Source organism: Humulus lupulus, chromosome 3, assembly GCF_963169125.1.
Source record: "Humulus lupulus chromosome 3, drHumLupu1.1, whole genome shotgun sequence".
In the NCBI taxonomy this organism is placed as follows: Eukaryota; Viridiplantae; Streptophyta; class Magnoliopsida; order Rosales; family Cannabaceae; genus Humulus; species Humulus lupulus.
In genome coordinates, this window is record NC_084795.1 from 195,501,205 (window position 1) to 195,573,293 (window position 72,089).

The window sequence follows — 72,089 nt, forward strand, 5'->3', positions numbered from 1 at the left end:
GATTTGTTTACAACTAGGAACCTTTTTTCTGCTACACTCCCCGATCTACCTCTTCCTGCCTTCATGATCAAGGAGTTGTAACATTCTCTAGCTTCTCGTTGATTTCCCAATACGCATCCAACTCCTGCATTAGTTGGAAACTTCATGGCCAGATGCCAAACTGAAGTTACTTCTCGCAGATTGACCAGGATGGGTCTTCCAATTACATCGTTATGCGCAGACGGACAATCAACTACTATAAAAGTAGCGAGTAATGTCCTATTCGCGGGTGTCATTCCTGCTGTGACTGGGAGTCTGATTGACCCTATTGGTACTAGCCCCTTGCCAGAAAAATCGTAAATGCTATGGTTGCAAGGTTCTAGATCTTGCACAAATAGTTTCATTCTTTCTAGTGAAGACTTGTATATAATATTTATCGAGCTTTCGGTACTCATTTCACCATCATGTTGGCGATTCGTACATCTACGACCAAAGGATCTGAGTGGGGGAATCGAACATGTTGGGCATCCAACTCCGAGAAAGTTATTAACTCTTCCTCTGTTCAAGCTTTTTTGGGAGTTCGCTCCTCGACGTTTAGCATTTATATGTCCTAATCGTGCGTAGGGTTCTAGCATATCTCTCTCTTACCTTACCACTATCACCAGATATATACAGTCCCCTGCAGATGGTTAGCAAAGTACCAGCGACTTGAGCAAGCTGCAGAGGAGGCGAGCGTTGGCGTACAGATGCCTGCTCGGTTCCTTCGTTAACCCCATGCTGGGAATTTCCCCTGCTCATACATATCGTCTCAAATGTCCCTATCGGATAAGGAACTTGATCTTGTCCTTAAGCTAGTTACACTCGTTGGTATCATGGCCATAGTCGTTGTGGAAACGACAAAACTTAGTTGTGTCCCTCTTGGATATATCTTTCCTAATCAGGGTTGGTTGCCCAAAGGGGATTGTGGTATGAATGGCCTGATACACTTCAGCTTGACTATCGACCAGGGTCGTGTAATTGGTGAACCTCGGCTCGTATCTGCTCTGCTTAGGGTGCTTGTTATCAGGCGTTTTCTGCTCAGTATTTACCCGGCTTTGGTCAACTCTTCCTTCTTACCCTGGTCAGCCTTTCTGGACTTTCTTTCATTGGAGATAGCCTCCTCTAGCTTGATGTGTTTTTCTGCTCGGTCCATAAATTCTTAAGTGCAATTGACTCCATTTTTCCGTAGGCTGCTCCAGTTGTGATAGCCATCATTTTTTCCTCATCTCCAACAGTCTTGGCCTGAGCAGCTGCTCGCATAAACCTCTGTATATACTCTTTAAGAGACTTTCCTTCCTTCTGTCGGACATCGACCAGCTGATTTGTAGTGTCCCAAATTTGCTAATAAGGCTTAGGGTATTGATTAGCGTCCCAGGAGGGCAATAATTGATCTAATTATGCTAATGTGTGAATTAAATGATATACGATTATAAATGCATGTTTAGGCGAATTAAATATGCATGTGGACCCCATATGGTTTTTAGGGGCATATTTGTAATTTTAGCCGGTTGAGGGCATAAATGTGATAAATATGTGTATTGTGACTAAATCCACGAGGCTGTGGTGATATATTTGTGATACACGATCTGAGACAATCCTAGGGATCAGTTTAGTTAAATATTCACAACGGGGTCAAATACCCGGCTCAGGAGGAGCCTAGGGGTATTTTGGGAATATGGTACGTGTTCGGGAATTACCGGGTGACGGGTAGTAATTTAGCAATTATTTGGACATTTCAGGATTAAATGGGGATTTATAGGAACACTAGACGATTTAGCAGGATGTGGCAATTGACGGGATTGCCCTTGGTGGCATTAAAGGAGTGAGGATAGACATAGGGGTATGTTGGTCATTTAGGCAGCTGGAGACTTTGAGAAAACACTGGAATGAGGAAAAGACAAAGGGAAGGAAACAAAAAACAACCTCAACTCTCTCTCTCTTCTTCACGTTTCTCTCTCTCTCGCTTGGTCTTTGGAAGGGTTTTGAGAGTTTTGAAGAAAATTGTCAAGAAATTGAGGATTCAAGGCTAGAATTTGTTGCAGATTGAAGCTAGAAGTGCTAGGAAGTGGCTCAATGTCGAATTTAGTACAGAGGTAACATCCTAAACCCAATCTTTTTTGCTGAATTCTGCCATGGATTGCAAGTTGCATGAGAGTTGAATTTTTGGTTTGATTTTGGAGTGTTTTATGAGGATAAGGAATTATTTTTAAATGGTTATGATGCCTAGGCTGTATGGATAGGAAATATAGGCTTAATTCTAGGTTTAATTGATGTTTTGTGTGAGAATTAGTGGTTTAGGCTTAGGTAAATATGCAGGGAAATGGTGGATTTCTGTGTTTCAAAGGCCCGAGTCGCAGCCCTGTTCTTCAGGTGCCACAACCCTTGTGTTTGAAGAGGCTGGAGAAGTCTCTGGTTTGCCCAGGCACCACGCCTGCGTCCTTCAGCAGAGAGAGAGAGAGAGAACTCTGCTCTCTGACTTGTAAGCACTTCGCGGCTCTAGAGGGCATGTCGCGGCCCAAAATATAAAGAAAAAAAAGGAAATTGAGGTTTTAAGCTCAGGAATTCGATTGTCAAGGCTCGGGAAGGATTCTACTACCCGGTTTAGTAGAATCCAAGGTCCCGGAGGCTAGATTAATATTCTGAAGTTATTTATTAGTTTAAGGCTTGATGGATGGTTATTATGAGTGCATTGTGACTAGGTTTTCAACGAGGCTCGGATTAGGGGACTATGCTCGGGATCGCATTAGCTTAGTAGCTCGGGACACAGGTAAGGAAACGGTTGTACCCGTAGAGCAGGGCATGACCCTATTGTTTATGCTTAATATATGTGTGGATATCTATGATTATTATGCTATGTTATGTATGATATGAGTGAACAGTGAGTGAACGGGAACAGCGAAGGCCGAGAACGGCATGAAGTCGGGTACGGTAAAGGGTCGGGATCGGCGTCAAACATGTTTACTGCTGGCTGCTAGGGCAAGACCCTCCTAGGGTGTTGTATTCACCTGATCGGTGAAGACCGCGAACCTAGGGCCTGGTAAAGCCCCTAGGTCAGCGTAGGTCGCTATGTGTTTAGTCTGTTGGTTGTTTTGCTGTATGTTGTGGATTTTTATGTTATATGCTATATGTTGAGTTTTCTTGTTGGGATTCGGCTCACAGGTGCTCTATGGTGTAGGTAAGGGCAAAGGGACGGTCGACCAACCATGAGTACGGAGAGCGTGGAGCGATGGGAACATGTTGGGTTTGCCTGGCTGCCACAGCCAAGGTTATTTTGGGAAATGTACCCATTAGTCGATAAATCTCAAATATACGTTAAATTTCCCAAAATACCCCTAAGCTCACCTCGAGCCGGGTATTAAACCCCGTTGTGACCATTCCGTTAATCTACTCACTAGGATCGCCTCGAGTCATATACTGAAAATATATCTGCATACTAATGTGGCCTCAATCATTTAACACAAATAATCACATTTATGCCCTTAATGGGCCAAATTACAAATATACCCTTATAAACAAGAATGGGCCCACATGCATATTTAATACTCATAAACATGCATATAAATATATTCATATCATCATATATATCATGCATGCCACATAGTCACACACTTACTCAATTAAACACACATATATCCAATTATGCCCTCCCGACACACTAATCAAAGCACTAAACCCTATTAGCATTTTTGGGTCGTTACAGTTGAACAAGTTGACCATTAAGAACAAGTACCCACTACCTAGGATCGACGACTTGTTTGACCAGCTACTGGCGAAGAAAGTGTTCTCTAAGATTGACCTTCGGTCAGGCTACCACCAGTTAAGGATTAAAGAAGAGGACATACCAAAGATCGCATTCTGTACGAGATATGAACACTATGAATTCCTGGTTATGTCCTTTGGATTAATTAATGCCCCAGCAGCCTTTATGGACTTGATGAGTAGGGTCTTTAAGGATTATTTGGACAAGTTTATGATCATATTCATTGGTGACATACTGGTGTGCTCTCAGTCAGAGACAGAGCACGAACAACATCTACGCCTGTTATTACAATAGTTGAAAGAGCATGGGTTGTATGCTAAGTTCAGGAAGTGTGAGTTTTGGCTACCCCAAATAACATTTCTAGGCCATATTTTCAGTAAGGAGGGGATTCTGGTGGCCCCAAGTAAGATTGAGGTAGTGAGAGATTGGGCCAAGCCGAGCAGTGTACCAGAAGTTAGGAGCTTTTTGGGATTGGCAGGGTACTATCGGTGATTCGTTGAGGGATTCTCTAGAATAGCCACACTATTGACTGAACTGATGCGTAAGAAGACTAAGTATGTGTGGACAAATAGGTGTGAAAATAGTTTCAAGGAGTTGAAGCGGCGACTGATCACCACTCCAGTATTGAGTCTATCATTAGACAATGAAAAGTTTGTAGTCTACTGTGATGCTTCCAGACAGGGTTTGGGGTGTGTGTTAATGCAAGCTGGAAAGGTAATAGCCTATGCGTCGAGACGGCTGAAGGAGTATGAGCAAAGGTATCCCACACATGATCTGCAATTGGCAGCAATGGTATTAGCACTAAAGGTTTGGAGACATTATTTGTATGGCGAGAAGTGTGAAATATACACCGACCATAAGAGTTTGAAGTACTTCTTTACTCAAAAGGATCTGAATATGCGCCAGAGGCATTCTCTGGAATTGGTAAATGATTACGACTATGACATTCTATACCATCTTGGGAAGGCCAATGCGGTCGCCGATGCGTTGAGTCGGAAGGGCCCAGGACAGTTATTAAGTTCAAGGCAGATATCAGATAGGTTAGCTGAAGAGATGACTGGAGTCGGTATTGAGTTGGTAGTTGGACAGCTAGCCAACATCACTCTTCAGTCCACGCTCCTTGAGAGGATCAAGGAAGCACAGGGGGAGGATCCCTAGTTGAGGGAGCACATAGAGGGCGTCTTAGCGAAAGCGACTAAGGACTTTTCTATTTTAGAGATGGGTTTGCTGAGGTACAAAGGTCGAATTTGCGTTCCGATGGATTCCAGTATCCGGCGAGAGATTTTGGAAGAGTCTTACACAACTGCCTATTCCTTACATCTGGGTACAACGAAGATGTACCAAGATTTGAGAACTTTGTATTGGTGGTCGGGGATGAAGAGGGATGTGGTGGATTATGTGGCCAAGTGTTTGACTTATCATCAGGTAAAGGCTAAACATCAGAGGCCAGCAGGGTTGTTGCAACCTCTAGGGATTCCAGAGTGGAAAGGGGAGGATATCACCATGGACTTCATGGTTGGATTACCAAATATTGTGGGACAACATGACTTAGTGTGGGTGATTGTGGATAGGTACACCAAGTCATCCCACTTTTTTCCTATTAGGACAACTTATACAGTGGAGCAGTATGTTGAACCGTATGTGAAAGAAATTGTGCGAATATATGGGGCTCCAAGGTCGATAGTATCCAATAGGGACCCCACCTTCACCTCCACGTTTTGGGAGAGCCTGCAAAAGGCTTTGGGTACACAATTGTGGTTTAGTACCGCTTATCATCCTCAGACAGATGGACAGTCTATGAGGACGATTCAGATATTGGAGGATATGTTATGAGTCTGAGTACTAGATTTTGGGGGATCTTGGAGTAAGTATCTCCCTTTGATTTAGTTTTCTTACAATAATAGTTATCAAAAGACTATCGAAGTGGCTCCGTATGAGATGTTATATGGGAGGAAGTGCAGATCACCCATCCATTGGGATGAGATGGGTGAGAGGAGGTATCTAGGCCCTAAGGTTGTTCAGAGGACCAATGAGGTGATTGGGAAGATTAGAGCTCGAATGCTCGCCTCCCAAAGTCAGCAAAAGAGTTACTCAACCTTGAGATGCAAGAGTGTAGAGTTTCAAGTCAATGATCACGTGTTTCTCAGAGTTTCTCCCTTTAGAAGGGTGAAACGGTTTGAAGGGGCAAGCTGAGCCGTTTTTTCGCCCCTTTAAGATTCTGGAATACGTTGGAGAGGTAGCTTATAGATTGGCGATGCCTCTAGCTCTATCAGGGGTTCACAATGTGTTTCACGTATCCATGCTCCAGAAGTATGTGTCATATTCTATGCACATGCTGAGTTATGAGAAGTTGGAGCTGGATCAAGATTTATCGTATGAAGAGAAGCCAGTTCAGATTCTAGACCGAAAAGATAAAGTCTTGCGGAGCAAGACCATCGCCTTAGTGAAAGTGTTGTGCAGGAACAATAGAGTGGAAGAGGCAACTTGGGAACATGAGACTAATATGCAAGATCAGTATCCCGAGTTATTCATGTAATTTCGAGGATGAAATTTTTGTAAGGAGGGGATAGTTGTAGCGTTCTATGTTTTCTAATAGGGCTTAGGGCCTTTATTAGCGTGTTAGTAGGGCAATAATTGATTTAATTATGATAATATGTGAATTAAATGATTATATGATTAGAAATGCATTTTTAGGCGAATAAAATATGCATGTGGGCCCCATTTGGTTATTAGGGGCATATTTGTAATTTTAGCCCGTTGAGGGCATAAATGTGATATATGTGTGTATTGTGATTGAGACCAAGAGGGTGTGGTGATATATTTATAATGCACGATCCGAGACGGTCCTAGGGAGCAGTTTAGTTAAATAGTCACGACGGGGTCGAATACCCGGCTCGGGAGGAGCCTAGGGGTATTTTGGGAATATGGTATGTGTTCGAGAATTTCCGGGTAACGGGTAGTAATTTAGCAATTATTTAGACATGTCAGGATTAAACGGGGATTTATAGGAACACTCGAGGATTTAGCGGGATGTGCCAATTGACGGGATTGCCCTTGGTGGCATTAAAGGAGTGAGGATAAACATAGGGGTATGTTGGTCATTTAGGTAGCTAGAGACTTTGAGAAAACACTGGAGGAGGAAAATACAAAGGGAAGGAAATAAGAAACATTCTCAGCTCTCTCTCACTCACACTCTCTCTCTCTCTCTCTCTCTCTCTCCTTCACGGTTCTCCCTCTCTCTTGGTCTTTGGAAGGGTTTTGAGAGGTTTGAAGAAAATTGTCCAAAAATTGAGGATTCATGGCTAGAATTTGTTGAGGATTGAAGCTAGAAATGTTGGGAAGTGGCTCATGGTCGAATTTAGTATAGAGCTAAGATCCTAAACCCAATCTTTTCTACTAAATTTTTCCATGGATTGGAAGTTGCATGAGCGTTGAATTTTTGGTTTGATATTTGAGTGTTTGATGAGGATAAGGAATTGTTTTTAAATGGTTATGATTCCTAGGCTGTATGGATAGGAAATCTAGGCTCAATTCTGGGTTTAATTGATGTTTGGGGTGAGAATTAGTGGTTTAGGCTTAGGGAAATACGCAGGAAAATGGTGGATTTCTGGGTTTCAGAGGCCCGAGTCGCGGCCATGTTCTTCAGGTGCCGCAACCCACATGTTTAAAGAGGCTGGAGAAGCCTCTGGTTTTCCCAGGCACCGCAGCCCTAGAGGGCATGCTGCGGCCCGCGTCCTTCAGTAGAGAGAGAGAGAGAGAGCTCTGCTCTCTGACCTATAGTCGCGTCGCTACTCTAGATGGCATGTCGCAACCCAAAATGGAAAAAAAAGGAAATTGAGGTTTTAAGCTCGGGAATTCGAATGTCAAGGCTCGGGAAGGATTCTACTACCCAGTTTAGTAGAATCCAAGGTCCCGGAGGCTAGATTAATATTCTGAAGTTATTTGTTGGTTTAAGGCTTAATGAATGGTTATTATGAATGTGTTGTGACTAGGTTTTCAACGAGGCTCGGATTAGGGGACTGTGCTCGGGATCACATTGGCTTATCAGCTCAGGACACAGGTAAGGAAACGATTGTACCCATAGAGCAGGACAGGACCCTATTGTTTGTGTTACAAGGCACGGCACTATTGTTTATGCTTAATATATGTGTGGATATCTATGATTATTATGATATGTTATGTACGTTATGAGTGAACGGCGAGTGGTCGGGAACGGCGAAGGCCGAGAACGACAGAAGTCGGGTACGGCAAAGGGTCTGGATCAGCGTCAAGCACGCTGAGTGCTGGCCACTAGGGTGAGACCCTCCTAGGGTGCTGTATCCATCTGCTCGGTGAAGACTGTGAACCCAGGGCCTGGTAAAGCGCCTGGGTCAGAATAGGCCGCTATGTGTTTAGTCTGTTGGTTGTTTTGTTATATGTTGTGGATTGTTATGTTATATGTATATGTTGAGTTTTCTTGCTGGGCTTCGGCTCACAAGTGCTCTATGGTGCAGGTAAGGGCAAAGGGAAGGTCAACCAAGCATGAGTACAGAGAGCGTGGAGCGACGGATACATGTTGGGCTTACCTGGACGACCAAGGTTATTTTGGGAAAATGTATTGTATTGTATTGTATTGTCTTGTTTTGTCGCGTAGGTTGATCGTATTTATATTTTTGAGTTGTAATACATTTTCTAAACAGTATTTTGGGATCCAAAATGTATAATTTTTTTATGATTTCAATGAATGTCCAAATTTTTATAATTAATGTCATTTAAAGGGTTTTACTTCAGTTTAGTCACACTTTTAACCTAAAACCTCAATTAGCGAGCTATTGGCACATTTTTCAAACTCACATAGTTACAGCTCTAAGGAAAGACAAAGCATGCTGGAAAGACTCGTGTTGGTTTGCAAAGCCAGTCGTCATTCCAGGAAACAGCCACAGTGACGTGGGTCATTACATGATTGGCCTCTGTCGGAAGTATCCGACCAACATAAAATTGTCGGTACAATTTTTTTACAAACATTTCCCACGAAACTATGCTGGCCGATGGAATCTTGAAGTACCACTTCTGAGCATATTCAGACAAAGTGGCAGGAAAGATCCTACATTGAGCATCTTCGGACACCTTCTGGATGTCCATTTCTATCTCAAACTTATTCACGTGAGATACAGGGTCTTCTCTTCCAGTGAAGTTGGGCAGTACTGACATTTTGAACTTGCTCGGGATTTCTGCCATAGTAATCTTGTGAATGAATGGGGTGCCCTTTCTCCGGTCATATTCTATATGGGAAATTTTATTCTGAACCAACTATTGCAAAGCTTGATTCAGGGCATCTGTTTGAGCCTGAATAGCGTCTAGTATGGCAGGATTCGCCAGAGCTGGGGGGAAGTACTCATTGTGTCTTTTCCTTCGGTCATTAAGTACGTCCCTTAAATCCTTATGCCTACATCTCTGCTCGCTGGTACCTAGTCGGTCAAAGACGTTAGGTAGTTTGGGCTGCCCCCTAGCGTCCAGGCTTGTTGATCGGTTCTCCATCAGAGGAGGATTTCGCTGCCCGTTTCTTTTCTCCTGCTATCGTCCATTATTCATCCTATCATAACTGGAGTCAGCTTCATTGTAATCATGGTCGTCTCTGAATTGCAACCTGTGAGTGCACGACCTACTATGCACAATGTTCTCCTCTCTTCTCCCTAGTTCGTATCGGTAGACAGGTTGAGGTCTGCGCTGGTCGTTGGTGTTGGCTTTTATAGATCAAATCAGAGATTATACGCAGCGGAACAACAATCAAAATTGTTAATTTAATCCCGCAAGATTTCTATATCTACTTCTTCACATGCATATATATATTGAATCAAAGATATGAATAGAAAATTACCTCAAGTCCTTTCAGGCTGCTATCTTTTTGTATGGCAAAAATCCTTGAGATCTCACACCAAGATCTTCCAAATTGTTCTCAGCACACAAAAATCTAGTGTGGGCTCGCTATACAAAATAATAGGCAAAATCTATTTATCAGATGTTCTCAACACATGAGATCTGATAAAGTTTGGACCTAAGTTTGTGAAGAACAGTAACCTATGCTTGTATATCTGTTCTCTTTCTCTCAAAGAGATTTCACGATATCTTTTCTATCCTTGAAAAAGTATCGTTCTAAAAAACTGATATCCTATATTTAATATATCCAATATATTAAAAAAAAATATTAGTTATTTTAAACAATTTGAAAATAACTAATTGGTTATCATATTATGTTTAAATAATAATATTTTAATCATATTACAATATCTCATTATTTATTTAATATTTAAATAACTAAAATTGTGGAACTAAGAAACTACCAAGAGCCTCTTATGCGTGTAGCACAGTGACTGTGCACTGTGCTACACGTGTACCACATGCCAGGGATGGCATGTGGTTTTTCTCAATTTTTTCTTATTATTTAAATACCAAAAATCCCAAAAATAAATTAATTCAAAATTAATTATATTTTTATTAAAACAAATAATTAATTAATTACACATAATTATACAATAATTATGTTTGATGCTTAGAAAAATATTTTACTTATCAAATAAGTCATTTTGCCCATTTTTGTATTTACCTTTGTCAGTGCTTGTTTGAGCCATTTCGGGGACCATGAACCTATAACATTAAGCTCTAATAAATTGTAACTAAATAATTAAACTCTTTAATTATAATAGTTAATTTATTAATTCTGATATTTCTCCACTATAAATTCAGAATTGCACTCTTTATGTTATAGATATACTTTTACAGAAATCTTATTCTAAGTCGTCCATTGATATAACCATCTTACAATAGTTCCACCCTCTAATTAATTAGTTCATAAATTAGAAAGAAAGAAATACCATTTTACCTTTCTAATTTACTTCTTATTCCTTAAGTACCATTAATTCACTAGTGAATAATTAATCTATAATCTAATTATAGATTTGAGCTCAAAATCATTCAGTTCCAGAATTAACCATTAACGAAACTAATATACGATCCGTTAGGAAAGATTAGATTCCTTATTATTGATACATGTTCCCAGCCATCCATGATATTAAATCTCCAAAACAAAAGTCATTAGCCTCATTCTATGAAGAGATCTTAACGAATGAATCAAAAGATTTAATAAACATGAACAAGAGTTCATGAACACTCAGGATTTAGGTTGGTCTATAAATGATCATCAGTTATGATATGAATTACAAGTCTTTATTGTTAAATGGTTTTTGGATAAAGACTTTTATTCATATTGGTCCATGTCATATATAATCATATTATATAAAGCACATTTACCGAGATGTCTTACCACATCAATAATCTGAATATAGATTATTTGTATCAACATGATACTCAGCAAACCGTACTTACAACGTCAATTAAAGAATTCCATAACTTTAATTTGTTGTTGATAACTATTTTTATTCATTCATGTGATCTTAATTCTCTCGTACTAATACAAGATCACATCCTCAATAATGAATATGGAATTTTTCTGATATTTACAAATTATTCAAACAATAATTTAATAATCCAAATATAACAATAATAAACCATTGTATTTATTTATTCATATAAATAACAAATGTCTTTTACATGCTTTTAGGACACACTCCTAAAAATCTCCCACTTGTACTTAAAGCAAGTGAGGCATTTCTCTTAATCCCATATTACGTACATTACCCTCGAATTGATTTGCAGGAAGCTTCTTCGTGAACGGGTCTGCCAGGTTGTGTTCTGATGCGATTTTCAGAATGGACACATCTCCTCTATGTACGATTTCTCTGACTAAGTGGTATTTGCGCTCTATATGCTTTCCCCTCTTGTGGCTTCTTGGCTCTTTAGAATTAGCCACTGCTCCACTGTTGTCACAGTAAAGAACAAGTGGTTTCTCAACTTCTGTAACAACTATCAGATCAGAGTAGCACTTTTTGAGCCACTCAGCCTCCTTAGCTGCTTCACAAGCTGCTATATACTCGGCTTCCATGGTGGAGTCTGCAATGCTAGTTTTTTTTAATACTTTGCCAGACTAATGCTCCTCCTCTAAGAATAAACACTGATCTAGAAGTCGATTTCTGACTATCTCTGTCTGATTGAAAATCAGAATCAGTGTAACCAGTGGGGTTCAGGTGTCCACCTGAATATACAAGCATATAATATCTAGTATTTCTAAGATACTTGAGAATATTCTTCACTGCAATCCAATGACTCAATCCAGGATTGGATTGATAACGGCTGACTATCCCTACTGCATAACAAATGTCAGGTCTTGTACACAACATGGCATACATCAGACTGCCTACTGGTGAGGCATAGGGATACTGTCTCCTCTTCCTCTTCCTGAGGTGTTTTGGGACACTACTCCTTGGAAAGGAATACTCCAGAATGGGTTGGCATATCACCCTTTTTGAAGTTTTGCATATTAAAGCGTTCTAGAACCTTATCAATATAAGTTGCTTGAGATAGTGCCAAAATTTTTGTTCTGTCTATCTCTAAGAATCTTAATGCCCAGAACATACTTGGCTTCTCCCAAATCTTACATTTGGAATTGTTTAGCTAAACAGTTCTTTACCCTTGATAATGATGTTACGTCATTTCCAATCAGTAATATATCATCAACGTAAAGAATGAGGAATACTATTATACCATCTTTGATTTGTATATAGACACAAGGTTCATCAATATTTTGTTCAAAAACCGAATGTTTTACTTGTGTCGTCAAATCTAAGAATTCCAGGATCTAGAAGCTTGTTTCAGTCCATGAATGGACCTAAGAAGCTTGCAAACCTTGTGCTCTTGACCTTTTAATTCGAACCCTTCTAGTTGAGACATGTAAATGGTTTCGTCAAGGTAGCCATTCAGAAAAGCTGTTTTGACATCCATTTGCCAGATCTCGTAATCCATACATGCAGCTATGGACAAGAGTCTACGATGGATTTTAGCCTGGCTACAGGAGAAAAGGTTTCTTCATAGTCAACATCTTCTTTCTGTGTGTAACCTTTGGCTACAAACCTTGCTTTGAAAGTCTCTACTTTCCCATCTGCTCATCTTTTCTTATCCACTTGCAACCAATGGGTTTGATATTCTCAGGTGGATCTTCAAGAACCCAGACAGAATTGGAATACATCGATTCCATTTCTTGGTTCATGGCTTCTTGCCATTTTTCCATGTCAGAATCACTCATTGCATCTTTAAATGTCAATGGATCTTCTTTGTTTGTGTCAAACACAAGCATTTGAACTTCGTGTTCATAGTGCGTGGGTTGCTTACTAACCCTCCCACTACGACGAAGTTCTCTACTATTCTGACTAGAACTAGCAGTTTCCTCTTGCCTTTTTTCATTGGTTATTGCTGGTGACTTTGCAACTTCATTCAAGACCGTCTCTTCCAGTACAACTTTACTGCGAGGTTTGTGGTTATTAACATAGTCATATTCAAGAAAAGTTGCATTTGTCAATACAAATGTTTTATCTTCTTTTGGACTGTAGAAAAAAAATCCACCTCTAGTCTCTTTATGAACATAATAAAAATTGGAAAGAAAGCGAGTTTCTAGGTCCATATCCAATTTTAAATTATCAATTATGTTCATCTAAACTTTACTAAAATACAATTTTAAAATAAAGTTGGTTTAAAGAAATTAAGTCATAAAAACTTAAAACCAGTGTGATATTTTACCAAGTTTTCAAAAATAAAACTAAGTAATTTATATGCAATTTGTTTCGCAAAAAAAATCATATAAACATATAGGACAATCCTAATAATCATGTTTCTAATAATGAGATGCATTATTATGACTGTGTGGGTTTTTATGTATGGCACAAAATGCATGAACATGTTATCAATCACATTAAAATAATTATTTAAATAAATAAACAATAAATGTTGAACCGGGTGCTTTTGGGTATTTCTAATTTTACAACCACTTTATAAAATTAAAAAAATAAAATAAAACTACCTTGATCTCCATCGGGCTTCTTTACTTTACTTTCGGTAGGATATGTGTCGTTGTTGGTCTAGAATAATAATAAGAAAATAATTTTCTAATTATCTTGATTAATTAAAACAAGACTTTTAAAAATCATTATTTTTATTTGTCTTTTTAATTAAAACAACTTTTAATTAAAACAAGAAATTGAAATATTTAATTAAAATTTGTTATTTTTAAAATTAAATTTTGAAATAAGATTTTCAAAAAATGTTTGTTAAGATAACAAAATTATCACATTATTTAAATATCAAATTTCTAATAAATAGGATATTTAACATTTTAAAATAAAAAAATAACAGAATAATTTCAGAAAAATAAAAAAATTCTGGACCAGCAAGACGGGGACACTTGGCTTCAAACGGGGCTGCTGGGGCCGTTTCGTACGGAAACGTACGAATCCGTACGGACGTCCGTCCCCGGCAGCGACTCGTAGGACAGCCTCGGAGGAATGGTGGCTGAATTCTGAATCCCGGGCTCCGTTCTGACTTTTGTGTGATCAGAATTACAATTTTATGGTGTTGAAAACCAAATAAAATTATATAAATTCTATGCCCTTTAATGGCATACACAATGATTTAATCATAAACAATAACTAACCCAAAAACACCATACAATTAACGATTCAACATTCTCATGCATTCAATCATATTAAGCCATCCATTCATTCATCAAAAATAAATAAATGCATTAAAAAAATAAATGCATTCTGAAAAATTGATGTCCTATATTTAATATATCCAATATATTAAAAAAAATATTAGTTATTTTAAACAATTTGAAAATAACTAATCAGTTATCAGATTATGTTTAAATAATAATATTTTAATCATATTACAATATATCATTATATATTTAATACTTAAATAACTAAAATTGTGGAACCAAGAAACTACCAAGAGCCTCACGTGTACCACATGCCAGGGATGGCATGTGATTTTTCCCAATTTTTTCTTATTATTTAAATACCAAAAATCTCAAAAATAAATTATTTCAAAATTAATTATATTTTTGTTAAATCAAATAATTAATTAATTACACATAATTATACAATAATTATGTTTGATGCATAGAAAAATATTTTACTTATCAAATAAGTCATTTTGCCCATTTTTGTATTTACCTTTGTCAGTAGTTTTTTGAGCCATTTCGTGGACCATGGACCTATAACATTAAGCTCCAATAAATTGTAACTAAATAATTAAACTCTTTAATTATAATAGTTAATTTATTAATTCTGAAATTTCTCCACTATAAATTCATAATTACGTTCTTTATGTTATAGATATATTTTTACAGAAATCTTATTCTAAGTCGTCCATTGATATAACCATCTTACAATAGTTCAACCCTCTAATTAATCAGTTCATAAATTAGAATGGAAGAATTATCATTTTACCTTTCTCATTTACTTCTTATTCCTTAAGTACCATTAATTCACTAGTGAATAATTAATCTATAATCTAATTATAGATTTGAGCTCAAAATCATTCAGTTCCAGAATTAACCCTTAAGGGAACTAATATACGATATGTTAGGAAAGGTTAGATTCCTTATTGTTGATACATGTTCCCAGCCATCCATGATATTAAATCTCCAAAACAAAATTCATTAGCCTCATTCTATGAAGAGACCTTAACGAATGAATCAAAAGATTTAATAAACATGAACAGGAGTTCATGAACACTCAGGATTTAGGTTGATCTATAAATGATCATCAGTTATGAAGGAAGAAGGCTACTCGATAAAGACCGATCGAAAGCTTTGATGGAAGAAGTCGAGAAGCTAAAGGAGAATGGGTTCATCAGGGTGGCGTTTTATCCATCATGGGTCTCCAATCCCGTACTCGTGCCCAAGTCAAATGGCAAGTGGCGTACGTGCGTGGATTTTACAGACCTAAATAAAGCCTGCCCTAAAGATTGTTTCCCACTCCCGAGGATCGACCAGCTGGTCGATGCCACTGCCGGATACGAGATCCTCTCATTTATGGATGCATACTATGGGTATAACCAGATTAGTATGTATCCCCCTGATGAGGATCACACTAGCTTTCGAACCGATACAGGGCTCTACTGTTACAAGGTGATGCCCTTTGGTTTGAAAAACGTTGGTGTGACTTACCAAAGACTCATCAACCACATGTTTAAGGAGCTAATCGGGGCAAACATGGAGGTTTACGTCGACGACATACTAGTTAAGTCGAAGAAAGTAGAAGGACATGTAAGGGACTTGCAAGAATGCTTCAACGTCCTTAATAAATATAGGATGAAGCTGAAACCCCTCAAATGTTCCTTCGGAGTTGGATTAGGGAAGTTCTTGGGATTCATAGTTAACTCAAGAGGAATTGAAGCTAATCCCGAGAAGATAAAAGCCTTGACCGAGATGAATTTGCCAGTGAAGATTAAGGATGTCCAAAGTCTGACTGGGATAATTTCCACCCTTAGTAGATTTATTTCAAAATCGACGGACAAGTGTGTCCCATTTTTCAATCTACTCAGAGGCAACAAGAAATTTGAATGGGCAGATGAGTGCGAACAGGCCTTTCAAACACTGAAAGCGCATATGGCACAGCCACCCATTTTCTCGAAGCCAGTCGATAAAGAGACTTTGTTCATCTACCTGGAAAGCACATATTATGCTGCTAGCGCTGTCCTGGTGAGAGAAGAAGAAGGTGTGCAGAGGGCTGTCTATTACGTAAGCAAAAGGCTGATCAGAGCAGAATTAAGATATCCCCCCATTGAAAAGTCAGCCTATTGCTTAGTATTGGCCTCTAGGAAACTGCGGCCTTTTTTCCAAGCCCATCCAATTATGGTATTAACCGACCAGCCTCTTCGGCAAGTTCTGCAAAAGCCAGAGGTTGCCGGAAGATTGTTAAAGTGGGCAGTTGAGCTCGGGCAGTTCGACATATCTTACCTGCCACGAGCAGCGATAAAGGGACAAGCCTTAGCTGACTTCATCGCCGAGTTCACAGAGCCCGCAAGTAGCGAGCAGATCGAGGAGCCTAGCGAGCCTGAATGTCAAACCCAAGCACCCTCGAGGAAATTATTCACCGGCAGATCTTCTAACGAATCCCACGTAGGAGCGAGAGTGATATTGATAATGTCGGAAGGGCATCGATTTCACTGTGCAATAAGATTTGACTTCACTGCCTCTAACAATGAGGCTGAATATGAAGCACTACTCGCTAGACTGCGGTTAGCTAAGGATATGAACATAAAAGCGCTTGACATTTATAGTGATTCTCAGCTAGTCGTGAATCAGATCTTGGGAGAGTATCAAGCGCGAGGATTAAAAATGGTCGCCTATCTGAACAAAGCAAAGGATCTATTAGCCTAATTCGGCAGATACACTCTACAGCAAGTGCCTCGTGATCAGAATTCCAATGCAGACGCTTTGGAAAAGTTGGCAAGTACAAAAGATGCTGATACTCTGAACATAGTGCCAGTCGAGCGACTACCCACACCCAGCATCCAAACAACAGAAACCACTCTAGTCATCCAAATGACGGATACGTGGATGGCGCCATATGTAGAGTATCTATCAAGCGGCATGCTACCAGCGGACAGAAATAAAGCTAGGACCCTTCGGCGGCAGGCTGCTAGGTATATCCTGGTCAATGGAATTCTGTACCGAAGGGGATACTCACTGCCACTTCTCAAGTGTGTTACAAAGGAGAAAGCCAAAGAGTTGATGAAGGAGGTACATGAAGGTTTTTGCGGGGACCACGCTGGGGGGCAAAGCCTGTCGAAAAAGATCCTAAGGCAAGGATATTTCTGGCCAACAATTAATGAAGACTCCATGGAGTTTGTGTGAAAATGTGACAAGTGTCAAAGGTTTTCTAAGATTCCGCGAGCAGCTCCTAATGAGTTAAAGCAGATGCAGAGTCCATGGCCCTTTGCGATTTGGGCAATAGATCTAATTGGATCTTTGCCTACGGGGAAAGGTGGTGTAAAGTACGCAGTGGTTGCCGTCGACTACTTCACCAAATGGGCCGAAGCTAAGCCACTCGTGACCATAATGACAAAGAAAGTGCTTGACTTCGTGGTCATAAACATCATCTATCACTATGGATTGCCAAAAAGATAGTCTCAGATAATGGCACCCAGTTCGATAATGATCTATTCACAGACTTCTGCAAACACCACGACATTATTAAAATCTTTTCTTCAGTTGCTCATCCCCAGGCGAATGGACAAGTTGAGGCAGTCAACAAAACGCTGAAGGATAGACTGAAGAAAAGACTTGAAGAAGCTAAGGGAGCATGGCCAGAACAGTTGCCTGAAGTCCTCTGGTCGTACAGAACCTCCCACCGAACAGCAATAGGTCATACCCTGTTTTCCTTGGCATACGGGTATGAGGCCATGTTGCCTGTTGAGTTGGATCTGCTTTCTCACCGCAGATTAACATACGACCAGGATTCTAACAGCCAGTTACTCATGGAATCCTTGGACTCGATTGATGAAAGGTGAGAACAAGCCCAACTCCGAGTAGCTGCATACCAGTAGAAGGTCGCCCGGTATTTCAACTCCAAAGTTCAGGAAAGAAAGTTCAATATTGGAGACCTTGTGCTTCGAAGATTTTTTCTTAACACCCGCAACCAAGCTACTGGAGTACTCGGGCCAAATTGGGAAGGGCCTTACCAGATTGATGAAGTCCTTCACCCAGGCACTTATAAACTTGCCCACTTAAACGGAGATCTCATTCCTCGATATTGGAATGGAGAACTCCTGCACAAGTATTATCAATGAACAATTCTGCTTAAAGAATTGGCTTGTATAAATTTTACTTTTTACAAGTTTTGTGTAAGATCTTATTGAACACTCGTAAAGACATGTTTAGTCCATTTACTATGAGAATAAAAGGGACTGTGCTCAGCCAATCATTTCTTGCCAACTATTGTATTTATTACAAGTATTTGCTCATTACGTGTGTTGTTTTGTTGTATTATAATTCTAATCGCATTGCTACGAGCAGTAACGTTTGGGCAGGTTCTAGTCAAGGCAAGTGACCAAGGACCTAAAAGCTCTCCGATCACTTAGGGGCATACAAGGTACAAGTAAGCAAAGCATATCGTTAAAAGGTATGTAAACACATGAGCAAAATAAGTGAAAGCATGCTAGGGCACTTAGAGTATTTTTCAAAATTTTTATATTTTGTTAAATCAAACCAAAATGCTAAGCTAAGTTCGGTCATGCGAACAATTAGATGTTATAATAATATGCAAATATATTGTAATATCAAAGCGATCATTTTACACTGCAAGCAGTAACTGCTTGGATGTCATTGTTTAAAATAAAAGTAAAAGCTGCCCGTGCAGCAAACCAAAAAATTATATTGTCTTTACATCACGACCCGTAGGTCGTGTAATTAAAAAAGAAATATAAAAGGAAAAAAATAAGGAGTTTGAGGAGCTGGAGGATCCTGGGGAAGGTTCTGGTCGACAGCTTCATTATCTGCACCCTCCATCCTGGCGGCCAGCGAGATTTCGGGGGAAGCAGGGACCCTCGATCCCTCTTCTTCAGCCAGTTGAGCCGCACACCGAGCCAACTCAGCTTCCCTTGCGTTCTTAGGAAGATAATCAAAATTGACACCCTGATTGTGCTTCCAGAAATCATAGAAGCACCTCAGGGTGGCATTTTTGTACCTCTCTAAGTTGGCAGTGTTAGTCTTCTCCAAGTCCTTAACTCGGTCCTCCATGTCTATAGTTTCTAGCCTGCTCGCGATCAAGTCTAGCTCGAGCTGCTTAGCCACTTTATAGTTAGAGCGGTTGGACTCCTTGTATTGGTCCCTCAGCTCGCGGGCTTTTTCTAGAGACTTCAGCTTCTCCTCTAACTCCTTAGCCAGTTGGGCCTTTTCCGCAGTCACCATTGCCAACTGATCAGTATGTCTGGCCTCAACAGCTTTGAGTTCGTCCTCGTGCTGTTGATCCGAGGTCTTGGCCTCCTCGGTGACAGCACCTAGGCAGATGCGGCTGGCAGTAAGGGTTAGCATGGCCTGCATTCAGAACAAATATTAAACAAACAGTAAATTACCGAAGACCTGATTTCACAAAGGAGACAACTTACACTAGTGAACTCATTCAGGGCTCGGTTCAGAATTGGGTCAACACCCATCGTCTCTGTAGCCGCCATTGCTGCTTGGCAGCGATCGTTGTTGGCAATTTTGGTAAGCCTCTCCTTGATCAGTCTAAAGGAACGGCCAACCATCAGGTTCCCGGTTGAGGCAGGAGCTTCCTGCTGGGTTTGGTCAGATGGGGCAGCAGGAGATGAGTCGACCCAGCCGCAGCAGATGGAGTCTAATGCTCGTGGGGGGAAGGCAGAATCACGGTGGCCGAGGGCCCGTCCTCCGAAGGGCCTGCATTCCGGACCTTCTTCGCCTGAGGCTCTTTACTGCTCTCCCCAGCATGTCTCTTGCTGGTTTTCTTTTTGTTCGGAGGGGCAGTAGCAGCCTTTGGGGTGCTGTAAAGGTCGAACACGTTGGTGGAGTCCATGCCTGAAAAACGATAACAAAGTCAAAAAATGAGATAGCATGAACAGCCAAACACATCACATCAGAAGAAGAAAACAAAAAAGGATTGAAAATTCCAATACCCGAGCTATTATTACTGGTCGCTACACTACAGACTCTACTAGTCTTACACTCATTCTTTGACACGAAGAAGTCTGGCCCTAAGTGTGGAGCATATTTAAAATTTCCATCCCCGTCGAATAAATGACAGGGAATTGGAAAATTGTTTAAAAGCAAAATTACTATATCGTTGTCATCCGACGAGTCGTCAGAGAGGTCAACAGGCTCGGTGGCCTTCTGCTTTCCTTTTCCTAAGGGCGCCAAAGGCCTCTCTGCTCGAGAAGTGCTAGCAGGTTCCCTGATCGTGACCCCAGTCGGTCTCCTCTGCAGAGGAGACGCTTGAGGTTGCTGCTCGGGTTCCTCTTCAGCACGAGCACTCCCTGCCAAAGGCCCTCTCGTATCCGATTGAGGGGCCCAGAGGCCAACCAACCTAAGGTTAGCCTCTGTAACTAGAATCTTGACACTTTTTTCATCATCTGACGTGCTGGCTAAGAGTGCCGATCTTGACTCCATTCCCGGAGTTGGGTTTGGTCGCAGCCATGGGCTTGGAAGACATCAAAGGTTTAAGACATTATGGAGGAAAACACTAAGTGAAGAAGTAAGCCAGTGATACGAAAGTTTTACCTCCTCGTGTGAAAGCCAGGTTGTCCACAACCAGGTCCGCCGTAAGGAAGTACTCTTGATAGTACCTCCCCACGTTTGAGATGTGGGTCGTGTCAATCAGGAAAGTGCGTCCGTTTTCCTGATGACAAAGGTGGAAGAACCCTGTGCCTTCATGGTTGGGGTTAGATTTGAGGTCAAATAGATAGTTGACCTCATGAGGCGATGGCACGGGCCATTTTTTCTGGATGTACAGGATATATAGTGCAGCAAGCATCCTATATCTGTTTGGGATAATTTGAAAGGGGGCAACTCTAGCTACAAGAAAAAATGCTTTTAATAACACGGAAAATGTGTTATCAAAACATACGATAACACTTTCTGATGTGTTAAGACCGACTATGTTATCGTAGGTCAGGGTACTTTACGTTACACTTTATCAGTGATATACATATGTGTCATTGTACTGTCAACGATAACACAATTTCTGTGTTATTTTAATATATAGATAAGTGTTTAATTATGTTATTTATAGTCGATTATATAACACTTTTTTTGTGTTATACTACACTTTAGTATAACACATTTTTTGTGTTATACTATACTTTAGTATAACACATTTCTTGTGTTATACTACACTTTAGTATAACACATGTGTTATATTAGCTTAGAGAAACATAATATTTTTTTACTTACACAAAACTAGGAAAACAAATATGAAAGTTGAAGCCAAATAAGGTAACATAAATAGATTTTTATTAATTACTCAAATGTAATTACAATATTTAGTCTACTAGTCTAGGCTTAAGAAATCATATTACAACATAATTTATGCCCAATTCAGATTCCTTTATCACTAAATACAAAACAAGAAATGTATACAAAAATTAGTGAAATACATTCTACCATTCTAAAGGCCTCAACTACAAATGTTGTCAAGAATCGCTCCAAATAAATCACTCTACCCTGTTCGTTCTGTCAAGTTTCCAAAAAGTGAGAGGAGGAGTTTAGGTATCAGCAACTTACTCCCAATACTATAATCAGATGCTCTTGCTGCCTGCAAAACATTAGAGGTGAAACATATAACACAAACAACAGCTAAACCCGCAACCTGCAAACCCAAAGTTACATTCATTCAGCACAACTTAACAGCTTTCATGAAAAAAAAAACATGGAAAATGCTCATAAATAGGTTTTCAATTTATATGCCAAAAAACAAACCTTTTGAGCAATCTTATATCTGGATAAAGTTCAAAAGTAAAGCATGTTTAGCATCAGAGATGGAAAAACTCAAAGAAGCTAAGAAAGAAGGTAATATCATATTAAGAATGAATTGGAAAAAAAGTACCTTCCAAAGCTCTAAAGAAGCTCTTTCAGTTCTGACTTTGCTCATTTTCAGGCATAGTAACTTTTTCCTAGTGGAATTCCGACCTTAAGGTAGCTAACTTCATCTGTATCTCTATTTCCAAAACCATCTTAGAATGGACTGCAATCGGCAGGAAACAAGGATTTGATTTCCTGAGAAAATTGGAAAACTCTAGTTAATACAAAGAAATCTCTGTAGAGACCATAAAACAGGTTCTACTTCAAAGAAATATATAAAATATGACATAATGGAAAATCATAGGGTGATGAAAGAGGTTGGATTTGGGCACCCTGGCTTAGATAATATTGTAGCAGTGACTAATTTAAAGAGACTGAGAATTGGACTATCTCCACCATCTTGAGAATGTAATACTTGCCCATCAGCACTGGGAAGTAAACCTAGCCAAGGGGCTGTTTACATGAAGTGCCAGGTATCTACTTCTCTCTATTCAGCATCTGAGATAGCAACAATAAGATTCAAGTGGCCAGAAACACTTATTTCAACTTTAACTAACCAATTAGATGATATACATCATGATTCAGGCATCTCCAGTTTATTTTGAAGACTTCAGTAAATTTATAGCAAAAGCAAGGACACCGGCAACCTTAATTTTATAAACAAACTCTAAAGAAAAGTCTACAAAGTTTGTAATAAAGATCAGATCAGGATACAAAAACAGTGCCAGTCCTTGAGGTTTTGCTAGGAGTAGAGTTCTTATTGGTCTATGATTAATAGAGGGATCTGCTACTCATTTTTCAGCTCTTTTGTTTTGCTTCATCAAACTCAATTTCCTCTTGTTTTTCTTTTTTTTTTTCTTTTTGCTTGAGCAAAACATGCATGAGAGTTAATAACCATATATATATATATTACCTTTATTAGTTATATTCAAAGGTATCATGTAGAGTTATTAATGACCGAATATTACTTCTGTATTCCACAAATACTCTACATGGCTATCTATCTAAATGGAATTTTAACAAATTTGACCATAATTTATAAACAAGGTAGCAGACAAAAGTGAAAGAAAAAAAATGAATAAACTTAAACAGTACACAAATAGCAAACATTCAAACTCAGATTTAGAGCATTGATCTCTTTCATATTTATAGAATACCAATAAAGCAATAACAAATGACATGATAACACCAATTATATACACATATCAAGAAAAATGCTTTGTATGTGCATGTTAAAAAATTCCCATCCAATTCACACAAACCATGTCTTATGGTCGATTCTAAAATATATTCACAAGAACAATGCATCTGTTTAGTTCAAAACTTCCAGGTATGCTTAAAAATATCTATATTGTACGTGTCTTCAAAATCAGTATTTTCTTTAAGTTCTATTTGGTTTCAAATGAATTTTAATGTTATGCCATGAATGTTGGCTAACCCTCAATGGCAATTGTTACTTTGTTAGAATAAAAACTTGTCAATTTCTTTATAGACCATATACTTCTTGGATTTGCAAGGTCAAAATATTACTCAGCGAAAATATTACATTAATAGATGAATGAAGTAAGGGTAGAGACTCTTACCATAAAATGCTCTCCACTTGCAAATGTAAAAGCCAATTAAAATCATCCCACAAGTTAATCCAATCAGAATAGCTATAATTATCACTGCTCTCTTCACCTTAAGATCAGCTCTTTCTTTTCCTAAATAAATTTTTGGAGCAAGAAAAGAAAATATTAATGAATTAAAATAGAAGGAAAGGAATTTGAACTTGATAAGGAACTAAAATTTTCAACCTGTAATCTGTACCAGTTGTTTTTCAAGAATGACCTCTCTCTTGTGTCCAACACTGCAATCAGTAAAGAAAAAAAAAAAATCAGTGGAAATAGATCAGTCACAACAATCGGGGAATAGAAAACGCATAATATAAAGGTGAATACAGCAAGGTCAATCTCTATTAAATATATCTTCGATTGTATATTTTGGAAGACACCACTAATCAGTAAATAACTAACTTGGACCATCCCCAGTTTGAAAGAAAGTAACACCACCACCAGGGAATCCCCCTGCTGCATCAGGGGGTGGCACTTGTCCTTTGAGACCTTCTTCAGCATATTGATCATATATGGCTCTCTTCTGAGAATCACTTAAAACCTACAACAAAAACCACATAAAGAATCATATCAACAAAACCAGAAAACTCATAACAGAGCATAAGATACTGAGACAAACATATACCAAGTGTTAGCAACTGTTCTTGAACATAGCTTTTTAACATATGGATACTTATTCAAACCCTCATTTACTTCTGGCCTAATGATTGAGATTGCATCTATACACACCACTCTTCTATTAGGATACAATGAAGAAATCTAAAACTTTCTAGAATTTTCCAAGTCATTAACTAGTTTCTACTATTCTCTAAATAATTCTATAATAATCTATATCATAGTCTAATTAATTCTAGGTTTCTCCTAGAACATTCTAGAATACCTTTAACAGAAGAACATCATAATAAGTGAAGCACGTTTGCATATGAGAACATCCAAACAATTTTAGAAAGGGGACCAAAAACACATTCGAAGCTTTAGTTTATTTCTTGCAATTAAGGAAAGAAATTTAAACAGCCAAAAAAAATAAAAAAAAATCAGATTGTCTCTCAATAAAACTGTTATCTTTCTCTCTAGTTCTTTGTCATTTCTGTCAATGTCTATGTCTCTCATTCTTTTTTCTTTCTTGGTTCTGCATCAGTAAGGAGGTTTAATTCCAATGTCAAATTCAATTAAAATGTTCAAAAAAACAGATCTATGGGTTATTACTTGATAGTTTATATAGGAATTCTAGAATGTGCTCATAGAATCAAGCATACAAAACAGAGAACTTATGCTAGTAACAGGAAAATAAAACGCAGCCAATTTATACAGAAAGAAAGCACTTTAAAAAAAAAATCGACATGTCCTCCATAAGAAATCAAAAAACATTTTACAAGTCCTCTAAAGCAAACCATAGAGACATACCTACTAGCACGAACATAGATGACATACATTTTAAAAGAAATCATAAACAAAATCAAAATTTGGGGGTGGGCAACACAGGGAAGGTCACTCTTCTAAAGTAACATATCAACTAAAAAAACCAAAACTTACCTCAATGATATCACATTTTACACAAAATAAATAAATAAACACATTTATGAAAACAGAGAGAGAATGGGAGACTTAAGAAAAATAAGCTAGAAACAATGTTAAGCTAGTGGGAAAATATCACAAGCTATTTAACTTAAGAGACGATTCATCAAAACTGTCAATCATAAGATTCCATTTTCTAAAGATCATAATCATCAACAATTATGCTAATTGATTTATTAATTAAACCCAATAGCTCATAACCAATGTAGTTTAAAGTAGTTAGCAAAATAAGAATAAAAGTGTGTTTAATTATTAGATATTTAATCTACAAAACTAGGCACTAATATTGGTATTAAAAATAAATAATCACTAGTCACTACTACTAGCATCAATTCGTAGCCTAGATGCTTAATAACTAATAGGCACTGACATTAATATTAAAATCCAATAAACAACTTAATTAAATTATACCAATCTGAACCAGAAACCCCTCTTGCATATTTTTCTGATTTAAATATTTGGACACCTCTGTCATACCAAGAGTTAGTATAATTTGGATCCAATTTCAATTTCCTCTCAAGTTTCAAACTCAAACAATAAGTTAGAAAGGAACAATGCTGCATAAATATACAGTTTAGACATTAGACTCTCACAAAAATAATTTAGCAATCTCATAAATTTAAAGCTTACGGGTTCTCAAAAATGACATATAGAGGAATATGAAAGTTAATCTCTTTGCCATCTTCATCAACCTCTGTTGGTGCAAGCCCAGATTTACGAGCCTTCTCCAATTCAAGTTGTTTTCTATGATCCTCCCAAGATTTAAATGCCACTGAAAAACCCAATACAGTAAGACTAACAATTCATGCCAGCACATCCAAAACATCAACAATAAAATATCTTAAAATCAATTCGTAAAAAAAAATATTAACACAATTGTGTTGTACAGTTAGACATTTCCTTGAACACCTCATATACATTTGGCTATGCCTACTCTGTTTTAAAATATGAAATGAGCATTTGTACATACTCACTACATGGATTCAGTAGCTTATAACAGATAGAAAATCTATAATTATATCCAAATATATATGTATGAATGCAGTAGCTTATAACATAAGGTCTAAAATTATGTACATATATATATATCTATTTATGGATACGGCTAAACAATAATTTGGCAGCCATGGAGATGAACCATAACAGTACAACCTGGCATGACTATCAATCCTTGTAAAGATGCACAGCATAAAAGGGCACACCAGGAAAACAGTAATATAAAATACAATGAGCAAATTATTCTTAATTAAATATCCTGACTGTATAGATGAAACTAAATATCCTAACTGTATAGATAAAATACAATGCATGAAACTTAAGCAATCAAAATGAAATCGAACAAATCACAAAATATAATGAAATTTTGTACCTCGATGTAAGCTAAATTAATGGCTTGTTGTGCTTCCTCAACAGCAATGACCCATGGTGAACCTGCAGATTATGAATGTCACTGACTAGCATTCCCAGTTGAAAGATACCAAAAACATAAAATTGACTTGTGTGTTATATTTATACACACACGCTGTTACATATATGTGTGTGTGAGAGGGAGAGCATTGAAGAGACTTGCCTGTAAATGCTTTAAAAGCATCGGGTGTTTTCCGTTTTTCTGTAGCATGAAAATTTTGGCTCCTCCTGGCTAGGTAGATCGCTGGATCAACTGCAATTGGTTGAAACCTTTGAGGTCTGCATAGAAAAGTAAAATGTCAATCATCTGGATTTAATCTATGTGCCATAAAAATAGCCATATATAAAAATGTTTTTTGCTAAAAAAAACCCTCAGCAAAACCAAGTGGAAGGGTTTGCATACTCTTTCCATCCAAGGTCACTGGTGTGATCAATGAAACTGAGATCTCTTCTAACAGAGGAGAAGACATGAGAAAGATCTGGGGATATGAAAATGAAAAAAAAAACTAGTGAGGAAAAAGCCTCCAAACACACAGCAAGATATAAATTACAGTGAAAATTTAGGAATCTCCCACATCCTTCTGATTTCATATCAATCCATGTTGCTTGTGCATACATATGGGAGTGTGAATGTGCAATTGGCGTTACAGAGAGAAAAACAGCAGAGGAAGAGCAAAGATAATAATGCCAACTGTCAACTAATGACAGTAAACCAACATTAAAGTAAACAAAAGTAATTAAATCCACTAGGAAAAGATTCCTTTAAGAAGTCAAGAAGTAACAATATAAAGCAAGCCTACTCTGGTATGCATATTCCAATAATTCCTACACTACCTAAATGGAACTTCATTTAATTAACAAGCATCCAACTTTTAAAAGATACTAGCCGAGAATAATAAATATTCACTAGTTAAAGTTGTAGCTCATCAAGTGTACCAATAAGAAGAAGAAGGCACTACCCTCCTGGTATCGCGCCTAGCAGCGCTATCTTTCCAGATCTGATCCTCAGCCCTCTCAGCAGTGAGGGCTTTGTCTACCACTTGCGCATAGGTAGTCTCTAGAGCCATTGTAATACTCACGTCACGGGCGATCATTACATTTAATCCCCGTATAAACCTGTCCCTTCTGGCCGCATCAGTCGGCACTAGCTCTGGCGCAAACTTCGCCAATCTGTCAAATACCAGGGCGTACTCAGTGACAGATAACCTGCCCTGAGTCAGGTTGTTGAATTCATCCGCCTTCGCAGCTCGAACAGCTACGCTGTAGTATTTCTCGTTGAAAATGCTCTTGAATTCTTCCCAAGTCATAGTTGCAGTATCCCTTCGCTGCCCTACTACCTCCCACCAAATTCGTGCATCATTTCTAAGCATATAACTGGCACAATCAACCCTATCCCTTCCTTCAACCCTCATGAAGTCCAGGATCACAGACATTGTACTCATCCACTGCTCAGCCTGCAGTGGGTCTGCTCCGCCCTCAAAGGTAGGAGGTTGCTGTTTTCTAAATCTTTCATATAGGGGTTCCAACCTGTTCTCAGTCACAGGTTGAACCGGAGCTGGTACCACACTCGGCGGTGGTGGTAACCCAGTGGCTGGTGGAGGAGCTGGTTGCCTCAACTGACTAAGCTCTTCCTCTGTTTTCTTCAACCTAGCCTCCATCTCGGCTAAAATCTGCTGCCAGTTCTGAGGAGCAGGTGGAGGGTCCTACCCCTGGTTATCATCCTCGGCCTGAATGCCGCGGAGTCTCGATGATTGGCGAGGCATTAGAACTAAATGCCTGCAATCAGTGACACCGCTCATTAGGCATGATAACAAGGTCCAATTTCCACCTCTCAATCTCAACAACAACCATGATCAATCGACCAAAATGACATGCAAATATCATACAGCATACAACGGGCCTTGCCCTAGCATCATGCATATGTTATCACAATCATCATGCTCATAACAATCTAGGCAAGCACACAAAGCATTAAACACATATTCATGAATATATCAATCTACCATACCAATCAACCCTGAGTCGAGCTTTTCAATGGCAGCGTGCGTACATGTTCGGTCAATCTCCAGAACCAATAAACCTTGGCTAGCTCTGATACCAAGTTGTAACGCCCTACTACCTTAGAGCCGTTACTTAGTGAGTTTAAAATAGAAATCGTGCTTTTGACTGACTATAAGTGGTTTCTAAAACCAAAAGTGTGGATAAATCAGAATTTAAGGTTGTACTCCTTTAATATGTTTAACTTCATTGAAAACGTTAAGTATAAAAGATTTGGGATCCCAAAATAAGGTTTACAAAATATTTACAACTCAAAAATAGATTTACACTTGATCAGTTATCAAAAGAATGGTTTAATACAGCCATATACAAAATGCTCCCAACCAAAGCAGTCGGGCAGGCCGAACATGTACGCGCCGCCCCCACGCTCTCCATACTCATGGCCGGTTGACTGACTCCTTGCTTTTACCTGCCACACGGAGCACCCATGAGCCGAAGCCCAGCAAGAAAACCCAAATAGTACATAACATATGCAAATCATATAGCTGGCATAATTCACTGATAAATAGGAAAACCATCAATAATAAACAAGTACGACCATGCCGCCCCAGAGGCCTTACCAAAGCCTGGGGTTTTGGTTCTCACCACGAGGATAACTCATGTATCCCTTGGGTCCCACCCTGACTATAAGCATCCCATGTGCTGAGTGTTACTTTCGACCCCACGGCCGTACCCGGCCTACGCCGCACTCGGCCCTTGCCGTTCATTGCATTATAATCACACATATAGTACATTCGAAATAATCATTCACACACATCACGATTCATTTAAGGTTAAACATTTGCACATAATACAATCTAGGGCCATGCCCTGCAATCACACAGTGGGGCCATGCCCTAGTCTCGGGTGTTACGGTTTTTTTACCTTTAGATTCAGTAGCCTTGATCAACCTGACTCCTTAAGCACGATCTTACCCGAGCCCTAGCGCTTACCTAAGCAAAATCCACAAGTCAAAATCATCACCAATCCTCAAGTCCAAAACCTAGCCTCGGGACTAATCCCGAGCCCCCGGGAAGTCCTAGATCCCCAAAACAAAGTGGCAGAATCAAGCCCCGAACCCTAGGTCAAAATCCCTTCACAAAAGCCCAAAAATCCCCTCTGTGAACAGTGCAGCGCTACAGCGCTCAAAAGAGGGCGTTGTAGCGCTACAAGCAGAACCACCCCACCAGAACAGGGGCTAGCGCTACAGCGCTCCCTGACTAGCGCTAGTAGCAGCCAGACCAAACCCAAAATCGCATTTTGCGATTTTCTTCTCCCATTTCAACACCAATCTTGCCCAAACCTTTTCCAAACCCAAAAACACACACAACCACACCTCACACTCATCCCAAGCACCCCATGAACTCAATCCCAAGCTCAAGCAACCCACAACTCAAAATCTAACACAATGAACCCAAAAACCAGAAAATCACTCAAACAACAAGGATAGGGTCGTAGAAATCATACCGTGGGTGGAATTTCGACCTTGAATCGAACCCTAGACCTCCTTGGCTTGCACCTTCACAACCTTGACCTGTTTTCCCCAAAAACCCCATCCATTTAGCTCAAAACACAACTCAAAACCAGTCAAGCCCTAAAACAGAAAATCCCCAAGAACTTACCTCAAATTCAAATGTGATCTTGCTAACCCCTTGCCAATCCTCAAGCCTAGCTTAGGATCCTTGATGCTCAGCCTACCCTAGCTCTCCACTGAGCTTGACTCCAAGAAAAATGAAGGAATTAGGTTGGGAGAGCCACAAACCGTTCTTGGACAAAACCCTTCAGCTTTCCCTCTCTTTTCTTTTCTCTTCTTTCTTTCTTTCTTTTCAGCCTATAACTTTTCTCTACTAAATCCACTAAGTATAAAGCCCTTCTTTAATTTATCTCTTACAAGCCTAATGACCAAAATGCCCTCCCTTACTAATTCTAAACCTTTATGTCCATAAAGGGGCATTTTAGTCATATTACCCAAATTCCCACTAATTCCTCAAGTGTTCCTAATAATTCCCGCTCGCTACCCAATACCTGATTAATCATCAATTATATTCCCAAATTCTCAATTAAACTCCCCAGGCTTAACCCAAGCCGGGTACAGGTTCCCGCTTTGACTTTCCGCTAACCCGCTCATTCTAGGATCGTCTCGAGTCATAGATCACAGGTATCAACATAGTCATGCTCAACATGGCCAAATTACAAATATGCTCAATCAGGTCTACATGCATACTAATTCACAAAGTCATGCATCACAATTAATCAAATAGTCATATAACGTGCATTAAATCATAATTATGCATTAAATTCATAAAAGTCACACACAGAATCCCATTATGCCCTGCAGGCACACTACTCCAGGCCCTTGAGCCTTAATAGCGAATTTGGGGTCGTTACAATAATCCCAGTCCTATTATCCTAACTAATATAAAGCATCAAGAGCATTTTGTATTACTCATTCCAAATACAAAAATCAACCTAGTTGTAACTTATGCTCATTTTTACAGAACCTTCAAGATTTTGCAATTATAAGAAACCGATTGTATATTTTTTTTAGAAAAAAATTTCATTGATCACAATAATGGCGTTCTTTGTGTAGATAAATTGGTTAGTCTCATAGTTTTTCCTTATGGAATTTAATTCCTCGTGCAAACCTACCTAGTAATTTCTAATTTGGTCACATCTTTCTATTAGTTTCCTTTGAAGAAAAAATATATCATTTTTTCTATTTAAAATAAAGCCTTTATTCACATCTAACATTTCCCATCTCACAAATCACTACCTTTTTCCACAAAATCAAAAGACCTCAATAATTCTCCATTCTAAAAGTATTGTCACTAATAAAAGGCACAAAACAAGAGAAGTTTACCAAATTGGCATACCATCCTGTGTGAGAAGCGGGTAATCACTTGCAGTCAATGTAATAAACCAATTCCAACCACTATCAAGCCTCAACAATATAGCCGCTGCACGCAAAGTGGTGGCGATATTTGTAGACCCCATGTAAGTAAGTCGATCAGGTTTCCCCAATACATCCACATTCCCAAAAGCCCGAATTGGCGCCACCAACTTAACCAGCCTAGACAGCTTCCGCCTCTCTTCCTCCGATGCCTCCACTGTCAGATGCAAAAGGTACCGATTACGTGGGTGATAAACTGCCAGTAAGAGCCTGAACATCCGGTCACAGTCACCTCTTCCGCCCCATATATAGTAAGCAAATGCCGGCGGATAATGAGATCCTACTTGAACGATCGATGGGAAGGGTTTTGAGAAGCTAAAGGCTGATATTGAAGAGAACAACAGTATAATGAGCGAGAGAAATGCAGCGGAGAAAAGGGTCAAAATCCATTTCCTCTCAGCTCCCATAATTGGCGAGCTTTCAAGTTGTGTCCCAAAAATAGATTCCTGGGAAAGTAAAGAAAAAAAAAAGGCCAATGAGTTGACGAGAACATGTAATAAAAAACACGGAAACCAAAAGGATAATCATTTAAGTTAATGATAAAATAGTCTTGAAAAGGTATTATTTGATTAATAAGTTGACAACCATGCTTGTTTACAAAACTTACTCAAGACAGAAACTTACGAAGGCAAAAACAAAACAAAAAATTACTGAAACACAATCTCAATATTCATTAACCTAGTTAGATAAGAAATATAATAATTTGAGCCATACTCTAAAGCCAATCGTAATAATAAAACTTATTCATAGTAAAGAAACCAAACCCAACTATAGAACAAAGAAGCTAAGCAAGTATCTCCAAAACAAACCCCAACTAACACTCAATTAGTAAATTCTCACTTGGTCCAGAAAATCACAAAATTAAACCCCATTAGAAACCCCTTACATACCTAGCAGCACATAGAATTTCACAATGCTTTGGTAACAAGCACTCAAAATCAGTTCCAATTACTTTTTCAAATAACCAAAATAAAAAAATATATAATAGTAATTTGATTACCATGACAAAAGCAATGTAACACGCTCATTCATCCCCATTTGCTACCATGACAATCTCACTCAAATAAACTGTATAGTTTCAACTAATCAGCAAGCACAAAACGCACAGAACAACTAGCACACATATTAAGTATTCATTTAGCCAGCACACAGATTCGGAATAGAGCATAAATTGTACAGTTTTAACATATTAACTAAAAATTTAAGGGAAAAAACTAGCCAGAGATATTACAATCAAAACCGAGAGTCCAAACTCCAAACCGAGACACAAAAATGAAGATTTACCTAAAAATAAATATATAAATACACATATATATAATATTGACAAGTAATATATCAGGGCAAGAACAATACCATATCAAAATAGAACTCGTAGAAAAATCAAATAGCATAACAAAACTGACAAGTTTATATAAGGAAAGGTTCTGATTCAAATGTCTCGAAAAACCTCACGAAATGAAGTGTTCTTCAGAGATTTCAAAAATCACAGCTTTCCAACAAAAAAACACTCCATTTCTTCTTCTTCTTCTTCTTCTTCTTCTTCTTCTTCTTCTTCTTCTTCTTCTTCTTCTTCTTCTTCTTCTTCTTCTTATTTTCTAGGGTTGGAATTTTCAGTCTAGATTTTCAGAAATGAATAAAGCCAGAGTTAATCAATACCTTTCTCCCCTTTTTAGATTTTGAATATTCGATCTCTCTCTCTCTCTCTCTCTCTCTCTGAATGAATGAATAAATTTCCAGGGTCCTCCAAGAAGAACTTCAACTCGGAAGCTCTCTTGGCAGAATTAAACCTCACAACCGGTGCTCTGGTCATGTCGTCCCAACACGCTGGAAGAGGAGAAGAAGAGCTGGCCTCCGGTGTCGTCGTTCGCCTCTGGTGTCGTGTGAGGGCTTGGGTCCGCGTGGTCGAAGCTTCGACGGGTCTGGTGGGAGAAAGAGATCTGAGAGAGAGGAGAGAGAATGATGAGGAAAAAAGAGAAAGAATTGAAGGGAATGAATTGGTTCTCTCGGGTCTCACATATTTTCAGGTCTTGAAAAAAAAAAGCTAAGTTTGGCGGGATGGTGAATTATTACCGCCTTTTTTTTCAGTGGCCCAATATATTACTATAGCATAACACTTTTTTATTAGTATTATATTTGTGTGTTGTGGAAATGGGTATTTGGTGTAGTGTCCAAAATAGTTGGCCACCCCCTGAAAAAATGGGTGAAGAGGCAAGGTGGCCCCCGCCTCAATATGAAACCGCGACCAGGCGCTATAGGCGCCTCCAGGCAGATTAGCCCTTTGGTCTGGGTTGGGCTTAACTAGGGTCACCCCTGGCAGACTGTATTTCCTTAAGTAGTTGGCGATCATTCTGACCGTCACCCTACTTTTAGAGACTACATGCCACTCGACACCCGGCTGAATAGCGTGTCGAGGGCGGGCATGTCTTTGGATGTTAGGATCAGGAGCATTTTCGTCTCGACCACTGGTCAAGGGAGCATCAGCCGTAGCAGTAGGCAGATGAGAAGTGTCAGAGGTTTTTCTTTTCTGGGCCTTGGTTTTGGTGTGAGCCAAGACTGGGGAAGTGTTTGGATTAATGCGAGAAAATGGAATATCGGGTATCAATGTTGAGGGTTGTTCTTCGTCCTCGAGCAGTTGAGCTAGTAGATCGTCGTCGATGGGAGCAGTTGAGCTAGTAGATCATCGTCGATGGGTCTTTCTCCTCCCCACGGATCTTGCATATAAACTACAAACAGACAAAGGGGGAGATAAAACGCACAGCCTGGGAGCTTATGTGGAAAGGTGGAATAATGTTGCTCGCGTCTATCGACCAGCAGCATTCTAACCGAAACACTAAGTTTTATGCGAGCAGTTTGAAAAACGGATCAAAAAGTGAATGTAAAAAGTTTTTTCTGGAAAAATCTTTTTCAACTCCAAAGGAGCGGGAAAAACCCAGTTTTTCAGCTAGCCTAAAAATCGAATTTTTATTTCGATTTTACGCCCTAAACCCATGATCCTGACTATCAAACTGATTCATAACTTATATAGAGCAAAAGTACACTACCCTATCAAGCATCAAATGGTATATGCAAAATCTTCATAAATTTCTACCCAAGAACACAAAAAGTTTTAGAGCACAGAAACAGCATGTGTGGCATCTCAAAGGGTTAAACGTCGAAGAAAGTTTACCTGAGTGAAGATTGAAGATCCTGAAAAGGAGGAACTTTGAGTTTGCAGGCAAGAGATCCTCAGCGAAGCGTCTGAAAACTTTAAAGTCCTGGGCTCTAGAATATATTTCTTGAGAGTTCTTGGCAAAAAGATGGCATGTAAAGAGTTAAAAGGAGAATGTAGGGATTATTTATAGAACTAAGGTGTGCCGAAAAGGGGTAATCATAAGTTACCTTTTTCAAGGCATGGGGGAGTGTAACAGCCGTCAGAATGTTAGGAACGAGTTTCCTAATACGCAGCGGAATGGTGGTGTGGTTGGCCCAGTGTACAACAAAAATTTTGTAACATATTTAAACTACCTTTAAATATGCGGATCCATTAATATACATACATTAATCATAAACAAGATAAGGATAGAATTCATACCTCTTGAAGCCTATCAAGTATCCTTGCTATCTTTTCGTATTTAGAACGATCTTCCTATCCAAGCCGCTCCCACGTACTCACACCAAGATCTTCCAAAGCGTTATCTACACCTCAAGAAATGTGTGGGCACTTAGAGAATGAAGGATAGTTTATTTGTGATTCTACTTGATGTACTCAACACATGAAATCAAGAGAATAGGCCTGAGAATTGGTTCTTTATTTTCAGGGAGAGAAAACTATCGTTCTATTTTTCACAAAGCGAATGTTCAGCGTTGTCTCACACACACATATCTGAATATTTTTTGATTAGTCATACTTAAAAGAAAATATTCAAATTTTAAAAAATAAATGTGTAACTATTTTACAATTTAATTTTTAATTAATTAATTATTCTATTAACGAAAAAATCCAAAAACCAATTTTTGAATTATCCATTAATTAATTAATTAATTAAAAAATAATAAAAATCTCATCCCTGATAATGCCCTACACGCCACACATAGTCCATGGACTGTGTGTGCACGTGTGGCCTCCCTAATTTTAGGGATGTTGTTTTTTTTTTTATTTAATTATTTATTCAAACTGTTTTGTAAGATAAGATCTAACAATTTGATAACTAATTCAAATTAATTATCAAATATAATTAATTATTTAAATAAATATTAATCTTTTAAATTCAAATCCAATTTGAACTTATTAGATTATTATCTCCCACTCAAATAAAGATATTTAATTAATTCTACCAATTAATTAAATCCAAAATTTTTGAAAATAAATATTTAATTTATTATAATTTCGAAAATTATAATTAATTAATTATTTAATTAAATTTCGAAATTAATTTAATTATTTAATATAATTTCAAAAATTATACAATAATTAAATATTAATTAATTTTATTAATCACAACTAATTTGTAATTAATAAATTAATCACTATTATCATATAATTGCATATTTGGCCTGAAGAACAAATTTCTTCTTAAATATGTCTTTGAACTATTTTCCCTTCATATCAACTCTTATCTTGAACAGTGTTGATAAAGCCGCTATGGAGACCTATGGACCTATAATTCCAAGCTCCAATAAAGATGAGATTATTAATTAAACTCTTTAATTAAATAATCTTAATTTATTAATCTCATGATTATTCCACTATAAATATGAGACTGCACTCTTGTAATTATAGACATTTCATTTACTGAGTACTTTATAATCATAAAGCGCCCATTGATATAATCATTTCATACAACTTGACCATCTAATAATGGTTCATAATTAATCGGGAATAAAATTACTGTTTTACCCTTTTAATTATCTCTTGTTTCCTTAAGTACCATTGACTCTACTAGTGAAGGTTAATTCATAACTGAATTATGAATTTGAGCTCAATAACCTTTCAATCCCAAAAGTCAACCCTTAAGAGAACCATCATTCAATCTCTTGCGAGAAGGCATAGATTTCATATCTGTATACTATGTCCCCAACTATTTACATTAACGAGTTCCCAAAACAAAAGTTTCTAGCCTGATCATTCTGACAGACCCTAACAAGTGAATCAAAGAACTCATATAACATAAACAGGAGTTCATAGTAACTTCAGGATTAAGATCTATTTGTATATGATCATCAGTTGATATATTTAATTATTACTTCTAAACGGTATTTAACTAAGTATTAATAAACATATCTGGTCTAGTTCTATATATTCTCTAATATATAAAGCACCTCCACTAAAGTGTCTTACCACACTAGTGATCCGGATCTAGATCACATGTATTCATAATACTAGTGGACCGTACTTGCAGTAATTAATCTAAAGATTCCATAACTTTATTTTACTGCGAACTATTCAAGTTCATTTATCTCAAATACAATCTTCCCGTACCAATACGTGTTTGAGATCACATATATGAACTTAGGAATTTTCCTGATAATTACTTAATATTATCACAGAATAATATAGTCCATAAAATATATGCATAACAAATTCAATTCATTTATTTATTTCATAAAAACAATGTCTACTACATATGCTTTCACGGCATATTTCCAACACGGAATGGTTTCTTGAAAACTGAAAAGGCATGATTGGACGTGATTAAGTCACAATTTTCAAGAGCGCACAAGAGCTCTGACAGATTTCGTGGGGCACACGAAAAGTTATTTTCCTAAGTTTACTTATTGTTGGTCGCAATAAATAAACTTGGGGGGCAAATGTTTATCCATAAATCAATTGTTGATGATGTGGCAAGGATTTTCGACACGTGGTGGACACGTAGCAGAGATACGGCTCGCCTATCGACCAGCATTATTTCTCACGAAGAGATCAAGTTCTATATACGACCAGCTTGGTCGTATATTTCGCTCATTCATGTAAAGATCTGTACAGTTGTGATGATATCCGAGAATATCTCTTCATTATGACCTACAGATCCGATCATTAATGATAGATATTATTTCCTAATTCATGTAACCCTTCCTGAGCCTATAAATACACAAGAGATAGCTCAAGGAAGGGGATCTATCTTTTTTTTGCTTTGAGAATTATATTACTATTATTCATCATTGTATTGTTTTTCTTCTCCGAAGGTCAGTGAAACTCATGAACCCTAATTCTTTGATCACACCTTGGGAGCTCAATATCAATAATAGCTTAAGTGGACGTAGGTCATTACCAATTCTTGGGGCCGAGCCACTATAAATCACTGTGTTATTTATCTTTCCATTAGATTATTTTCAAGCTCTATATCATTTTCCTGTCGTTTCCTAGACTCTGTGTCGTTGACGAAAATCAGGGTCAACATATATTAATATACATTTTTTAAAATATTTATAATTATAAAAGATATAATATTTTATTTTATTTATAGGTAGGAATAAAAAATTTACAATGAAGAATGACATACAATTTGATAGAAGCAATTCAATGTCACTTCTAATGTTGGTCAACTTCATAATTTTTTTTTTGAAAATTTTCACAACTTGAAGATCATGATGATTCTCTTATTTAGTTCGTGTGTTGTATTTATTTTGGATAATTTAAATGTTTTGCTTCAATCATGCAAGTTTGCATATAGTCTTTTGAATAACAGGTAAGTCGTCATCTATTGTATGTGACATTTAATGCATTTCTCATCAGTTTTAAATTTTGAATCATTTCATGCCGAGGTAAAGATAAAAATTGATACTGCAAGAAAGAAAATTCTTGTGGAATATTTCATAAGTCACCAAAATCTTAGATAATTGCAAAAAATATTTCTACTTACTCCGTTCTCTAAAAAAAATCAATTATATTATTGAATAATGTGAAAGAATCAACCATATCATAAAATCTACAAAAGTTTGAAAGTGATTCATAATGTTCTTCAAAATATGATGCAAAAAATGCAGCGTACATTTTTTTTTTTTCGAAAAAATTTTATTCTATATTTATTTTCCTTTTGATATGAAGGATATGAATTGGGAACATTTATAATGTAGTTACATAAATTTAAAATGGCAACAACATTAGAGAAAATAATAAATAAATTCTTTTGCATGAAAATTTACATAGCAAGAACAACCAAAGGATACAAAACATAAGAGTGCAAAATGAGTAAAAAATTAAATAAATGGAAAATATTTAAAATAGCCATGGAAAATATTTAAAATAGCCATTCTTCATAGGAACTGGGCAAGGTACGAATTACTAAATATTACACATCTTTTAATGCATATTCATGAAATTTGATGAGGTATTTTTCATTCCTCATATTGAAATCATTGTATATGCTTCTCTAGACAAATATGTAAAATCTTAGATCAATATTAATTAAATAATAAAATTAAATTTGTATTGGATAATTATTGAGTGAGATAACTTTAAATTTTATTGTATTTTATTTTTATAAAATTTTATGATTAGTTTAATATTTACTTACTATTGGTATTAGGTTGAAATGTATATTCATATAAAAAAAATCTTAAATATGTGTTTGTTGATCTCTTCTTTTTCTTTAAATGCATTTGTAAAAATATTTTCTTCTTTTAAAAGATAATCCTCTTATTTTACAAATAAATTAATTAATATAAATTAAATATATTATCATTAATTAAGTTATATATAACTTGTTTTGTTTTGGTTATATATTGGAAAAAAACATATAATTTGTGGATTTAAAATAAAATAATATCATGAAAATTATAGTATATAACTACTTGCTTATACAGTTGGAAAAAGCATATAATGTGTGATTAATATAGATTAAATATATTATTATTCATTAAGTTATATATAACTTGATTTAGCTATACAAATGGAAAATTAAATATAATTTGTGAATTTAAAATAAAATAAAGTAATTGATCTTTAAACTATATATATAATATTTTTAAACAATATATAGAAAATATCAATAATTATACGATTGGACAAAACATATCATTTGTGAATTTAAAATAAAATTAATTAATTAATCTTTAAACTATATATATAAATATCTCTAAACAATATATAGAAAATATCATAATGTATAAAATTTTGATTTTAAAAAATTGAATTAAAAAATAAATGCAGTTAAAAACTAATTTGTAGAATAAAAAATGAGAAAAATAAGAACATAAAGAGAATAGTTTTGATAGATTTTAGAGTATCACAATATCTTATTGGAGCTTAATATTGCACATCTTTTAATACATATTCGTGAAATTTGATGAGGTACTTTTCATTCCTCATATTGAAATCATCCTATAGGCTTCTCTAGACAATTATGTAAAATCTTAGATCAATATTAATTAAATAATAAAATTAATTTTGTATTGGCTAATTATTGAGTGAGATAACTTTTATTTTACTTTCATAAATTTGTTTGATTTGACTGGTATTATGTTTAAATTTATATTCATATAGAACAAAATATAGTATATTTGACACATTTTTTAGTACTATGCTCTAATGCACTTTTGTAAAAGTTAAACAAAAATTAATCTTTTATTGATGCTCATTTGATATTTATTTAAAATATACAAAATGTAATAATTTTCTTTTATATTTTATTGTTAATAATTAGAGATGTTAATAAAATAATGAGTTTGGAGAGATTTTAGAGTATCACATCACCTCTTTGGGGCTCTATTTTATATAAATATAGATTGGAAATTAATTAATATCTATATAATGGATAATTTTATTTGATTGAAAATTTTGGTATAATTTTATTAGGTAATGAAATCTTAATCGTGTTTCTATGTATATTATCTTTTTTAAGGAGAATATTCATTCAACAGTTAACGGGACAAAACCCTATAGGTTAGGCGGAAACAAAGTAGCATAGATCTCACAAGGAGATGACCAAACAAATAAATGATTCATCATAATTTTTCCTCACAATTTATTATTACATTTTTTTTTTAAATGTACAATGTTTACTCACCCCAATCACCAAACAAAGCATTAAGAATTTTAGGGTGATTGTTTTTTGAATTTTTCATGTTAGAAAGATAGACCTTTCTTTTTCAATTAAGTGTTTGAATTTTGAAATAATAACAATTAATCTTGTTGAGTGATTTTTTAGTCATCTGACGCGGAGTCAAAATAATTAATTCGAGAGCCTCCAATAGAACAATCAATAAACAATAAATGAGTCAACAACCTAATAATAATGAGCAATAAATAATAAAGAACACCGAGATTTATAGAGGTTCGGCCCCAAGAATTGGTAATGACCTACTTCCTCTTAGATTTGTATTAATCTTGAAGGTTTATACAAGATCACCAGGAATTACAATTGGATTTCTATGTGTAAAAGACAATACAATAAAGCAGAATCGTTGCTAGGTACAAAAATAGGTTGTCTGGTATGTTTCTAAACACTGGTCGATAGGTGATTTTGTGAACCCCTTTATTGTGGTGAAGGGTTTACATTTATAATGCTTTGCTGGCCCAGGGGCTGCACACGGGCATAACTGATGGTGGAAATATCTCATTATTCTCGCAGGTAGTTATTGCCCTACCCGTTAGGAGGTCTGATTGAATCTTCAGGGCTATTAGGCGCTTTTTGCGGATGGTTGGGCGATTCTTATGAACTGCTAACGGTGAGTGTAACCGCTTCTTGCCGACCAGGTTTGGCTATCCATTATACCAAGAAACTGAGCTTTCTGGTGCTATTTCGTCGAACAGTGTTAGAAATACTTCCCTCAAGATAGTGAATTGCCTAGAAGATGTAATAATGCGTCTTGGCATTACAGCATGGGAAGGGTGTAGTCATCATAGACATAGACTTCCTGAACATCTCTCACTGTCACTTGCTTGATCATGTTCCTCACCAAGAATCCCTTATAGGAGACTCAGTGTTATGCCTTGGCGTAGGACTTGGGAAAAGTGTTTACCTTCTGCAAACTGCTTTCCCTGCCAAGCAATATCTTGTCGTATACCCTGCAGGTATACACCGAACAACATGTCGAGAGGTCTGCCCAGCCTACTCCACGTGCCCAAACTTAGTGCCACGTCAGACATGTCAATTTTTGGGATAATAAATCTCATGTTGTTAAATTCATAATGAATGTTTGATGGTACTCTTGAAAATTTGTTATGGATTTGCAATACCATCTGTTATCCAGATTTCCGGATAGCGTTTAGATGGATATCCTCGGGGAAGCAGAATTATCAAAGTCTTTCACGGAAGGTGACCAGAGCTCGCGGATGGACAGAAAGGCTTCGCCTCTCCCGTTTAGTGTCCGGCTTACTCTTTCAAGCAAACGCGACACGGAAGCTCGTCAACTCTCCCGGAATCCCGAAGGGATATCCTTCGAGGAAGCTCCTTCCAGGAGAAGCTCTTCAGGTTGCCTTCGCGGAAACAGTTCCGTGCCTCGCACGGAACAAGACCAAGCGGTCGAGTCATGGAGGAGGCATAGTTGGAATGATATCCGCCTGACACAGGATCCCGCCTGACACGCCCGACAGGTCAAGGCCGCACACATCCCAGCACGCCTAAAAGTACCATTTCGCCTACTGTTCCGCTGACAACTTGGAAAAGACGGCTGCCTTTGTGCATTCCCCATACTTTCATGTAAATATACCCACATAGAGCCTGGTAGCCAGGCGACTACGGTAATTGTATCCTCTATTTATGGCTGGTGTAATTAAGACTCATGTGAGTAGAGAAAAACCCTAATCCAAACCCTAGCTATAAAGACCCCCTCATTTTACGATAGAGGGGACGGCCAACAAATTACATAGCAAGAACTCTGCTAAAATCTCTCTAGCTTCATCTTCTTCAAGAGAACCCGAGAGAAACACTGTGAGTGTGTGAAGTTCTTGTACACCAGCCATCTTACTGTAATTCTCTACAAGTATAATAACATCGACTCGTGGACTAGGGCTCGTTAACGCCTGAACCACGTAAAAAACCTGTTTGTCTAATTATATTCCTGCACTTCTATAGTTCTTATCTTTTTATTATTCTGTTTGTATTCGTTTCCGAAAAACTCGGTAAACACCATCCCAAAAAATTTAGTCATAAATTAACATACATACACTTATGTGATGTAAATGTCTTAATCACTAATTTAAATAGATTCACATACTTAGTTGCAAAATGAATATTTTAAAACCATTTATTGGATTCAAAATCATTTTAGATGTTAATAAAATTAACCAAAAACTCCATCTTTTATAAAATGGTTTATACCTTTTTGAACCTGTATTTTGTCTCATTACCTGTTTCAATCTTGTGTTTTAACAAATTACTTTTTGGAGTCTGTGTTTTGTAAAATGGTTCAAATAGACTCCTAAACTCGATCTTGATAAACACAAAATTGAATATAACAACATATTTGTGTAGACATAATGATTGTGCTTTTATTCTGAGTTGTTAGTTTGGTGAATTCCTTGTGATTTCAGTTCAAAAAAATTTGATCAAAATCGAGTTCAGAAATTTATTTGAATCATTTTACAAAATATATAGTGCAAAAAATAATTTATCAAAATATATGGTTCAAACAAGTAATAGAACAAAATACATGTCAAAAAAAATATAATCCCTTTGTAAAATGAACCAAGCATTAATTCGTCTATAATGTGACTATAATTGGAATTTAAAACTTCAAAAAATCACTTCCCCCAATTTTCCACTAGCCTAATTAGTGGTTGAGGTCTACTTTACGTAGCTATGGATGATGCATAATGAACCTAAAAGAAGGTTGAACATGAACTAGTGGTAGAAAATATTGTTGTATATATTAAATTTTGCAAGAGAGTGATTTCTTCATTTTCTATATAGAAAGGTTTATTATTATACGCACAAATATTCCCCAAATAAAGAAATTAATCCTATTTTTTTAATTTGTCACAGATTGTGATGTATACATTATAATACAATACATGTCAATGACTAATTCTCTTTCTCTTTCTATGTGTAACATTCATTCCTAACTTGACAAACCCACCAAAATAATTACTAACTTAAGGGGATGATAACAAACCACTAGCTAGGGTGTTCAAAATTTACCGAATTTAATCTGCAAGATCTAATCCAATTCAATTAGCAAAATGTGAACATTCGCGCTTGTGCGGATTGGATAGACTTTTGCTATCAAAAGTAACCGATCCAATCCAATCCACACTTATTTGTATATATATATATATAAAAAAAATGGTTTATACATTTGTTGACCCTATATTTTTTTCATTATCTGTTTGGATCCTGTGTATAGATAAATTATTTTTTGGACCTTGTGTTTTGTAAAATGGTTCAAAGAGACCCCTAAACCCGATTTTGGTCAAAGTTTTTTAAACTAAAATGACAAATTATTCACCAAACTAACAATTCATAATAAAAACATAATAATTCTACCTAATAATTGTGTTGTCATATCCAATTTTTTCTTCATTAAAATTGAGTTTAGAGTTCTATTTCAAACATTTTATAAAACAGATGATCCAAAAAGTAATTTTTCAAAACACAGAGTCCAAACAGGTAATTGGACAAAATATAAAAGTTGACCCTCGATTTAGCCAACGACACAAAGTCAAAAATACGACAGGAGAAGAAGTGACAATTGAGAGTTTAATCTAATGGAAAAGAAGAAACACCAACAATTTATAGTGGTTCGGCCCCAATGGATGGTAATGACCTACGTTGTAATGCCCTGGAATCCCTAATGCGGTTTAATGGCTGGATTAGTAGGCTGCGAGGGCCATAACTGTTTAATTATGCCATTAAATGATAATATGCATGTTTATGGGAATTATATTATAATATGATGTTATATGCATGCATGTAGGTCCACACTTGATTATTGTGATATTTTAGTAATTTGGCCCGTTGAAGGCATAATTGTATATTTGTATGCATGTCGGTGATATATTGTTGAGACCACATTATAATGTGGGTTTGTTCGAGCTATTCGGCATGAGGCGATCTTGGAATATTAATTAGCGGTCTAGTCATAACAGGTTTAAGTTCGGGGCTCAGGATGAGTCTCGGGGTGATTTTAATGATTAGAGCGTTACTGGGAATTAAAGGGTAACGGGATATAAATTATTAGTGTTTGAGATTATCGAGAATAGCGGGAATTGGAGAGCGTAAATTATGATTAACGAGATAGGTGGGGAATGCCAATTTTTCCCTTGGGAGCCTTTAGAAACCTTTAATTGACCTAGGGGTATTTTGGTCTTTTCACCCCTAGGATTGATATAAGCCATTTTAGGCTGTGAAAGAAGTAGAAAAACAGAGTGACTTGTAGAGCTTTCCCGTATCTTCTCTCCTTCAGTTTCCTTTGAGATTTTTGAACCATTCTTGAGGATTCAAGCTTGGAAGTAAGCCTTGGGAGTTTGGGAGAGTGTTCCACCATTGAAGAGCATCACAAGCTGAGCTTTGGGTAAGTTTCTAGCCATTGAATTCTCTGGTTTGCCCTGTTTTAGTTCTAGTTTTCTGTTGTGATTTCTAGGTTGAATACTTGGTCTTGTTGGTAGTTTTGGCTAGGGTTCTTATGGTTGTGATTTTTGGGATATGTGAGGATGGTTTTTGGGTTCATTTGGCACCAAAAATGGGATTTGGAAGCATTGGAAATAGGTTGGAATCGAAGGAGTTGAAGAAGAAGGTTTCAGGGGAGTGCTGATCTGGGGGTAGCACTACAGCGCCCACCCTAGGGCACTATAGTGCTACACAGGGTTCTTCTGGGCGTTTTGGGGGTTCTGAGAATAGCGCTGGGGCGCTAGGGAGCAGCGCTGTAGCGCTACTCTATTCCTTCATAATCCTGTTTTAAGTGTTTTTAAGGGTTTTTGGCTCAGGGTTTCAATCCTTAAGGCCCGGGATCAAATCTACTCACCATGTGGGCATGTTTCAAGGTCTTGAGAGTGGTGCTTAGGTTAAGACCCTTTCATTGTTGATTTTCATTAATGGAGGTTATAATTGGTTGTGATTAGGTAACCGCTAAGGAACCAAAAGGTCGATCGTTCTCAAGAGTCGTTCTTATTATATTTCTCGCTCGAACCTGAGGTAAGAAAACTGCACCCTGTGTATATGACATGCATGAGTGTTGCTGAGGCATGTTGGTTGATAAATGTGGACCTTGATTGCATATTAAATGCTAGCGAATATTGTTTACTTGTTTATGGCACTGACTAGCCAGGGACACTGACCTAAGAGTCAGAACAGCATAAGCGTCCCGAACGCAGGGCCGAATGAAGATTAGATCTAATCGATATCATCATTGAATGGCTCTAAGGAATTAATGCTGGACCGACCCTAAGGTCGATGAAACTTATAAGCGCTTGACTAGTCTAAGCTAGTTACTCAGAGCCAGGGCCTAAGGCCTAGGTGACCGTTGTCACATGGCTAGGGAACGATGTTCCAGGGTTATGACTCTATGGTCATGAGGAAGGTTATGTTGGTGACTAGTCACCATGCACCAATCTTGTTTAAGCTACTGAAAGGTTCACTTATCTGTTAAGCTCCGGTGACCCTATCGCCACATGGCTTAAGGGAGCAGTACCCATCTTAGTGACTTTAGTGACTATCACTTACCTGTTGTGGACTGAAAGTCCTGAATGATTATTATGATCATTGTTGATATTGTATCATGTTATATAGTGTTTTCTTGCTGGGCCTTGGCTCATGGGTGCTATGTGGTGCAGGTAAAGGAAAAGAAAAGCTCACCCAGCCTTGAGTGGAGAGTGTAGGTGGTGATGTGTACATATGCGGCCGCTTGACCACCACGACCAAGGAGTTCTCAGAGGAACTAGGGGTTTTCACCGCTTAGGTCGGTGGGTTTGTAAATTTGAAACAGTAATGACCATTCTGTGTTGTAAATAACTTGTAAATGTTTTTATGGGCCCATGAATATTTTTATGTACTTAATAAAATATATCCTTTCCTTTTTATTGGTTTTCCACCTTAGCTTGATAATAACACTTAGAGCACGTTTTTAACCAAAGGACTCGGGTAGCGGGTCAAATTTCCGGTTCACCGTAACTGTTCTAGGGTAACCAGGGCGTTACATACGTCCACTTAGTGCTCTTATTAATATTGAATCCCAATATCGTGATCAAAGAACTAGGGTTCTTGAGTTTCACACATCTCGGGAGAATTACAATATGACGATGGATAATCGCACTATAGGCTTTCTCTCTCTCTCTCTCTCAATATTCAAGAAAAAGATTCAAAGAAAAAAGTCCCCTCGTTGAGCTATTTCATGCATATTTATAGGCTCAAGGAGGATTACATGCGCCATTGGGCTTTAACTCTCCTTAATATCAGTGTATCAAGGTAATAAAGATTAAATAATAAATGTATTTATTACAAGATCACAATCTTATAAGGGAATAAACCGAATCATACGACCAGCCTGATCGTAACTAATTGTAACGCCCTACTACCTTAGAGATGTTACTAAGTGAGTTTAAAGTGTGCAATTAACTCGTTAAGCGAGGTTTTTAGAACAAAAGTGTGATTTAAACAAAAAGACAAGGCTGTAATCTTTAAAAGTACTCTGTTTCATTAAAATTTCAAGAGTTTAACATTCGGGATCCCAGAACTCGGTTTAAAAAATATTTACAACTCAAAACAAGTTTATAAGTAGTTAACCATCAAAACTAGGGTTTGTACAGCCATTTCTCAAAAATATCCCCAACCAAAGCAGTCGGGCAGGCCAAACATGTACGCGCTGGCCCCACGCTCTCCGTACTCATGGCTGGTTGACTTTCTCTTTACCCTTACCTGCAACACAAAACACTCGTGAGTCGAAGCCCAGCAAGAAAACTTAAACAGTACATAACATATGCATAGTATACAGTCACAACAGCAGATGGCTCATATCTAGTCAGACAGTCCATAAAATCTAACACATACACGGCCATGCCGTCCCAGAAGCGTTACCAAAGCCTGGATCCCGGTCTACACCGTAAGGATATCACATGTATCCACTGGGGTCTCACCCTAACCACGAGCACTCCATGTGCTAAGTGGTATTCCTGGCCCCATTGCCGTTCTCGGCCCTTCGCCGTTCCCGACCCTTCACCGTTCATTCTGCTATTTCCACATTTAGCATTCTCAAATAACAATCAAATATATAATCATTCATGTAATGCTACATCCTAGCAATAATACAATCTAGGGCCGCGCCCTGCAACAAAACTATGGGCCCAAGCCCTGCTCTACAGGTGCTACGATTTTCTTACCTATATCCCGAGCTTTCTGATGCACTAAGGCCGCGAGCACGGTCCTCTAACCCGAGCCTCTCCAAAGACCTAGTCACAACACATACAAAACATCCTTTAATGCTAATCAATCCAAAACCACTTCCCGGGACCAATCCCACACTCTCATAATCTCCAAATTCCTAAAACAATACGTCGGAAACATCCCCCGAACCCCCGGAGCAAAAGCTCAAAATTGCAAAATCCCATGTTCTGAAAATAGCCTAGCACCGCGGCGTTGCCCTAGAGGGCCGCGGCGCCCAGCAAGTCAGAGAACACTTCCCCTTCCCAGAAACAGCCTCGCGCCGCGGTGCCCAAGAATAGGGCCGCGGCGCTCCTTCGCGAACCTAGAAATCTAGGTTTTCCCCTGCATTTTTCCCGAGCTAAAACCACTCCAAATCATCCCAAACTCATACCTAAGCCCCAAAACCAATTCAAAACCCCAAATAGACTATTCAACAACCTATAAACATCATAACCCAGCTCAATTACACAATCACTCCCATAAATCACACTTTAGTTTCATGCCTTAATAATTCAAACCATAAAGTTAAAAGCTTAGACCCAAACCTAAACCACACTTCAAATTCCATAATTCATAACAGAAATCAACTTTATAATTGCACAGAATCCTTACCTTTAATGAAGAATCCAACCCTAAGCTCCCTTGCTTCCAGCTCCAAGCTAAGCCTTCTAATTCCACAAGCTGAATTCTCACAAAACCAGCCATAGCTATCCTTGAATTTCCACTCTTACTTTCTAAAATCAAGCTTAAAACTCAGTAAAACAGGAGCAATTCTTACCTCAGAACAAATCTTGACTCTTGTTTGGCTTCAATTACTTCAACCCACCTTGATTCCTCCTCTAGGTTCCAAACTCAGCTTCCTTCCTTTTCTTCTCTTTTCCTCTAGGTTTCTCCCAATTTCAGCATAAACAAAACATGCCCCAAATGAAATAACGTGCATGATAATTTTCCTTCAGCTGAAGTGATCTAATTCCCTGCCAAATTACCATCCTATCATGCAAACGGGGCCCACATGCATATTTATACCACCTAAACATGCATTCTAATCACGTATTCATTTAAATTCATATATTATCATATTAATTCACTTATTGACCTTCAGGCACGCTAATCAAGGTCCTAAATCTTATTAGCAACTTGGGGTGTTACACTAATAGTCAGGCTTGATGAAGCAATATGTAGTTGGTCGATAACCGAACAGCACTGCTTTATTTCAATTCTGCCACGTGCATCCACGTGTGGGAAATCCTTTCCACATCATCAGCAGCCGTTTTTGGGTAAATATTTGACCCCCAAGTTTACTTTACTGCGACCAGCATAAAATAAACTTAGAAAACTGACTCTTCGCTTACCCCGCCAAATCTGTCAGAGCCACTCATGCCTTCTCGAAAAAAGTAACCAATCATGTCCAATCATGTCTTTTCGGCTTTCCAAAAACTTGTCTGACGGCTATTATAGTTCCCCATACTTTGAAAAAAGGTAATCTCATGATTACTTCTTTTATGGTGTCTCCATCACTATAAATAATACCCCAAATTCATATTTTCACTTTTTACTTTTCACTTGCCTTCTGTTTTTTCAAGAACTCTGAAGAACTTCGACCATTTTAGCCCAGAAAATCCCAGAAGCTCCTGTTGCTAATCTAAGGAATCTCCGTTCAGACGCTCAAAGCTTTCATTTTCATACTCCACCTTTCATCCAAGTAAGTTTTACGAACATTTCAATCGTTTGAGTTTCCATGCAAAATCGTTTTTTATTTGTTTCGTATCTAAGTTCTTGACTGTTCTTCACCGAAACTGCCTTGGGGTAATGGGCATATTGATCGATGCTTGATAAGGCAGTGAAATAACATTTCATAGGAGTTAAGAGTCAGTTTGGTAGTCGAGATTGTAGATTTAGGGCGTAAAATCGAAGTAAAAATTTGATTTTTAAGCTAGTTGAAAAACTGGGTTTTTCCCGCCCTCTCGAAGTCAAAAAAGTTTCTCTGAAATTTTTTTTACTTCCGCTTTTTAATCTGTTTCTCAAATTGCTCGTAAGAAACTTAGTGTTTTTTCTAGAATGCTACTGGTCGTATAAAAGCTTAACTTTTATATGCGAGCAACGTTATTCCCACTTTCAACACAAGTCTTTAGACTCCAAGTTCTCATCTCCCCTTTTCTGTTCGCAAATTTTGATGCAAGATCCGTGGGGAGGTGAGAGACCTATTGATGACGACCTACTTGCTCAACTGCTCGTGGAAGAAGAATAGTCATAGTTACTTATTCCGGACATCCCTTTTTCTCGAACTCCACCTAACAGACCTCATTCAAACCTTTCAACCATGGGTAGAGTAAAATCCACTGCCCAGAAAAAGAAAACATCAAAACCTTCTGAACACCAGCCTGCCCCTCATGCGGAAATTCCTTCGACCAACGGTAGAGCTGAGAGCGCTCCCGAGCCAGGAATCCAAGCTCAAGCCCGACCTAGAAATGTCATTCGACCAGATGTCGAGTGGTATGTCGCCCCTCCTAGTTGAGTAACGATTAGGATGATCGCTAATTATATCAAAAAGTACAGGCTCCCCAGGGTGTCCCTAGTCCAACCCACCAAATAACAAAGGGCGAATCTGCCTGGAGGCGCGTATAGCGCCTAGTCGAGGTATCACATCGAGGCAGGAGCAATCTTGCCTCTTCATCCGTTCTTCCAAGGAATGGTCAATTATTTTAGGGTCGCTCCTTTTCAAATAACCCCCAATGGATATAGAATGCTCTTTGCACTCTATATCCTTTATAGTCATAAGAAGTGGCCGGTCCCCACGCCACACGAGGTCAACTACTTGTTCGACCTAAAATCCAACCCCAACCAAGAAAACACAGGGTTCTTCCATTTCTGCCACCAGGAAACGACGCGCACTTTCCTGAGTGATACTACTTTCATATCCAACGTGGGGAAGTACCATCTAGAGTACTTTCAAACTACCGATATGGTCGCGAACAACTTGGCCTTCACACAAGGAGGTAATACCTTTGCAGTCCTAGTCGTTTATTATTTTCCTTTGATTCTTCCTACATTTCCTTAGAGATTTAGTGTATTTCAGGCCCATGGCTGCGACCAGCTCCTACTCCAGACATGGAGGTCCGATCAGCCCTTTTGGCCAGCATGACCGACATAGAGAAAAGTGTCAAATAGTTGGTCACCGAGGCTAATCTGAGGCTGGTTGGCCTTCTGGCACCTCACCAGGATGTGAGGGAATCTACTGCGGGGAGTGCCACCGGCACTAAAGTCCCCGAGCAACAACAAGATGTGTCACAACCTCCACCGAGGAGGGCAACAGAGGTGACCATTAATGAACCAATCGGCCCCCTGCAACCTGTTGTTGCACCGGTCCCTCCAAGGAAGGGCAAGAAGAAGGCCTCAAAGCCTATTCTTGAGTCGTCGGATGAGAACGGTACTAATTTTTCGCTTTTAGATAGTCTGCCTATTCCCTATCATCTTTTCGACAGGGATGGCAACTTTAAATACCCACCTGCTTTAAATTCACACTTCTTCAGGCCAGAGAGTGAGTGTAGCACTAGTAAAGTAAATAGTGTAGCGACCAGTAATTGTAGCTCGGGTATTATACTTTCAATTTCTCTGCCCTTGTTTCCTAAATTTAGCGAGTTCCTTTTATTATATTGCCTGACTTTTCGCTTATTTCTTTTTTGCAGACATGCCTGCCGAACGTGCCTTTGATTTGTACACCAAATCGGCGAGCAAGAAAAAGTCCCACAGGTGCCAGTCTGGGGAGGGCTGCAGCAATCTCCCCGCAAAGAAATCTCGAACAGACGACCCTCCTGCATCTACTCCAATGAAGGAGACAACTCCTCCACCAGCTCCTGCTAGGGAGGCAACTCCTCCAACTCCAATAAACCCAGATCCCCCGTCTCCGGTCGGATAGACTCCTCCTCCAGCTCCAGTCGACCCTACGCCTCCAACATCCACCGTCCAGCAGTCGGCTGGTCGCCGGCAAGAAGCCTCGGGAGACGACCTCATGGGCGTGGTGCTCAACTCAGCCAAAGATAGGCTGTCTAGAATAACGAAGCACCGCCGCAGCCGGGAGGCGATTCAAGAGACAGGCTCCATGGCGGTTGACCAATTCTTCAACTGCGCCCTGAACGAAGTGCTTGTCACAAGTTGCTTTCTTTATTGTACTTTATGAATTTTCTTGTCGATTCACCCCTACTTACAGTTTTGTTTCTTTCTAATCGCAGGGAGTTCTTACCATGACTTCTAGTTGGCGTTGCTCGAGGACGTTGACTGTTCATTTCGAAAAGAGACTTAGCGATCAGCTTAGTGCTGCTAAGGCTCGATACACCGAGCAACTCAAGGCGACAGAAGCTACTCATGCTGAGCAGCTGAAGGTGGTTGAGGCGAAGCATTCTGATTCCCTTAAGGAAGTCGAGGTGAATCATACTGAGGCCCTCAAGGAGGCTAAGGCAAAGCACCTCGAGGCGCTGCAGGGGACTGAGGCCAAAATCACTTCTCTTGAAGAAGAGATGAAAAAGAAGGAGGCGAGTATTGCCAAGATCACTGCATCCAAGGAGCACTATAAGGAGACTTCGCTTATAAATTACCGGGAAGCCCACAAGCTTCAAGACGAGCTGGAGATAAGCCGCAAGGAAGTTGCTGCACTGGAGGAACAGAATGCCCGCAACCTTGAAGACTATGAAGGGGCAACGTTCGAGTGTTTCTATTTGTTCTGGAAAAACAACCCCAGTGCTAATTTCTCCTATCTTCCAGACCATATCAGGGAGGCGGAGTTGTCTAGGTGTGTTTCTCATCTAGAAGAGGAAACAATTCCAAGGTCTCCAGAGATTTCTTTAGCGACCGAGATCGAGGGCGCCCGAGAAGAAGCTGGAGATGCAGTCAATCAGCAGCAGAAATTGCCACAGGATCCCCTAGCTACTTCATAACTATCTTTTTATTTTTGAATTACATGACCTACGGGCCATGATGCAAAAATAATTTTATTTATGTTTTAACTTTTATTGCTGCACAGACATCTTTTCTCTTTTTATTGAACAATTACATTCGAGCAGTCACTGCTCACGGTGTAAAAGAATTCATTTTGATATTATAATATTTGGATTTTATTATAACATCTGTTCGCATGACCGAACTTAGCATAGTACTTTAGTTTGGTTTAACAAAATACAAAATTTTGAAAAATACTCTAAGTACCCTTGCATACTTTCACTTATTTTGCTCATGGGTTTACATACCTTTCGATATTCCTTGCTTACTAGATGCCTTATATGCCCCCAAGTGATTGAGAAGCTTTAGGTCCTTAGTCACTTACCTTGACCAAAACCTGTTTGAACATTACCGCTCAGAGTAAAGGAATTAAAACGATAATACGGCAAAACAACACATGTAATGAGGAAATACTTGTAATAAATACAATAATTGGCAAGAATGACTGGCTGCGCACAGTCCCTTATATTTTTCTTAATAAATGGACAAAACATGTCTATATGAGTGATCAATAAGATCTTACACTTATAAGCGATTAGTCACATAAAATGACCAACCCTTTTTCATAACTTGTAAAAAGTAAAATTAATAGAAGCCAATTCTTTAAGAAGAATTGTTCATTGAAAGTACTTGCGCAGGTGTTCTCCATTCCAAAAGCAAGGAAAAAGATCACCATTTAAGCGAGCAAGTTTGTAGGTGCCTGGATGGAGGACTTCTTCAATTTGGTAAGGCCCTTCCCAATTGGGTCCGAGTACTCCGGCAACCTGGTTGCGGGTATTTAGGAAAACTCTTCGAAGTACTAGATCTCTGACGTTGAATTTTCTTTCACACACTTTAGAATTGAAATACGGAGCGACTTTTTGCTTGTACGCAACTACTCGGAGTTGGGCTTGCTCACGCTTCTCATCGATCAAGTCCAGGGATTCCATCAATAGTTGGTTGTTAGAGCCTTGATCGTACGTTATTCTGCGATGCGAGGGTGGATCTAACTCAACAGGCAACATAGCCTCATACCCATAAGCCAAAGAGAATGGAGTATGGCCCGTTGCTGTTCGATGGGAAGTCTTGTACGACCAAAGGACTTCAGGCAATTGTTCTGGCCATGCACCCTTAGCTTCTTCTAGTCTTTTCTTTAGAGTATCCTTTAGCATTTTATTGACTGCTTCGACTTGTCCATTTTCTTGGGGATGAGAAACTAAAGATAAGCTCTTGATAATCCCATGTCATTCGCAAAAGTCCATGAATAAATCACTATCAAACTGTGTGCCGTTATCTGAGACGATTTTCCTTGACAATCCATAGTGACAAACTATGTTTTTAACCACAAAATCCAGCACCTTCGTGGTCGTTATGGTTGCAAGCGGCTCGGCTTCGGCCCATTTAGTGAAAAAATCGACGGCAACCACAACATACTTGATGCCGCCCTTTCCTGTGGGTAAAGATCCGATTAAATCTATACCCCACACTGCAAACGGCCACGGACTTTGCATCTATTTCAGTTCATTAGGGGCTGCCCGCGGAATTTTGGAGAACCTCTGGCACTAGTCGCACCTCCGTACAAATTCTATTGAGTCTTCATTCATTGTTGGCCAGAAAGACCCTTGCCTCAGGATCTTTTTTGACAAGCTTTGCCCCCCAGCATGGTCCCCGCAAAAGCCTTCGTGTACCTCTTTCATCAATTCTTTGGCCTTCTCTTTTGAAATACATCTGAGGAGTGGCATTGAGTATCCCCTTCAGTACAAGATTCCGTCGACCAGGATATACCTAGCAGCTCACCGCTAAAGGGTCCTGGCTTTGTTTATGTAATGCCCTGGATAGCCAAGACCGTTACACTGTGTGTTTATAAAGTGCCAGACTTGCTAATCAAGTCATTAAAGTAAAAGCGTGTTATTGAAACAGTAGAGGAACTAGGGTTAAAAGTGTTTTGGTCTCAAAAGTTACGTTTTCATTACTAAACATTGTTTATTTAGATGGGATCCCAAAAATGACAGTTTAAAAGCCATTTACAAAAGTTACAAAGTTTAAATACATTGACTGGCCATATTAAGGCAAAAACGAGCAGTTAGGTAGTTCCCTGTCCTGACACACTCCTCGACCATGGTGATCGAACAGCTGGCTATGTACATTTCACCGCTGAGCTCTCCACCTCAGGCCTGGTCCAGCTTGCTCTTGCCCTTACCTGCACCACAAAGCACCCGTGAGCCAAGGCCCAGCAAGAAAACACAGCAACAACAGAGCATGAACAACTAGCAAACAAGTCAATTACACATATAGCATCTCATAAACTCAAGTATATCATCAGTCAAGTATTTCATATACTAAGCATCTCAGCTCATAATACATAATGGACAGACGATAACCAGGGCTAGCGCTCACAGGCTGCTCCCTCTGTTATCCTATTGTTTCTGGCTCCCAGTGGCCAATTCGCACCCCGTGTGCTAAAATCATGTACGGTACTCTTAGACCGCTTTTATGTGTCCCTTGGCATAATACCAACATTGACACAATACAACTCTCGGGAGCACTTAGTCCCATTACAATCATACATTCGAATGCAGTTTTCTTACCTTTCAATTCACTGATTTTCGATGCCACGTAGCCGTGAGCACGGTCCTCTACCCCGAGCCTCTCCAAAGTCCTAATCACAACACAAATAAAACATTCTTTATCACTAACCAATCCAAAACTACCTTCCCGGAACCTAACCCACACTCTCGGAACCCCCAAAACCTTAAAACTATACCCCAGAGACATCCCCCGAACCCCCGGAGCAAAGAGCCAAAATTGCCAAAATTGATGTCCTGAAATTGGCCTTGTGCCGCGGCACAGCTTTATTGTGCCGCTACACCCAGCAAGTCAGGGACCTCGTGCCGCGGCACGCTAAAACTGTGCCGCGGCGCGCCTTCGCAAGCCCAGAATTCTGGGTTTTCCTTCACGTTTTTCCCGAGCCTAACTCACTCCAAATCACCCCAAACTCCATCCTAAGTCCCAAAACCAACTCTAGATCCTTAATAAACCTCACAACAACCTAGAAACATCATACCCAAGCCCATTCACACAACTATTCCCAAGATTCACTCTTGAGTTTCATGCTTTGTAACTCAAACCAGAGAATTAAAAATAACTTGAACCCAAACCAGACCACACTCCAAACTCCCTAAACCTTAACAGAAATATGCCTAATAATTACACAGAAACCTTACCTTGAGTGGTGAGTCCAACCTCTAGCTTTAAACCTCCTTCCCCTTTGATTACCCAATTCTGAGTTCATACAAAACCAGCCACCAATTTGTTTCAATTCACACTTATCAACCAAAAATCAGATTTGAAACTTAGATATACCATAATCAAAATCTTACCTCTGAGTATTCTTGATCTAAGCTTGCTTGACAACTTCAATCACTCCTTAATTCTCCCTCCAAAAGCTAGATTCAGCTTCTCCCTTCCATCTTAGTTTTGCTCTTCCTCTAGGTCTCCAATTTTCAGCATAAAGCCCCTTTCTCCAAGTGTTATACGTATTGTATTTTCCTTCAGCTCTTACTCATCTATTCCCTGCCAAAAGACTAGTTTAACCCTCCATTTATATCCCTTACTAACTAGACCTCAAGGGCTTACTTGACCTTTTCCTAATTTTACAATTCTACCACTTTCCCAATAAAGCTTGTTACTCTCTATGGTTACTAACAGTTACGCAGGTTACCAAATCACCAGTTACCATTATCTAGTTTTCTAGGACCGTCTCGGCACGTGCATCACATTGGTACCACAGCACCCACGTGGTATAATTCACACATCATAATTATCACATAACACAATTCACATAATTGTATAACATGCTTAAAATCATAATCATGCGTCTTAATCATAAAAATCACACATAATTCCCATCATGCCCTCCCGGCACACTAACCAAGGCCCTTAAGCCTTATTAGTGAATTTGGGTCGTTACAACTATCCCCTCCTAATGAGAATTTCGTCCTCGAAATTTACCTGAACAACTCCGGATACTGATCTCGTATAGCTGTCTCAAGCTCCCAGGTCGCCTCCTCGACCTTACTGTTTGTCCACAACACTTTAACCAAAGGAATCGTCTTATTTCGCAACACCTTGTCTTTCCGATCTAAGATCTGAACTAGTTGCTCTTCATAAGCCAGATCTGCCTGTAACTCCAAATCTTCATGCCTCAATACATGAGTCATATCTGAGACATACTTCCGAAGCATGGAGACATGGAACACGTCATGAACTCCAGACAACGATGGCGGCAAAGCTAACCTGTAAGCCACCTGACCAATCCTTTCCAGGATCTCGAATGGTCCAATGAATCTAGGGCTTAGCTTGCCCTTCTTACCAAACCTCCTCACCCCTCGCAGAGGTGAAACTCGAAGAAAGACGTGATCACCAACCTGAAACTCCACGTCTCTACGCTTAGGATCAGCGTAGCTTTTCTGCCTACTCTGAGATGCGAGCATCCTAGCCCGGATCTTCTCTATGGCCTCACCTGTCCTCTGAACCATATCTGGCCCCAAGTATCTCCTCTCACCCATCTCATCCCAATGGATAGGCGATCTGCACTTCCTCCCATACAACATCTCATAGGGAGCCACTCCAATCGTTGATTGATAACTATTGTTGTACGAGAATTCAATTAACGGAAGGTACTTACTCCACGAACCCTCAAAATCAATCACACAAGCTCTGAGCATATCCTCCAGCACCTGAATCGTCCTTTCAGACTGTCCATCAGTCTGAGGATGAAAGGCTGTACTGAACTTCAACTGAGTTCCTAAAGCTTTCTGCAAACCTCCCCAAAACTTGGAAGTGAAGATAGGATCCCGGTCTGACACAATTGACTTAGGAACCCCGTGGAGACGTACGATCTCCCTCACGTACAGCTCAGCGTACTGATCCACAGTAAAAGTTGATCTCACTGGAAGGAAATGGGCTGACTTGGTGTATCTATCCACTATCACCCATACTGAGTCATGAAATCCTACTGTCCTGGGTAACCCTCCTACGAAATCCATAGTAATATCCTCCCATTTCCACTCAGGAATACCCAAAGGCTGAAGCAACCCTGCTGGTCGCTGATGCTCAGCTTTCACCTGTTGACAGGTTAAGCATCTGGCAACGTACTCTACCACATCCCTCTTCATCCCGGGCCACCAATACAAAGTCCGTAGATCCTGGTACATTTTTGTGGTACCTGGATGAAGTGAGTACGGCGTCGTATGAGACTCATCTAGTATCTCCCGTCTGATCCCCTCATCAGTTGGAACACAAATCCGCCCCTGATACCGAAGTAAACCAACCTCTGAAACAGAATAATCCTTAGCTATTCCTGCTAAGACATCCTCTCTAACCCTCTGTAACTGAGTGTCTGTCAACTGCCCCTCTCTGATCCGCTCTAGCAGGGTCGACTGTAGAGTAATGTTGGCCAACTGGCCCACTACCAATTCTATTCCCGCTCTAACCATCTCATCAGCTAACTCCCTTGAGATCTGAACAGAGCTATACAACTGACCTGGACCTCTGCGGCTCAATGCATCAGCCACCACATTGGCTTTCCCTGGATGGTAAAGAATATCACAATCATAATCTTTCACCAACTCTAGCCAACGCCTCTGTCTCATATTCAGGTCCTTCTGTGTAAAGAAATATTTCAAGCTCTTATGGTCCGTATACACCTCGCATTTCTCCCCATAAAGATAATGCCGCCAAATCTTCAAGGCAAAAACCACTGCTGCCTCTAAGTAGAATGGGTGGTTGCGCCATGTGAGTCTTCAATGCTTGGAAAGCCTGCTCGCACTCCTCCGTCCATTCAAATTTCTTGTTGCCTCTAAGTAGATTAAAAAATGGAATGCACTTGTCCATTGATTTCAAGATAAATCTACTGAGAGCGGCAATTCTTCCGGTCAAACTTTGAACATCCTTGATCTTTGCTGGCGATTTCATATCGATCAAGGCTTTGATCTTCTCGGGATTGGCTTCAATTCCTCTCGAGTTAACTACAAATCCCAAGAACTTCCTTGATCCTACCCCGAAGGAGCATTTGAGGGGATTCAGCTTCATCTGATATTTGTTCGAGATGTTGAAGCATTCTTGCAAATCCTCTATATGCCCTTCTACCTTCTTCGACTTAACCAGCAAGTCGTCGACATAGACCTCCATGTTTGTGCTGATCAGCTCCCTAAACATCTGGTTGACTAGTCACTGGTAAGTTGCACCAGCGTTTTTCAAACCGAAGGGCATTACTTTATAACAGTAAAGCCTGGTGTTAGTCTGAAAGCTAGTGTGATCCTCATCAGATGGGTGCATACTAATCTGATTATATTCGGAGTATGCATCCACGAATGAGAGAATCTCGTGCTCTGCAGTGGCATCGACCAATTGGTCGATTCTTGGGAGTGGGAAACAATCTTTAGGGCAGGCTTTATTAAGGTCTGTGAAATCCATGCATGTTCGCCATTTTCCATTCGGCTTGGGAACTAGTACGGGATTAGAGACCCATGATGGATAAAACGCCACCCTGATGAACCCATTCTCCTTCATCTTCTCGACTTCTTCTTTTAAGGCCTTTGATCTATCCTTGTCGAGCAGCCTTCTTTTCTATTACACCGGTGGAAAACTCTTGTCGATGTTCAGGACATGGCTGATGACTACAGGGTCTATTCCAACCATGTCTTTGTGCGACCAGGCGAAGACTTCCTGGTTCTTCCTCAAAAACTTCACCAGTGCTTGTTTTGTTGTTGTCTCTAAGTTTTTACTGAATTTTACAACCCTGGTCAGATTTTCTTCATCGAGTTGGACCTCTTCAAGGTCCTCGATGGGTCATATTTCTTCCTGAAAATCCCCAAAGCAAGGATCCAAGTCTCTATCCTCATTTGGGCAACGCCCTATTTGGTGACATTATCACCTGACTGGGCCTAAACATCAACTGCCATTTGCAACTCTTTTCTGGGATGATCTCTCGACATACCTTTCTTTGCTTTGGTTATCGAGGCATTGTTGCATTCCCTTGCTTCCCGCTGATTTCCCAATACGCATCCTACCCCTCCGTCTGTTGGGAATTTCATGGCAAGGTGCCATATTGAAATGACGGCTCGTAGGTCGACTAGAATTGGCCTCCCAATTACAGCATTATATGCCAAAGGACAATCAACTAATATGAAAGTAATTCCAGTACCTGCTGTAACTGGAAGCCTAATCGACCCAGTTCGGGTGAGCCCTTCGCCGGAAAAACCATAGATGGTTTGGTTGCATGGCTCCAGGTCCTTGACAGACAGCTTCGTTCTCTCCAGTGAAGACTTGTATCGGAAGTTGACCGAACTTCTTGTGTCAACCAACACCCTCTTCACCACCATGTTGGAAACTTGCACGCCCACGACCAGCGGATTGGAGTGTGGGAATCGTACGTGCTGGGCATCGTTTTCAGAGAAGGTTATCAACTCCTCCTCTATTCGAGCCTTCTTTGGTGCTCAATCCTCCACACTCATCATCTCGATTTCTTGGTCGTGGCGTAGGGTTTGGGCGTATCGTTCCCTTGCCTTTCCACTATCCCCTGCAAGGTGTGGGTCACCGCAGATGGTGAGTAGAGTGCCTGCCACATGAGCTGGTTGTAAAGGTGGCGAGCGTTGGCGTGCAGGCACTTACTCGTTGCCACCTTGAGCCTCTCGCTGAGACCCTCCTACGGCTCGCGCATATCTCCTTAGATGTCCCTGCCTAATCAGGAACTCAATCTCATCTTTCAACTAGTTGCATTCATTAATGTCGTGCCCGTAGTCGTTGTGAAAACGACAGAATTTTGTTGTATCTCTCTTAGAGATATCCTTCCTTATGGGCGTGGGTCATTTATAAGGCACGTGAGAGCTGGTCGCCTGGTAGACTTCCGCTCATCTTTCGACAAGTGTCGTATAGTTGGTGAATCTCGGCTCGTATCGATTGCCTTTGGGGCATTTATTCTCAGAAGCTGAGGGTTCATTGTTCGCCCATTTTCCACCATTCCTACTATTGCCATTCCCGTTGCCCTTGCCATTGCCATTGGGTTTCTCCGACCCATTAACGGCCTTGGCGGGTTCTTCCTTTGGCCCCTTGTCTTTTTTTGGCGATTTCCCCTCATTGGCAATCGTGTCCTCGAGCTTGATATATCGATCAGCCCGATCCAAAAACTCCTGGGTACTTCTTACCCCATTCTTTCGTAGGCTACTCCAGAAGGGTGAATGGCGCCTAACCCCACCAGTTAGGGCCATCATCTTGCCTTCATCACCCACTGTCTTGGCTCCAGCGGCTGCTCGCATGAAGCGCTGGACATATTCCTTTAAGGGCTCTCCCTCCTTCTGGAGTATCTCGACCAGCTGGTTAGCCTCTGTGGGGTGTACGCGACCCGCATAGAATTGTCTATAAAATTCCTTCACGAACATCTCCCTGGATACTATACTAGCAGGAGGGAACTTAAAGAACAACTCCTGGGCGGTGTCAGACAGTGTCGCGGGGAAGATCCAGCAGCGGGCATCTTTTGACACTTTCTGTATATCCATTTGTATCTCAAACTTGTTAACGTGAGATACTGGGTCTTCGTACCCATCAAAGTTTGGCAGTGTTGGCATCTTGAATTTACTGGGGGTTTTAGCCGCAGCAATCCTCTATACAAATGGAGTGCCCCTCCTTCTATCGTACTCTATGTGGGACATTCGTGACCCAACCAGCTGTTGTACCGCCTGGTTCAGAGCATCAATATGAGCCTGCACCGCTTCTGGGACCGCAAGGGCGACCTGTGCCGGGGGAGCATACTCATCATGCCTTTCACGACAGTCGTTGAGTACGTCCCTTAAATCATCATCCCTGCGTCTCTGCTCGCTAACTCCTAGCTGATCAAAGACGTTATGCTGCCTGGGCTGCCCTCCAACGTTATAGCTAGCTGGCCTATTTTCTCTAGGTGGGGGGCTTCTGCCTCCACCTCTTTCCTCATTCCTCCGACCAGCATTTCCTCTGCCAGAATTGACTTCATTATAGTCATGGCCATCTCTAAATTGTGGCTGACTACGGCGTGACTGGTTGTTCACGCTATTGTTTGAAATGTGCCTTGAAAGCATATGTAGTAGACATTGTTTTTATGAAATAAATAAATGAATTTAATTTGTTATGCATGTATTTTATGGACTATATTATTCTGTGATAATATTAAGTAAATATCAGGAAAATTCCTAAATTCATATATGTGATCTCAAACACGTATTGGTACAGGAGGATTGTGTTTGAGATAAATGAACTTGAATAGTTCGCAGTAAAATAAAGTTATGGAATCTTTAGATTAATTACTGCAAGTACGGTCCACTAGTATTATGAATACATGTGATCTAGATCTGGATCACTAGTGTGGTAGGACACTTTAGTGGAGGTGCTTTATATATTTGAGAATATATAGAACTGGACCAGATATGTTTATTAATACTTAGTTAAATACCATTTCGAAGTATTAATTAAATATATCAACTGATTATCATATACAAATAGATCTTAATCCTGAAGTTACTATGAACTCCATTTTATGTTATATGAGTTCTTTGATTCACTTGTTAGGGTCTGTCAGAATGATCAGGCTAAAAACTTTTGTTTTGGGAACTCATTAATGTAGATGGCTGGGGACATAGTATACATATATGGAATCTATGCCTTCTCGCAAGAGATTGAATGATGGTTCTCTTAAGGGTTGACTTTTGGGAGTGAAAGGTTATTGAGCTCAAATTCATAATTTAGTTATGAATTAACCTTCACTAGTAGAGTCAATGGTACTTAAGAAAACAAGAGATAATTAAAAGGGTAAAACGGTAATTTTATTCACGATTAATTATGAACCATTATTAGAGGGTCAAGTTGTATGCAATGATTATATCAATGGACGCTTTATGATTATAAAGTACTCAGTAAATGAAATGTCTATAATTACAAGAGTGCAGTCTCATATTTATAGTGGAATAATCATGAGATTAATAAATTAAGATTATTTAATTAAAGAGTTTAATTAATAATCTCAAATTTATTGGAGCTTGGAATTATAGGTCCATAGGTCCCCATAGCGGCTCTATCAACACTGTTCAAGGTAAGAGTTGATATGAAGAGAAAATAGTTTAAAGACATATTTAAGAAGAAATTTGTTCTTCAGGCCAAATATGCAATTATATGATAATAGTGATTAATTAATTAATTACAAATTAGTTGTAGTTAACAAAATTAATTAATATTTAATTATTGTATAATTTTCAAAATTATATTAAATAATTAAAGTAATTTTGAAATTTAATTAAATAATTAATTAATTATAATTTTCGAAATTATAATAAATTAAATATTTATTTTTCAAAAACTTTGGATTTAATTAATTGGTAGAATTAATTAAATATCTTTATTTGAGTGGGAGATAATAATCTGATAAGTTCAAATTGGATTTGAATTTAAAAGATTAATATTTATTCAAATAATTAATTAAATTTGACAATTAATTAAAAAGATAATTAATTTAAATTTGAATTAGTTATCAGGTTGTTAGATCTTATCTGACAAAACAGTTTGAAAAAATAATTAAATAAAAATTGAAAAAACAACATCCCTAAAATTAGGGAGGCTACACGTGCACACACAGTCGATTGTGTGTGGCATGTAGGGCAATTTTCAGGGATGAGATTTTCATTTTTATTTATTTAATTAATTAATTAATGGATAATTCAAAAATTGGTTTTTGGATTTTTTCATTAATAGAATAATTAATTAATTAAAAAGTAAATTGTAAAATGGTTACATATTTATTTTTTAAAATTTGAATATTTTCTTTTTAGTATGACTAATCAGAAAAATATTCAGAGATGTGTGAGACAACTCTGAACATTCGCTCTGTGAAAAATAGAACGATAGTTTTCTCTCCCTGAAAATAAAGAACCAATTCTCAGGTCTATTCTCTTGATCTCATGTGTTGAGTACATCAAGTAGAATCACAAATAAACTATCATTCATTCTCTAAGTGCCCACACATTTCTTGAGGTGTAGAGAACGCTTTGGAAGATCTTGGTGTGAGTACGTGGGAGCGGCTTGGATAGGAAGATCGTTCTAAATATGAAAAGATAGCAAGGATACTTGATAGGCTTCAAGAGGTATGAATTCTATCCTTATCTTGTTTACGATTAATGTATGTATATTAATGGATCCGCATATTTAAAGGTAGTTTAAATATGTTACAAAATTTTTATTGTACACTGGTCCAACAACACCACCATTCCGCTGCGTATTAGGAAACTCGTTCCTAACAGCTATTTCTTCCTCGGGCTAGCATTTCCCGAGCGTCAGGGGGAGGCCTGCGCTGGTCATTGGGTCCTCGGGCATTATTATGCCGTGGGGGGCCCCTGACCCCAGAGCCTAACTCGTTGTTCCTTCTGTTGGCAGAAGGACGCTGTCCCCTGCTCGGTGGATTTGGCTCTTCATCCCCTGGGCGTCTAAGGCTGCGGGGCAGCTGCCCGGCCCTATTCTGCCTCGGGCGCTGGGGATTGCCTCGACCAGCCTGAGATGGAGGCTGCTGCTCAGGATCCCTAGCTGGGACATCATCCTGAGCGACAGGTGGCTGCTCCGGCCTTTGAGGGCTTGATGGCTGGAGTGGAGGACTAGGATTAGGAGCTCTCTGAGGCGGCGCACTCGGTGGCTGATCTGGCTGAGAGGTTGGCACAGCCCGACTCCGAGCCAACTGGATGGCTGCTTCGAGAGCGGTCATGGCATCCCTCTGCCGACGGTCCATGTCCACTTGCCGCTCACTCAGCTCTTGGCGCTGGCGTTCAATTTCTCTCTGCTGCAACGCCATTGTCTCCGTAGCATTCTCCTGATTGGCCCTCAGATTAGCCAACTCGTCTTGCAACACCCCAGTGTTGCCCTCAGCATTTCCGAATCTAAATCCTCCTCTTCAAACTCTAAATATGGTTCATTCTTAGCCACATTTGGGGGAGGAGGTTGGGATGATGCAGCGCCAGCGGTCTATCCAGCTCTCTTGGATGTCTTCGCCATTAGATTTTCTTACAGCTTTTTTATTAATCTCTCAATGAAAGCACCAGAATGTTGACCCTCGATTTGGCCAACGACATGGAGTCAAAAATACAATTGGAGAAGAAATGACAATTAAGAGTTTAATCTAATGGTAAAGAAGAAACACCAACAATTTATAGTGGTTCGGCCCCAATGGATGGTAATGACCTACGTCCACTTAGTGCTATTATTAATATTGAATCCCAATATCGTGATCAAAGAACTAGAGCTCTTGAGTTTCACAAATCTCGGGAGAATTACAATAAGACGATGGATACTCGCACTATAGGCTCTCTCTCTCTCTCTCTCAATATTCAAGAAAAAGATTCAAAGAAAAAAGTCCCCTCCTTGAGCTATTTCATGCATATTTATAGGCTCAAGGAGGATTACATGGGCCATTGGGCCTTAACTCTCCTTAATATCCGTATATCAAGGTAATAAATGTATTTATTACAAGATCACAATCTTATAAGGGAATAAACCGAATCATACGACCATCCTAGTCGTAACTAATAGTCAGGCTTGATGAAGCAATATGTAGCTGGTCGATAACCGAACAACACCGCTTTATTTCAATTTTGCCACGTGTCATCCATGCGTGAGAAATCATTGCCACGTCATCAGCAACCGTTTTTGGGTAAACATTAAGGTCTAAAAATATATAAATCCTATTTAAAAATGTATATAAAAATTAATTTTTTTAAATATTATAAAAGAGCTTTAATAGGAGACATTTTAAATCAAAATAAATTTATGAGTTGTTGTTATTTATGTGTTTTTGGGGCTTGTTGTACATATATATTGTTAAAATTGTTGTTGGTTATGACTTAACTCTTTTAATACTTATGGAGTTTAAGTTTGTTGATTCAAATTTGAAATGTGTTTTATTTTAATATTTGGTGGTTTTATTGATTTTGTTGATGAAAAAAATATATATGAATTTTAGTTACAAACTATCAAAATTTATAAAATAATTTTTCATTTAAAAAAAACGTAACCTACCTAAAATAACAAATTTATTTCACATTATTACGGATTGGATCCAAAATATAGTGCCAATTAGATTGGATCAAATATATAGACAAAATAAATATATATATACTAGATACAAAATAACGCACAATGTTTGTTTAGTTTTATTTATATAATTTATTAATAATATTTATTAAATTTATATTATTGTCATATAAATATTTTAAATAAATAAATAATATTATATAAAAAAAATACCATAAACATAATAAATGAAAAATTAAATCAAAACACTATTTAGGATTGTTTTTAAATATATATATATAATATGATAACATTTTTAAATATAAATGATAAATTTTTAATAAAAATTAAGATTATATATTATATATTATTATTATTATTATTATAATATTTTATAATATTTAAATTTATATTAATATAAGTATTAAATATTTAGTCTTATATTAAATTGAATTTATATTAATATAATTATTATATATGTAGTTTTATATTAAATATTATTATAATAATAATAATTTATAATATTTATTTTAAAGTTAATTTTAAAGATATATTCTGTTAAATATTTATAATATTAATATAAAAATTCGTTAAATTTAAAAATTTATGTTATTTATAGGCTTATTATTATATTGAAGAGATATACATAAAATAAATTACGATATGAGATTAGAACGAGAGCAGGGGTTACCAACTCCAAAGCCCCATCACCCTATCTAAAGGTGGTGGGCTGAAATTGATCCTAAATTGTTAGACTAATGAATGACATATTTTGGTTTTGCCGGACAACTACCAAGATAATAATATTGGTGGAGGAGGCAGTGCAGTGGTCCATGGTAGTGGACGAAGATGCGTAGCAGGGGAGCAGGTACTGGTAAGTGGAACCCGCAAAAAATAAAATAAAATGAAGCACTGTAAGTCTTACAAGAGTGGATTAAGTGTGACAGGTTGCACAGCGAATAAAAGTGTGTGTCGGGGAATCTTTTTTACCAAAAATTAAATAAAATAAATACTTGACCACCCACCCACATGAGCCAGTATCCCTATTTTGAGCTTCACTTTTGGAACAGAACCTTCTTTTTTCTATAAATATAAAGTATAGCATTAATTAGAAGATGAAATAAACCAACACTTGTAGCAAATTTATAAGTCTATCAGTTAATTAAAAATGTATTAACCCTAACGTTACTTGACAATATATATATATTTCATATATGTCCCAATATGGTTGACAATTACTTGACAATATATATATAGAGAGAGAGAGAGAATCGTTTGGTAAATTGTTTCTGGATTCTGTAATCGTGTTTTCCACTAATATATATTTCTGAATCAAGCCTAGTGTATTCACAGTCTACTCGACATCGAACTCCATAAATATATCAAACTGTATTTATTTGAAAGAAAAGTAGTTAGTGTTCACATTTTTATTATTTTTTTTTATTAATTTAATGTACAAATGTGATATGTTGTACCGTATGTACTATATGAAGTATAAATATATAAACTAAAAAATATATGTTTTTAAATAATTTTTTAGGAGATTATATTATAGATAATATGTTTTTTATATGGACATATGGGGTGTTTTGACCCTATCATTTTTTTATGAAATTGTTTATTTTATAACAAACTTATAAATTTTGAATAATTAAAGTATCAAAAATAAAATTTAAATAATTTGTTGTATGCTTGCTTTTAGTATTATTACTATACATTTTGCGTGGTTTTCTTTTAAAAAAAAAAAGTCTAAACTATGTATAAATAAATTTATATTTTATGTAAAGATTATTTTGGCTAATTACCTGTTTAGAATCTTTATTTTTAAAAAAATATAAAAAGTTAATTATATGTTTAATTTATGTTTTGTGTAAGGGATCATACCATATTGAACATTATATTTTAGCCGATTATCCGTTTGGAATCTTTACTTTTAAAAATTAACTTTTGAACTTTGTATTTTGTCAAAATGTTAAAAATAAGAATATATAAATAATTTATTATTATATGTAAATATTTTTAATTGACATGTATTATAATTATTATTTTAGAAACAAAAATAAAATAAAATAGAGTTAATTACTATTATTATATTTTTTTATAAATATTTAGAAAATAAAATAAAATAGAGTAAATATTAATTAATTTATTATTATATATAGATAGATATTTAGACTCTAAAATAAAATAAAATAGAGTTAATTACTATTATTATTATTTTTTTTTTAAAAGTAGAACAAAACTTTATTATTTTTAGAAAAAGTTTAATAAAAAAATAAAAAAATAGATAGAGTGATTTAAAGTAATTTTAAAGTACCACACCATCTTTTTGGAGCTCTCCTCTATATAGATATATAGATTGTGATTTTAGAAACAAAAATAAATAAAATAGAGTTAATTACTATTAGTATTATATATATATTTTTTAAAATAGAATAAAAATATATAGATATTTAGAAAATAAAATAAAATAGAGTTAATAGTAATTAATTTATTATTATATATATGGATAAATATTTAGACTCTAAAATAATATAAAGTTAATTATTATTATTATATTTTAAAAAAAGTAGAATAAAAATATATTTTTTAGAAAAAGTTGAATAAAGGAGAAAAAAATAAGAAAGTAGATAGAGTGATTTAAAAAAAATTTAGAGTGCCAAATCATCTCCTATTTATATAAATATATAGATGTTAATAAATAAATTTATATTAATATTAATAATAATATAAGTATTAGAAAATTAGTTATTAACATATATCTTATTTAAAATCAAAAAATAAGTAGAACACAAAAATTTTAAAAATGAGAAAATAGATAGAGTGCCACGTCATATAAACTAAATATTATTATATAAAGTTAAATAGTTAAATAATATAGATATTTATATATAATGAGAAAAATCAAAATATATAGTATTGCATAGATTTTATCTTTGTTGTAGTTTAGTTAAATAATATAGATATTTGTATATATAATTATTAATTTATTTTTATAAATAAATATCTTAGTTGTAAATTAGTTAAATAATGTAGATATTAATTAAATATTTATATTTTGGTTACACGGTTTTCAAAAAATTAGATTAATGGAAATAGATATTCATATAGTTATAAAACACAATAAAAAATAGATATTATAGTTAAATAGGTTATACGATTATTAATTCAAGATATAAATTAATTAAATGTAAATTTATATATGATGATTTATTATTGTAATTATTAGAAAATTAGTTATGACTATATATCTTATTTAAATATAAATTAAAATATTTTAAATTTGAAATATCAAAATAAATAAATATAGAATAAAAAATCTTGAAGATAAATGATATATTGATTTATTATTATAATTAGGGATATTTGCGGCATAAGTACCCAATGTTTGAGGAAAATACCCGACATAGACCCAATCTTTTTTTTAGCGAGTAAAGTACCAAAACATCCTAAAATTATAATTCCGTCAATAGGGTCTCCATTAGTGGGCTATAGTGGACAAGTGTAGGCTCTAGATTATATCTGGTTGAATTTTATAATTTAAATTAAATAAAAAATACATTTTAAAATATTAAAATAATATAAATTAATTCTAAAATCTAATTTACAAATCTAAACTATTAAATCTGTAAATATCTACTAATTAAAAAATTAAATTAAAACAATAACTTAATCCAAAATTTAAATCTAAATTAAAACAAAAATCATAATTAATTTTAAAAAAAGACTAAAATCTTAGGGTGTGATTGGTTGGAGATTTGGAAATGATTTTATGATTTTGAAAACTTAAAATTTGTGGGACCTACCAAAATATTTGATTGGTAGATTGTTTTTTAAAACTATATCCTAATCAGAATTCTAATTTTGTGTTGTAATTTAGAAAACAACAATTTTGCGTTTTCTCTGTTTTTTTATTTTTTCTCCAAAAACTTAAAATCAAAATCAGGATTTGTTTGTTCTCTCTACTCCTATCATTTGTATCATTGCTTGTATTTATTTTATTTTTTTTGCCAATTTTTATGACTTGAGTATGTTCCCACTAGTAATAAGGTGTTTATGGAACATTTTATGACATTTATGCACAATTCAAAAATAAGTTGTGCTGGTATTTTTATAGATGACAATGCAATATTGTTATAAATTTAATCAATAATTATTATTAAATTTTAATTTATCAATATAATTAAATTTTACTTAATTAAATCTATTGATAAATCAAAATTTAATATTATACAACCTATGTATATAAAATATATAAAATTAAAATAATATTCAAATTCAGCTGTTCCAATCACATATTCAGTTTATGTTATATTTTCAAATTTAATAACAATCACAGATTCATTTTTTTAAAACTCAAAAACAGTTTACTGACATTGAACCAATCACATTTTCAGAAACATGATTTTAGTCACTAAATTCAGATTTTCATTTTAGAATCTCACTTTTCAAAAATACAGTTTTCTAATCGCGAACCAATCAGACCCTTAACTCTTTCAAAATTGTGTTTGAATCTGAAATAGAAAAGAGGAAAAAAAACAAATCTATACAAAAACAACATCACAGATTTGAATCTAACTCACAAATTTGAATCTAAATTAATTAGAGAAATGGGCATTAACACCATAGACAAATTTGATTTTTTTTTTAAAGCTGCCATTAATGGGACTTTTGCAGGAAAAGGTGTTTAAGTTAAGGCTTCTGAGAGCGTCTATGAACTTGTTGGGTACTTGGGGTGGCGTTTTTGGGAGGTGGGGTGGTGATGGTTGTGGGGGAGTTGGATAAGGTTCTGGTGTAGTGAAGAGTTGCGGTGGCAGTGGCGTTGTCTACTGTGATTGGAGCGTCCATGAAGGGAGAGGTGGTGACTAAGTATTTGCCGGAGATTTTGTCTGTGGTGTCGAGGAAGAAGAAGAGGAAGAAGAGGTCGTGGGGAGGAAGAAGAGGTTGTGGTCGGTGGTGGTTGTGATGGAGGGGGCTGCGACGGAGTGGGGAGGCGAGGAAGAAGACAATGAGGGAGAGGGAGAGATAGAGATAGAGATCGAGGAGTGAGAAAGGTGAGATAGTTTTAGGGATTTTTTTTTAAAAAAATGTTGAAATCCGTTTTAAATTTTTATTTATTTATTTATTTTTAGAATTAATTTATATTATTTTAATATTTTAAGATGTATTTTTTATTTAATTTAAATTTTAAAATTAAACCTAGGTGTAATCTGGAGCCTACTTGTGTCTACTATGGCCCACTAACGGAGATCATATTGACAGAATTGCACGAAATTACAGTTTTATGATGTTTGGGTACTTTACCTGCTAAAAAAATGATTGAGTCCATGCCATGTATTTTTCTCAAACATTGGGTACTTATATCGCAAATATCTTTTATAATTATTATAAAATTAGTTATTAATAAATACATTATTTATAAATAAATCAAGATATTTTAAATTTTATTTTTGAAATATCAAAACAATTAAAAGATAAGAGTGAATATAAAACCTTCTAGTCAATTTTTATATGATTGATTTTTTATTATAGTTATTAGAAAATTAGTTATTAATAAATATCTTATTTAAATTAAAATCAATATGATCAATGGAAATAGATATTTACTTAATTATAAAACACATTAAGAAAAATATATATTATAATTAAATAGATTATACGCTTATTAATTCAAGATATGAATTAATTAAGCGTCAATTTATATAAGATGATTTTTTATTATAATTATTAGAAAATTAGTTTTGGCTAAATATCCTATTTATATATAAAATAAAATATTTTGAATTTGAAATATCGAAATAAATAAATATAGAATGAAAAATCTTGAAGATAAATGCTATGATTGATTTTTTATTATAATTATTAAAAATAAGTTAATAATAAATATCTTATTTAAATTCAAATAATATTTAAATTAAAATAAAAAAATGAGAGAAAATAA

General features: G+C 37.4%; 1 protein-coding gene and 1 long non-coding RNA gene across 2 annotated transcripts; both read right to left on the reverse strand.

Moving 5' to 3' along the window:
• Nucleotides 1-22,002: 22,002 nt before the first annotated feature.
• LOC133821483 (uncharacterized) lies at nt 22,003-24,543 on the reverse strand. The gene is made up of 4 exons (XR_009887614.1): nt 24,260-24,543; nt 24,041-24,093; nt 23,828-23,947; nt 22,003-22,439 (listed from the first exon to the last, which is right to left on the reverse strand). It is a non-coding gene; the product is annotated as an uncharacterized LOC133821483 (long non-coding RNA).
• Nucleotides 24,544-25,973: 1,430 nt separating this feature from the next.
• LOC133825295 (beta-glucuronosyltransferase GlcAT14A-like) lies at nt 25,974-32,269 on the reverse strand. The gene is made up of 7 exons (XM_062258257.1): nt 31,750-32,269; nt 27,243-27,318; nt 27,003-27,118; nt 26,802-26,863; nt 26,585-26,718; nt 26,063-26,227; nt 25,974-25,989 (listed from the first exon to the last, which is right to left on the reverse strand). Exons 1-7 carry the CDS (start codon nt 32,231-32,233, stop codon nt 25,974-25,976), a joined length of 1,053 nt encoding a protein of 350 aa, XP_062114241.1. The 5' UTR covers nt 32,234-32,269.
• Between the last annotated feature and the right edge of the window lie 39,820 nt (nt 32,270-72,089).

Bases quoted from the DNA above. Each gene is read 5' to 3' on its own strand.
- LOC133825295 (XM_062258257.1), bottom strand. From the start codon at position 32,233: ATGGGAGCTGAGAGGAAATGGATTTTGACCCTTTTCTCCGCTGCATTT. The intron at 26,864-27,002 runs GCAAGTCTCTTC...CATAATCTGCAG, and splicing joins TGCTTTTAAAGCATTTACAG to GTTCACCATGGGTCATTGCT. The intron at 26,719-26,801 runs GTACAAAATTTC...TTATCTATACAG, and splicing joins TTAATTTAGCTTACATCGAG to TTAGGATATTTAGTTTCATC.